We start from the raw sequence: 69,601 nt of genomic DNA, 5'->3' as shown, positions 1-69,601 counted from the left end.
TTGGATACAGAAAATTATGGGAAAAAAAGGAATTAATTATTTAACCACGGTTAGAGTCTTGCTTTAATCCATTAAATCTAGGCATTATTTTAAACTACAATATGTATTCGTAACCTAAGTAAGAATTTGAGAAATGAAAAGGAACCTATCCAAGTTTTCATAATTGGCGTACGTTTTCGCTAAGGTATAATAGTATGCTGTACTTAATACAACATGGTTTGCCTTTCTTTAATATTGATTCACACAGAACATAGGTACGTATTTTGCAGATGACTAAGTCCCCGTTTGTCCATAGATACCAAAAAAAAATCATTTTTTTTTTGGAATTTTGGAGTTGGAGTTGGAGTTGTGTTTGGCCATGATTTTTGAAATTGTAATTTTTGGTAAAATATAATTGTAAAAAATGTGATTTTTTTAAAAAAATATATTTTTTTTGAGTTTTTGATATTTCGAAATACAACTTCAAGTTATATTTGAAATTTTCATAACTAAACGCTGATTTCGAAAAAAAATAAAAAAAAAATCAGAATAAAGTAAATAATTTTTATGGCCAAATGGGGCTAATTAAGGCTGCCAAAATAAAAGAAGCTTAGCTAGTTTGAGGATAAGGTTTGTTGAATACTTCCATCCCAAAGCACCAGCCAGCAGTAGATAAAACGCAAAACGTCAACAATGTCTGCATATAACCGTCACTATTCCTCAAGGAAAAGAGAAATATCCACTACTCCCTCCCTCTTAAAACATTAGTCGCATTTTTTATTTACGGGCTCTCAAGAAAGCATTTATAAGAGTAGTATTTTAATTATTTTATCTTCTTAATATGTTTATAATCTCTCCTCAATAAATATCTATTCCATCAATAGTGAGAACTTACTAAATATTGCTAATTAATATAAAGATAAAACGGGAAAAACTACTTAATTTTGTCTTAATTAAATAAAATAATAAATATTTTGAGACAAGTATTTTAGTAAGAACAATAAATATTTTGAGACGGAGAAAATAGTAATTTTATATTTGTTCTTTTCAATAACTTCACCATTTGTCTCTTCATAGTCACTCGTGCGTACAGCTTAATGACTTATTGGTACTCCGTCCGTCTCATGTCATCCTTACTAAAAATATTTATCATTTTACAAAATCAATGATAATATTAAGTAGATTTTTCATCTTACCTTTTATATTAGTTACAACATTTAAGAGAGTTTATGATTGATGGAGTTAGCATAGGTATATAGTACTCTTTTCGGTTTAAAATAAGTATTCACATACATTATCAAAAAGGAATTAATTGCTTTCTTTCATATTTATCCCTATTTAGATAAGTGAATTTTATGTAATCAATATACTATATTAATTAGGTAGTATTTAGTTAAAGGCAATTTTGTCAAATATCAATTTTTTCTTAAGAGTTAATATTTTCTTAAAGATTTTGTTAAAAGGCTTGGTGGACATTTATTTTGAACATATTTATTGAGGAGAGATAAGATTGTAAAAGAGTGAAAATGCAAGAGTGAAAATGCTAACTTTATTAATGCTTCAAAGGAGGCGTAATTGAAATACACGTCAACTATTTTGAGATAGGGAGTAGTTCATTCAATAATTTTTTTTTTTTTTTTACGTTTCTCACCCTATGTCCGATACCTGCATTGAGACCCGATTAAATTTGAATTTGTGTCGCGTCTCACATAAGAGGTAAAGTACTCCTTAACAAAGTTGACCCCATACCCAGCAGAACTCGAATCTGAAACCTCTGATTAAGAATGATAGAGTACTTACCCTTCCAACGTAGCCCTGATTGCGGCAAGAGGATTGGTAAGTGAAGGAGTTTTATTTGTAATTCTTCCCTTTTATATTATCTTTTCATTTTTTATTCACATAGTAGTGTACTTTCTAACATTCTCCAATGTTCCATATGTCTCAACGTTAGGGATATTGAGGAAAATAATGCATATAATGCATGGAAGAAGTCTTTTCATTTTTCCATCCGTATTTGGTTAAATATTTTCCTTAAAAAGTATTTTTAAGAAACCAAATATCAAATAATTACTCTCTGTCTCAATTTATGTGGCACTTTTCGCTTCTCAAGATTCAAACCGCATGAATTTTGATTAACATTTTAAGATGTATTTTTTCACCAAATTAATATGAGAAAAATTGCAACATATAATATTTTTCATGTAATTTTCAAATATATAAATTTTAATCTTAAAATATTGAGTTAATCTTATCAAATTTAATTTCAAGGTTTAATCAAATAACATCAAAAAACGAAAAGTGTCACATAAGAACGGAGGGAGTATTTATTTATTAAAAAAAATAGTAGCAGTACTTTTAAAAATTATTTTCCATTGTACCAACCACATAATTGAACCCTTATTAGTCCCAAAAAATTATTTTGTGTCGTTCGTCGAATTTTCCTCGACCCGACCTCTGGACCGGCAGATTCCTTTGTCTAGTATTAATAATGAATTCTCCATTGTGAATCCAATCAGTCATTTAAAAGGTTTAGCTCAGGTTAATATTTCGAGAAAAGGCCATAAATAGTCCCTTATATATGGGAGTAGATCTAAAATAATCCCTTAACTATATACTTACCGGTTTTAGTCCTTTAACTATCTAAAAACTTATCAAATTTGGTCTCCATCTATTTTTTTATACAAACAGCGTACAAACTCATAAACCTTCGTGAGATTAATCATTAAACCATTCCTCAGACCTATATTTTTCTCTCCCTGCTTCTTTTTCCTCAAGTTCCTCTTGTTAAAAAAAAAAAAAAAAGTGCATTCTGGCACTAATGTCGCTCTCGAGTCTCTAAAATTTGAAAAGACAAACTCAGGCACAAAATTTCTGTAGCCATTCTTCTCAAACACTACTAAAAAACTGGTAAAAACCGACGGAAAGACCGACAGATTCTGTCGGTTTTTTCAATAATTTTTTTAAATCTTTTTTTTAAGAAAATCGACGGACTGCGTTAATTATTTTTTGCACAAAAATGCCCAAAAAAATATAATTATTTGTTATATTATTTTCTAAAATAAACCGATGGAGTCCGTCGATTTTTTATTTTTATTTTTATTTTTTTATAAAATCCGACAGAGACGAAGCCCGTCGGTTTTTAGAGCGAAAAAACAGTATAAAGTAAATCAATGTAAGTATATGAACAAAAAATAATAGTGATCTAGTGGTAAAGCCCTTTAATGTCGAGGAACATACCTGGGTTTGACTCCAAGTTCCAACATTTCATTATTTAATTTTCAAAAAAAAAAAAAAAAACCGACGTGAGATCTGGGTCGGTTTTAACTGATGTAGTCCGTCGGTTACGAAACGCGAGAGAGAACTTGAGGAAAAAAATTGAGGTTAAAGAATAAACTTGAGAAAAAGAAGCAGGGATGAAATATAGGTCTGAGGAATGGTTTAACGATTAATCTCTCGAAGTTTTATGAGTTTGTACGCTATTTGTATAAAAAAATAGATGGAGACTAAATTTGATAATTTTTTGGATAGTTAAAGGACTAAAACCGATAAGTATATAGTTAAGGGACCGTTTTAGACCTCGTGCTCCCATACGACTGTTTATGGCCTTTTCTCTTAATATTTCCATGGATCGTTGGACAGGAATCTTGAAGGTGCCATTGTACACTAATAGCACCACTTATTATCGAGTTGCTGCTTCTCTTTGCCTCTCTCCTTCTACTAAATCTCTCTCTGTCTCTCTCTGTAAGTTCTTTGTAAACCTTAAATCCTGTTGAGAGTTTAATTATCCAAACATCCCACCTCCCAATCTAATTCACTTTTTTCTTTTTTCGGAATTGCCATTTTAATATTGTAGCTAGCTACCTGGATCAATCCATTAAGAACTGCGCTTCAATTCCAAATTAGTTGGGGTCATTTATATGTATTCGTTCTTGCTACCCTTCAATTCTTAATTCGTAGGGGTCATTTATATGTATAAGTCCTTTATACTATATCTATTTAAGAGCACTTACATATGTGGGCATGTTGAACATAGTATTTATTGAATTCATCAACGTTGGACTATTTTTATACTGGCATCAACTTACTATGAGTTCTCGCGTAGCAAAGTTCACATAAGCCGAGCTTAGTGAAGGCGGCTCTACATAGACGAAAAAGAAGGAGAGGTTCGAAGGGGGCATGGGTCGTTGAGAGTGATTTTGTAAAGTTGCGACGTTTTTAGTTTATTTTTGGTCTTCCCATGAGACCCTATTAGTCTATAGATGATTGGGTCTCAATCATAGAGAACCATATAGATGATTAGGTGCTCTACTTTTGGTTTATGGACTTTGTCTCTTTATCTATAATAAAAAATACTGTAAAAGGAATGTTTGTTTTTAATTGAAGTGATGGACATGTTAGCCATTTACTGTTTTGGATAGCAAGAAAGTTGTTCTTTCTTTATTGGTTTTAATTGAATGACCTGCTCGTAATGTCTTGTGTTTTGTATGAGATGTAGGTGCCTGCTGCAAATGCTATTTTTTTCAACGGAGATAAGATTAAAGGGACAGGAAATCCAGTGATTGAGAGGCTATCTGACCTGCAGAAAATTGCTGAAATCTTGGTTTCAAAATTTGGGAATTCTATCAATGCTCGGGTTGTTGAGGCACCTGTATTCAATGGACCTTTTGCGGTTTATAAGGACTTTATCCCTTCTGTCAATGAATATGGAGAGCCAAAATCTTATGACGCAGATGGTTTCCCTGCATCTTCCTCCATTGTCTTGCTTTTATGGAATTGCCTGAAAGAGGTATTATTGCTCAAAGTACTTGCCTTGGTCTTTCACTGATCACCATGTACTACTTTTTAGTTAAGTTAGTTCAACTTGATTGAAATAGAAAACTTAAGGTAATGATCCTTGTTAGAGTCTCGGAATGGATTGTAAAGTCTTTTTGGCCCTCTGAATAGATTGTAAGTCTTTTCGGCCCTAGGAAGCTATTCTGCAGTTTCTTGTAGCGACTATGTCCATCTTGGCTCTGTAATTTAGGTATATCACACTATTCTCAAGAAAAACCTAAATAAGCCCAAAGTAAAGGGTTTGACCATTTACGTGTAGTCTATCTAGTGAATGAAGAAATCCTTTGGGCTGTTTTGACTAGGCATTGCACTGAACATGTTTGTGGGAAGACGTAGATGAGTTGTGAAGATCTAAGGGAGTTTATTCAGTCTGTTAGTACATGCAAAAACATTGGAGGAAATACTTCTGTATTTATATGTATATTGATTCTGTTAATTCTTGCAAGAAAAAGTGATGAATCACCAGTTGATTTTTGTTACAATTCTTATAGAGCTTGCATTAACGCTATAACTCGCTTCTCTAGTGGCTTGTGAATATTCTTGTTCCTTTTGTGGTGTTTCTACAATTTGATCTCGTTTGCCTTTTCACATTTGTCCATATGCAGAATATTAGGAATCAAAGTGATATATTGCCGGTTTAAAGAGGGGAAAAGGTTGCTACCCGCAAGGGTGACTCATTTGGTTGAGCATGGGGCTTCCATAATGGAGGTCTCAGGTTCGAAACCCCTGCCTACAAAATCAGGGGATTTGCCTTCTGGGTCGAGCTCGTTGCACGGGGCTTGCCTAGTGCGGGTTATCTCTTTTGTGTGGTTTGCGAGCTATTGCACAGAAGCGGGGTTTACTCTGTGCGCACCCGAAGGGTAGCGGCTGCGGGTTCTCTTGTCATAAAAAAAAAAAAAAAAAAAGGGGGGGGGGGGGGGGGGGGGAAAGGTTGCTTATCAATTTACTACCTTTGCAGGCAAAAAATGTCATTTCGGGGAAACAGAAAGAGCCCTATCAAGCTGAAGTTTCTACATCATCTTCAAGTACATTACTACTTGGATTTAGTAAGGGTGGTGCCGTACTCAACCAGCTGGTTACTGAGCTTGGTTTTGCACCAGTCCAGCTCACTGAAGACGTGTCTCTAGCAAATAAGAATGCGACATGGAGGATTTGCCTCCCTGCAACAAGATCAGATCATTCCAAACTCTAAAGACGGCTTCTTAAATAGCATAGCTGAGTTCCATTATGTAGATGTTGGTCTAAACACAGAGGGAGCATATGTAACCAACCAAGATGTCATTACTAAAATTTCTGAACGCCTCGTCCAAGGAGCCCCTGGAATTCGTTTTTTCCTTCATGGAACTCCTAGGCAATGGTGTGATCGCGACAGGATTTGGATCCGGAAGGAGAAAGACGAGTTTTTTCAGCTGCTCAAAGAAGCAGCTCGGAAGAATATGGGGAAATTGTATATACGTGAAAGATTGTATTTTGGTAATAAGCTCCCTGATCTCCAGATACACTTTGAAATCATCAAGCATTTGGACGTGAGTTGAGTGTTTCTTCTTGATGAAATGCATGTATTAATCTGTTGTCAACCTCCCAGAACTAGTCTAAAGCATCAATATAATTATGGCCTTTTTGCTCTTTGATTGTTATATATTTTGAAAATGATGTTGAAGTTCTAGAATTTTTTTGGATGTATCTTTTCATACATCCCACACATTTTCTTTTCCTTATTTTTCATTTTAAAAAGGAGAAATGGTCTGTGCTTTAAGTATTCTGTGAATGTTCTTTAGTTGGCTTAGTTTGGATTCAAGTTCTGAATAGTTTTGGAAGAACTATATTCTCAGATTGATTTCCGGAAAACAATTTATGTATTTGGGTTGTTTTGGGGGGAAATGTTAGAGAACTCTGAACGACTGATAAAAGAAAAATTAACTTGGAAATGTGCGGATCTAAATGGATTTGGAAGGGCCTAAACCAATATTTCACAACTCAGCGATCCTTTGTTCCTTTTCAGATGCAAAGCTAAGATAAGTGATATTCTTTTCCATCTGTTTATGTTTTGACGAACAGAGTTAGTATAATACGGGTACTGACACAGGAGATTAGATGAAGTGCTTACTGCCGTTAAAAACAAATTACAGGCTTAATACATTAGTAGCCCCTTAAACTTGTGAGGATATTGCATTTGAACACTTAAACTATGCCCTCTTCAATTTAACAACTCAACTTGAAAAAGTGTTCCAATTATGTCTTTCAGTTCAAATTATGAAAAAGCATTGCTTGTGTTTTCTTCATCTATTGTGTGGTTAAATTAATTACATAAAATATACACTGTCACAATTAGAATTTAGGCTTTAATACATTAGCCATTCCAATTCATATACTACCGGGATACCATAATGCCGTTAGAAAATAGCCAATAAATACATCCAGAGCACCAGACAATTAACTATCCAACACTAAAATTTAACTCCCAAAACGAAATCAATGAATGATAGAAAAACCCTTGGGCTATGGAGCACAATAGAGAGAAAATGCCATGTTTTGCTCCAACAAAGGAATTCCAAAGCCACCCTTCTCTGTATTCACGCCATAATGCTTCGAAACGCCACTGAAAATAACGTCAATCTTCTCACCAAGCTCATCTCCAGCTTCTCCACCAGTGACCCAATTGCTGGAATCACCCATGCACGCCAAATGTTCGACAAAAGTCTCCAAAAAGACGACACTTTCCTTTGCAACACCATGATAAAATCCCATATGGGTGTTGGTCAGTTTGCTGAATCAACACTTTTGTATAGATATTTACTAAGACACACTAAGTTTGAACCCGATAATTATACGTTTTCGAGCCTTTCCAAGTGTTGTGGTGCAAGATTAGTGTTGTCGGAAGGGTTAGAAATTCATAATCATGTGTTGAAATGTGGGTTTGTTTCGAATTTGTTTGTGGCGACTTCGTTGGTTGATATGTATGGGAAGTTTGGTGAAATGGGTTTTGCTAGGCAGTTGTTTGATGAAATGCTTGAGAGAAGTTCGGTCTCGTGGACGGCTTTAATTGGAGGTTATTTGAAGCGTGGATGTATGGGTATTGCTGAAGGACTTTTTGATGCAATGCCTGAGAAAGATGAAGCTGCATTCAATGTGATGATCGATGCTTACGTAAAGAAAGGAGATATGGTATCAGCAAATAGATTGTTTGAGGCAATGCCGGAGAGAAATGTGATTTCTTGGACTAGTATGATTGATGGGTACTGTAGTAATGGTAATGTAAGTGAAGCCAGGGTGTTATTTGATGCAATGCCAAAGAGGAACTTGTTCTCTTGGAATGCAATGATTGGTGGATACTCTCAAAACAAACTGCCCCAAGAGGCTTTGAAGTTGTTCAATGAGTTGCAGACAGGGACGACATTGGATCCGGATGGTGTTACTGTTGTTAGTGTGCTTCCAGCTATTGCTGATTTGGGTGCTTTAGATTTGGGTAACTGGATTCACCAGTATGTGAAAAGGAAGAAATTAGATAGATCTTCAAATGTCTGCACTGCTTTGGTTGATATGTATGCCAAGTGTGGGGAAATCGCAAAAGCCAGGGAATTTTTTTATGAGGTAAAAGTAAAAGAGTCATCAAGTTGGAATGCTTTAATTAATGGATTGGCGGTCAATGGATCTGCTAAAGAAGCATTGGAGGTGTTTGAGGATATGAAGAATAAAGGATATGACCCGAATGAGATTACTATGCTTGGTGTTTTGTCAGCTTGCAACCATGGTGGATTGGTGGAGGAAGGTAAGAAATGGTTTGTAGCTATGGAGAGCTACGGGCTTACTCCGCAAATTGAGCACTATGGTTGTCTGGTTGATCTTTTGGGGCGGTCAGGGTGTTTGGAGGAAGCTGAAAACTTGATTGAAACCATGCCTTATGAAGTGAATGGAATAATATTGAGTTCCTTTCTATTTGCGTGTGGTTATGCCAAAGATGTTGCAAGGGCTGAGAAGGTCAAGAAAAAGGCAATTGAGATGGAGCCGTGGAATGATGGAATCTACATTATGTTGAGGAACATGTATGCCACTGATAAAAGGTGGAGTGATGTTGAAGACATGAAGGGGCGGATGAGGAGAGAAGGGGCAAAAAAGGAGGCAGGTTGCAGTACCATTGAAGTAGACGGTATGGTTTGTGAATTTGTAGCTGGGGATAAGATACATGCACAGTGTGAGGAAATACATCTTCTATTGGAACATTTGCTGTTGTACATGAGACGTTTGGATACACCTTATAGTAATGATATTGGATTGGCTGAATTTTAACATGTTTGTCGCAGCTTGTATGCACTGTGTAGCTTTTCCTCATAAATCAGATCTCAGCCTTGAGGTTAAATATACATGCACGACGATCAAAATGGGTGTGAAGAGCCCAATCTATAATAAGGAGACATGATAAACACCCTAATCTTCCCAAGAAAGGAGTTTATGCGGTTGTAACGTGTAGAACTTATCTTTGTTAAGAGTGCATTTTGTAAACTAAAGTTGTGAACCATCAGAAGGGCCTCAGACTGAAGATCAAGAGAAAATTGGTACTTGAATGTCTGTGTTGGTTAGTAATCAGAAATGACCGCCGCACAAGTATGGTTCTTTTGGAGCGACTGATGGGTGATAAAGGCAGAGTGTCATGTGGGAGCCCATCCTATATGTTCCCGCTTAAGCTAAAGCTTGATAAAAGTCAACAATCTACATGATGCGCTCCCACACGATGAAAGTTTGAAATGTTAGTGTTGGTTAGGAATCAAAATTGTCCCTGGCACAAGATATGGTTCTTTTGGGATTACTGTTGCAAGGCAAAATCAGAGCATCATGTGGGAGCCATGGTGTAGATTCCTGTTTAAGCCAAAGCTTGATGAAAGTAAGGAATCAGATCCTAGCAAACCAATGGAACATAGTTACTGGATTCTTTGCTTGCACTGGTCGCCAGACAGACAAGCAAGCCATTCTTATCCTCTTCGCTCGTCTTTTGTTCTCTTTCTTTATATACTACAACGAATTTGTTTGTTCATATTGGCCAAGATGGGTCTGATCATGAGCTTTGCGGGAAAAGGTCAATCGTCTTCACTTCTCTTTTAAAACTTATACTTCGCTAATTTTCTCAATTCTTCATCTCCTTACTTTCTTTGAGCATAGCTTAGCTTGTATGTCTTATATTCAGAAGGCGTTTGACATTTGTAAACCATAACCATTCAACTCTACAGGATTTCCAATAACACCGGTAATAAGTAAGGTGATGGATAAATTCCAAGAGGAATTCCTGAAGAAAAATTTGGAGAACCCCGATGATTTCCATGTGGCAGTTCTCGACATGTTCGCGTAAGATTCTTTGTCCAAAACTCTGATAAACTTACGATTATCTACATGGCCGTATTTTTTTTATAAATATATTACTGCCAGCATCTGGTTTGTTCGTAGGATATTCCTAGCTAAATGAAACTATAAAACCATTATCCTTGGTAACGCTGAAACTTCTTTTAACCACAGATCTGTGAATAAAGTATTGCCTGGCAAGCACTGGCGTGTGCCTCCGTATACCGAAATTGAGGTTGCTATCTCTCTCTCCGTATATATTATACACGCGCACACACACCAAAATAACACACGTGAACACATGCGCACGAACATCACCCACAAACTGGTTGCTAATGCATGCATGGCAAATATAGATTTTTTTTAACGAAATGGAAAAATCCAACCTCACGGAAGAAGCGAAGAAGGAGAAGGTCCTAACTTTCTTGAAGAAGTGGATACAACCAGACAAGTTAGATAAGTTTTCACTCATGATTGGGCTGGCAACACCCCCTGCAGCAATGGCAGCCAAGAAAGCCGGTGAACGTGTACCTCAGCTCAAATTTATGAAATCCGTTCCAGACGTTCTGTTTGTGCCTGGTGCTACATTGTTAACTCTTACAGCAGTTAAGCTTTCCAGAATATTTTTCCTCCAACACGAAGCATCTTAAGAGTGAAAACCATCTAGTTGAAAGAAACCATATAGGAACATTGGATTCTTAAGCTTCGCGATGAACATTTCAATCTGTGCACTAGATTGTTTAACTGGTGTAACCCACCATTCCTACTAGTCAAATGTAAAAAAACATCACATTTGACGTGACATTCCATGTATACTAGCAATAAGGAACTAATGCATCCTCTTTTATTAGATCCTGCTGGTATCCAACCATTGCTGCTAGTAAAAATATAAGGGAGTGTGTCATTATACAAAAAGCCTAAAATTTATGGAAGAAAAAGATTATCCTCACACGTAGGCTACATTAACATACAGTTGTAACCACAAGGCAAATTCGAGAAACTCATCCAAGTTAAAACGGATGAGGATTACGTCCTCTCCCTGAAATGTGAACATACCTCAAAATTAGAAGGGGTATCTACACAGACAAATCCAGGATTTTAAGTTTTATGATTCAACCTTAAAGATTTTAACCATTGAATCCGTTGTGATTTTATAATTATGAATTTCTACTACTCAAATTTAGTAAATTTTTTACACATATTTATGTTTTGTTTCAAAAGTATTGTGTTCAGATTAATCCAGTAACGCAACGCTAAATCGGACTCTTGATACCTACCATAGCATCTACAAGACAAGATCAGATAAAGAGATCAGACAATGGGTGACAACTCACTGCTATACTGCAAGAAAATGAGACAGGAAACTAAAAAGGCCCATCATTGCTGAACAAGGAAATATGCTCCCATATTCCCACATGAAACACATCCAACATTACACGTTTAAGATAAACAACTAAATGAACTACAGAACAGCTGAAGCGTTACTTGTGATTTAAAAATATCAAACTGAAGATCGAGGTTAATCAGAAAAAGAAAAAAAAAAATCTCAAAGGAAAGATTTAGAGGGTTAAAATGCGTTTTGTTGTAATGAGGGGGAGGTTTAGTTACACCTCTTCAATTTGCAAAATATGATTTTTAAACCCGTCGTAGCTTTTAGAATGAACTCATGAATCCGTACAACTTGTCTAAATATCCGATTTTATTCATTTGTTGTTTGAATTGAAATGATTAAGATGATTATGCTAATATATTTCTTGTGTTATTACTTATTAGCAACTCACTAATTGGTACTTTTAATTTAAATCTAATAGCTAAAGATTATGGAGGACTCTCATTAAGCAAGCACAGCTTCAAATTTCTATTCCTTTTGATCTTTTACACAACTAGAGTTTTTTTTTCCCTTTATCTCTTTTTTCTTTTAGTGTCCTTGACAAAAGCAAAAATAGAACGAACTTCGTCAAAACTCCCCACAAAATGCCGAAACAAACATGATATGTGAGTTGACTACTACCATGCGAGGATATAATCCATCATGGACTCATGATGCTCTTTTCTAGCTTTAAGTGAAATTGCTTGAAATACCATTTTTATTCAACTAATAAGCCGTATTTATGGAAATTAAGCCAAAAAGAAAGAGAAAAAAAATGACGCCTAAGTGTTCCAATCTTCATACTCAAGGAGGCAAAGTAGAAATAGTTCTAGTTGAAGCCACATTCTTCCGAAACTTTGTATTTGTACGTCCTAGTACCTTTTCGCCACCGTATATAATTAACCGAACTCGATATTTACACCAAAACTCATTAATTTATGACGATTACTCCCCCCATCTCAAATTATTTATCGTTATTACTAAAATAGTTGTCTCAAATTATTTGTCGTTTTAGAAGTTCAAAGCACAATTAATTATTTTTTCTCCATTTTACCCTTAGTAAAATTTTGTCATGGAGATGACACATAAATAGAGTAGACATTTAATAGAGATAGATTATAACTTAGACATAAATCAGGGCAAAGCTAGTCAAATACGTCTTCTAATTAATATTTTTTAAGGAACGTGTAAATTAAAAAAAAATGACAAATAGTTTGAGACAGAGAGAATCAGTGATAAAATAAGGTGAGAATAGATAATAGTATGATTATAAGTGATACAAGTTTATATGTGACCGTAGAAATGCATCTATAAACGCTTGATGTAAACACCCAAAGGTAGTAATTTTAATTTCAAACCTTGTATTTGTATTATGAAATTTACTGAGTATGTATAAAAATTAGATTAAGAACCCATTACTAACGCTATTCTAGAATTTAGAACACTTAAAGTTGAAAGACTCAATTTTAAAGAAATGTTGTTTTCCTAACCCTTTCCTGTTTGATTAGCCTAAGGAAACCAGCCAAACTTTTGTATAATGGGGATTACAAATTAGTACACTAGGCCATTGTTTGCGAGGACATATAGCGCTCACCTTCTTTTGTAATCGTTGTTCGAAAGGAGCCCCATCCAAGTTTATCATAATTGGGTACGTTTTCGCAAAGGTATTAATAGTACGTATACTTAGGACCTGTTTGGCCATAAGAATTATTTATTTTTTTTCAATTTTTTTTCACTTTTTTTAAAATTAGTGTTTAGCCATGAAAATTCCAAATACAAGTTGAAGTTATATTTGAAATTTGAAAAACAAGAAAAACTTATTTTTGACAACCAAAACCTTGTTGAAAAAGTACATTTCAACAAAAAAATAGTATTTGCAAAAGCTATGGCGGCCAAACACAACTCCAACTCTAAAATTAAAAAAAAAAAAAAAAAAAAAGTGAAATTTGTTTTGGTTTCTATGGCCAAACGCCAACTTAAAAACAACATGGTTTGCCTTTTTGCAGATGACTAATTGAGGCTTCCAAAAAAGAAGTAGCTAGTTTGACGATAAGAGCCCGTTTGGATGAGCTTATTTCATAAGTTTGGAATTCTAACTAATGACTTTTGGCTTAAAAATAAGTGTTTAAAAACACTTTTTTATTTTACTCAAATTTTAACTTAAAAACACCTAAAATAAGTAACCCAAACAGGCTCAAGGTCTGTTGAATTCTTCCATATAACCGTCACTATTCCTCAAGGAAAAGAGAAACATCTACATATTTTTGTTCTTTTCAACAACTTCACAATTTGTCTCTTCGTATTGCCACTCGTGCCACAGCTTAATGACTTACTAGCTGTTTAGCAGTAGTTCAGTTCACTAAAGAACGATTCTTTAAGAGTGAAGGTTTTTTTTTTTTTTTTGTAATTCTTCCCTTATATTCTATTTTTTTTATTTCACCTTTTTATATTTAATAATAATTTAACTCTAAAATTTCATTTTACCTTAATGAAATGATTATCTATGAAATATTTTTCTCTTATTTTAGATCACAAGATTCAAAAAAAAAAAAAATTCTTAAATTCGGTGCTAGTCAAACACCCTCACATAGATTGAAACGAATGGAGCAATACTTTCTAACATCTCCATATATCTCACTATATTTAGGGATATAAAAGAATATTTTTTTCGGTTTCCACAATGGATGGTATTATAATGCATGGAAGAAGTCTTTGTTTTTCTCCTTTTAACTGAAAAATGTTTTCAAAGAATTATTTTACCAAACCAAATAATCAAAGAATTACGTACTTATAAAACTGTAGTATTTTTAATTGTTTTCCATTGTACGGAACACATAATTGTAACCCTTAGTAGTCCCAAATTATTTTGTGCCATCTGTCGAATCTTCCAAGACCCGAACTCCCAGACCAACCCTGCAGATTCCTTTGCTAATATTAATGAACCCTCCAAATCAGTTAGCACGAGCTAAAAAGCGTAGTTGAGGTTAATATTCCCATGGATCGTTGGACAGGAATCTTGAAGGTGCCATTGTACACTAATAGCACCACTTATTATCGAGTTGCTGCTTCTCTTTGCCTCTCTCCTTCTTCCAAATCTGTCTCTGTAAGTTCTTCTTTTTTTAAACTCTGTAGAGACCCAAAATTCCTTTCTTGATTTGGAATTGACATTTTAATGTTGGGATCGTTTTTATGTTTGCAACCCCTCAATTTCTGAATTAGTTGGGGTCATTTATATGCATCCATTCTACTCTATGAGATTGGCTGTATAAGTCATTTGTATCCATTTTATTCTATTCAAGAACACTTATGTATTTGGGCATGTTGAACTTACTCCGTCTGTTCACCTTTATTTGTCCAGTTTGGACTTTGCACATTCTTTAAGAAACAATAATTGATATTAGTGCTTTACCACAATACCCATATTAATTGATGTTTACTTTTAGGTTTTGGAAAATGATTTGGGGAGTAAGTAATTAGTGCTAAGGTAAAACATGAAAAAAAAATTTATCTTGATATGCTAAAAGTGACAAGTAAAAAGGAAAATGTATTTTTAGTACAGGGGACAAGTAAAAATGATCGGAGGGAGTAACGTTTAATGAATTCATCAACGTTGGACTATTTTTATACTGGCATGAACTTACTATGAGCTCTCGCATTGCAAAGTTCGTTATGTAGCTATGTAGATACTGTAAAAGGAAAGTTTGTTTTTTTATTCAAGTGATGGACATGTTAGTGATTTACTGTTCGGGTGGCAAGAAAGTTGGTTTTCTTTGTTGTTTTAATTGAATGATCCGCCCCTCATGCCTTGCATTTTGTATGAGAGATAGGTGCCTGCTGCAAATGCTATTTTTTTCAATGGGGATAAGATTGAAGGGACAGGAAATCCAGTGATTGAGAGGCTATCTGACGGGCAGAAAATTGCTGAAATCTTGGTTTCAAAATTCGGGAATTCTATCAATGCTTGGGTTGTTGAGGCACCGGTCTTCAGTGGACCTTTTGCGGTTTATAAGGACTTTATCCCTTCTGTCAATGAATATGGAGAGCCAAAATCTTATGATGCAGATGGTTTCCCTGCTTCTTCCTCCATTGTCATGCTTTTGTGGAATTGCCTGAAAGAGGTATTAGCTATTGCCCGAAGTACGTGCCTTTTTGCTTTCACTGTTCACCATCTACCGCTTTTTGCTTAAGTGAGTTCAACTTGATTGAAAGAGAAAACCTAAGATGCTGATCCTCATTAGAGTCTCGCAATAGATTGTAAGTTTTTTTCGGCCCTGGGATACACTAACTCTGCAGTTTCATATAGTGACATGTATGTCCATCTTGGCTCTGTAATTTAGGTAAATATCACACTATTCTCAAGAAAAACCTAAATAAGCCTCGGAACAAAGTTAAGGTTTTGATAATTTACCTGCAGTGCATCTAGTGAATGAAGAAGTCCTTTGGGTTGTTTTGACTAGACCTTGCACTAAACATGTTTGTGGATTGCTTTTTGTTGTGATTCTTATAGAGCTTGCATTAAGGCTGTAACTCGCTTACTGTTCCATTTGTGGTGTTTCTTCAATTTGATCTCGTTTGGCTTTTCACATTTGTCCATATGCAGAATATTAGGGATTGAAGTGATATTGCCTGTTTAAGGAGTGGAATTAGTATTTCTTTCTTGCACATTTTTATATCACATGCTACGCTTTTGCATGTTTGCAGTTGCTTATCAATTTTCTCTGCTGCCTTTGCAGGCAAAAAATGTCATTTCAGGGAAACAAAAAGAGCCCTATCAAGCTGAAGTTTCTACATCATCTTCAAGTACACCAAGAACATTACTACTTGGATTTAGTAAGGGTGGTGCTGTACTCAACCAGCTGGTTACTGAGCTTGGTTTTGCACCAGTCCAGCTCACTGAAGACGTGTCGATAGCAAATAAGAATGCAACAAATGGAGGATTTGCCTCTCTGCAACAAGATCAGATCATTCCAAATTCTAAAGATGGCTTCTTAAATAGCATAGCTGAGTTCCATTACGTAGATGTTGGTCTAAACACAGAGGGAGCATACGTAACCAATCAAGATGTCATTAATAAAATTTCTGAACGCCTCATCCAAGGAGCCCCTGGAATTCGGTTTTTCCTTCATGGAACTCCTAGACAATGGTGTGATCGCGACAGGATTTGGATCCGGAAGGAGAAAGATGAGTTTTTTCGGCTGCTCAAAGAAGCAGCTCGGAAGAATATGGGGAAATTGTATTTACGTGAAAGATTGTATTTTGGTAGTAAGCTCCCTGACCTCCAGATACACTTTGAAATCATCGAGCATTTGGACGTGAGTTGAGTGTCTTCTTGATGAAATGCATGTATTATTATTTATTAACCTGTTGTCAACCTCCCGGAACTAGTCTAAAGCATCAATACAATTATGGCCTTTTTACTATGGGATTGTTATATTTTTCGAAAATGATGTTGCAATTCAAGATGTTTTGTGGTGTCTCTTTGTATACATTCCATAAATCTTCTTTTCCTTATTTTTCATTTTAAAAGGAGGAGTAAAGGTTTGTGCTTCAAATATTTTGTGAGTGTTCTTTAGTTGGCTGAGTTTGGATTCGATTTCTGAATAGCTTTGGAAGATCTGTTTCCTCATATTGATTTCGGGAAAACAATTTTACGTGTTTGGGTTTGTTCCAGGGGAAAATGTTAGAAAATTCTGAACGCCTAGTAAGTAAAAGAAAAATTAATTTGGAAAAGTGCGGATCTAAATGGATCTGGAAGGGTCGAAACCAATATTTCACAAATCAGCAATTCTTTATTATTCTTCTTCAGATGCAAAGCTAAATTATGCGTTTTTTCAAAATCTGTTTTATGTTTTGATGAATAAAGTTGTACATTAGTACTGACAGGAGATTAGAGGAAGTGCTTACAGCCTTTAAAAATAAATTCTAAGCTTAATACGTTAGTAGCTGCTTAAACTTGTTTGGATAGCTCTTCATAAAGTGTTCCAATTAAACACTTTTAATTTAAATTTCAAAAAATTTTGCTTGTGTTCTCGTTCGTAGTTAAGTTAATTATATAAAATATGTCAATGACACGACACATTCACCTAAATGAGCTAGCATTTTCTACTTGGAAGTTAATAGAATTAGAATTTAGGCTTATTCATAGCCATCCAGTGATAGCATTAGACAACTAACTATCCAACCAACACTATAATGTAACTCCCAGAACTAAATCAATGAATGATAGAAAAACCCTTGGGCTATGGAGCACAATAGAAAGAAAATGTCTGGTTTTGCTCCAACAAAGGAATTCCAAAGCCACCCTTCTCTGTATTCACGCCATAATGCTTCGAAATGCCATTGAAAACAATGTAAATCTCCTCACCAAGCTCATTTCCAGCTTCTCCATCAGCGACCCAATTGCTGGTATCACCCATGCACGCCAAATGTTCGACAAAAGTCTCCAAAAAGACAGACACTTTCCTTTGTAACACCATGATAAATTCCCATATGGGTGTTGGTCAGTTTGCTGAATCAACGCTTTTGTATAGATATTTACTAAGACACACTAAGTTTCAACCCGATAGTAATTACACGTTTTCGATCCTTGCCAAGTGTTGTGGTGCAAGATTCGTGCTGTGGGAAGGGTTAGAAATTCATAATCATGTGTTGAAATGTGGGTTTGTTGCGACTTCGTTGGTTGATATGTATGGGAAGTTTGGTGAAATAGGTTTTGCCAGGAAGTTGTTTGATGAAATGCTTGAGAGAAGCTGCCGGCTTTAATTGGAGGTTATTTGAAGCGTGGATGTATGGGTATTGCTGAAGGACTTTTTGATGCAATGCCTGAAAAAGATGAAGTGGCGTTCAATGTGATGATCGGGGAATAGATTGTTTGAGGCAATGCCGGAGAGAAATGTGATTTCTTGGACTAGTATGATTGATGGGTACTGTAGTAATGGTAATGTAAGTGAAGCCAGGGTGTTATTTGATGCAATGCCAAAGAGGAACTTGTTCTCTTGGAATGCAATGATTGGTGGATACTCTCAAAACAAACAGCCCCAAGAGGCTTTGAAGTTGTTCAATGAGTTGCAGACAGGGACGACATTGGAGCCGGATGGTGTTACTGTTGTTAGTGTGCTTCCAGCTATTGTTGATTTGGGTGCTTTAGATTTGGGTAACTGGGCTCACCAGTATGTCTAGGAAGAAATTAGATAGATCTTCAAATGTTTGCACTGCTTTGGTTGATATGTATGCCAAGTGTGGGGAAATCGCAAAAGCCAGGGAATTTTTTTATGAGGTAAAAGTAAAAAGAGTCATCAAGTTGGAATGCTTTAATTAATGGATTAGCGGTCAATGGATCTGCTAAAGAAGCATTGGAGGTGTTTGAGGATATGAAGAATAAAGGATATGACCCGAATGAGATTACTATGCTTGGTGTTTTGTCAGCTTGCAACCATGGTGGATTGGTGGAGAAGGTAAGAAATGGCTTGTAGCAATGGAGAGTTATGGGCTTACTCCGCAAATTGAGCACTATGGCTGTCTGGTTGATCTTTTGGGGCGGTCAGGGTGTTTGGAGGAAGCTGAAAACTTGATCGAAACCATGCCTTATGAAGTGAATGGAATAATATTGAGTTCCTTTCTATTTGCGTGTATGCCAAAGATGTTGCAAGGGCTGAGAAGGTCAAGAAAAAGGCAATTGAGATGGAGCCGTGGAATGATGGAATCTACATTATGTTGAGGAACATGTATGCGACTGATAAAAGGTGGAGTGATGTTGAAGACATGAAGGGGCGGATGAGGAGAGAAGGGGCAAAAAAGGAGGCAGGTTGCAGTACCATTGAAGTAGACGGTATGGTTTGTGAATTTGTAGCTGGGGATAAGATACATGCACAGTGTGAGGAAATACATCTTCTATTGGAACATTTGCTGTTGTACATGAGAGTTCTGGATACACCTTATAGTAATGATATTGGATTGGCTGAATTTTAACATTTGTGTCGCAGCTTGTATACATTGTGTAGCTTTTCCTCATATCAGATCTCAGCCTTGAGGTTAAATATACATGCACGACAATCAAAATGGGTGCGAAGAGCACAATCTATTATAAGGAGACATGATAAACACCCTGACCTTCCCGAGAAAGGAGTTTATGCGATTGTAACGTGTAGAACTTGTCTTTGTTAAGAGTGCATTTTATAAACTAAACGTTGTGAACCATAAGAAGGGCCTCAGACTGAAGATCAAGAGAAAATTGGTACTTGAATGTCTGTGTTGGTTAGTAATCAGAAATGACCGCTGCACAAGTATGGTTCTTTTGGAGGAGTGACTGATGGGTGATAAAGGCAGTATGTCATGTGGGAGCCCATCCTATAGGTTCCAGCTTAAGCTAAAGCTTGATAAAAGTCAAGAATCTACACAATGAGCTCCCACATGATGAAAGTTTAAATGTTAGTGTTGGTCAGGAGTCAAAAATGTCCCTGGCACAAGATATGGTTCTTTTGGGATAACTGTTGCAAGGGAAAATCAGAGCATCATGTGGGAGCCATCGTGTAGATTCCAGTTTAAGCTAAAGCTTGATGAAAGTAAAGAATCAGATCCTAGCAAACCAATGGAACTTAGTTACTGGATTCTTTGCTTGCACTGGTCACCTAGATAGACTAACAAGCCATTCTTATCCTCTTCGCTCGTCTTTTGTTCTCTTTCTTTAAATACTACAATGAATTTGTTTGTTCATAATCGCCAAGATGGGTCTGATCATGAGCTTAGCGGGAAAAGGTCAATCATCTTCACTTCTCTTTTAAAACTTATACTTTGCTAATCTTCTCAATTCTTCATCTCCTTCCTTTCTTTGAGCATATCTTAGCTTGTATGTCATATATTCAGAAGGCATTGACATTTGTAAACCATAACCATTCAACTCTACAGGATCGCCAATAACACCGGTTATAGGTAAGGTGACGGATAAATTCCATGAGGAATTCATGAAAAAAAATATCAAGGAATTCCGAGATTTCCATCTGGCGGTTCTCAGCATTTTCATGTAAGATTCTTTGTCCAAAACTCCGATAAACTTACAATAATCTACATGGCCTTATTTATAAATATATTATCGTTTGGGTGCCCGTCAAACTGCCAGCATCTGGTTTGTTCTTAGGATAAATGAAACTATAAAACCATTATCTTGGGTAACGCCGAAACTTCTTTCAACCACAGATCTGTGAATGAAGCATTGCCTGGCAAGCACTGGGATGTGCCTCCGTATCAAGAAATTAAGGTTGCTATCTCTCTCTCTCCGTATATATTATACACACGCACACACACACACAAATTACACACGTGCACGAACATCACCCACAAACTGGTTGCTAATGCATGTGTGGCAAATATAGAATTGTTTTATGGAAAGGGAAGCCCAACCCAATGAAGAACTTAAGAATGAGATTGTCTTAAAGTTCCTGAAGGAGCATATACAACCAAACAAGTTAGATAAGTTTTCACTTATGATTGGGCTGGCAACACCCCCTGCAGCAATGGCAGCCAAGAAAGCCGGTGAACGTGTACCTCAGCTCAAATTTATGAAATCCGTTCCAGACATTCTGTTTGTGCCTGGTGCTACATTGTTAGCTCTTACAGGAGTTAGGTTTTCCAGAATATTTTTCCTCCAGCAAAAGCATCTGAAGAGTGAAGACCATCTAGTTGAAAGAAACCATATAGGAACATCGGATTCTTAAGCTTCGCGATGAAAACTTTTCAATTTGTGCACAAGATTGTTGAACTGGTATAACCCACCATTCCTGCCAGTCAAATGTATTAAAAAAAAGAAAAAGTCACATTTGACTTGACATTCCATGTATACTCGCAATAAGGAACTAATGCATGCTCTTTTATGAGATCTACTAGTATCGAACCATTGGTGCTAGTAAAATATAAGGGAGCGTCTCATTATACAAAAAGTCTAAATTTATGAATGGAAGATAATATCCTCACAGGTACGCTACATTAACATACAGTAGTAACCGCAAGATAAATTCAAGAAACTTCTCCAAGTTAATACGTCCTCACCTCGACATGTGAACAGACTAACATTTTAGAGGGGGCACCGGCTCCGCAGATCCAAGATTTTAGGTTTTATGATTCAGCCTTAGATTTTTAGCATTGAATCTGTTAGTAATTTAAAATTATGGAATCAGATCTACCGTTTTAATTTGTTTATCTTGGTTTTGACTTGATATGAAATTTTAGAAAATAAAAGAGAGTTTTAAATTTTGTAGACTTAAACTCAAAATATATGAAATGTATTAAAATGCCCTTTAATTTTGTGGTCTTAGAGCCCGTTTGGATTGACTTATAAGTTGGTCAAACCAGCTTATAAGTTATTTTTTAATTTATTTGGGTGTTTGGTAAAACAGAAAACGGCTTAAATTAAGTTAAAAAGTGTTTAAAATAAGCCAAAATCAAGAAGTTGCTCAACTCCAACTTTTTTTTTTTTGCTGAAAAGTCATGTTTGACCAACAACTTTATCCTTTTATCTCTTATATTTTCTGTTAATTTCAATCTTACCCTTACTTCTAAAAACCATTTAAGCACTTTTATCCAAACACGTAACTACTTATTTATAAAATAACTTTCAACACTTAAAAAATACTTTAAGCACTTATGCTTAAAAGTCACTTTTTTTCAGCTAATCCAAACGGGTTCTTAGTGTCAGATGGAAAGTTGAAATTAAAGAGTTGTCAAAAAAGGAAAGATGCGTTCTTTTTTAAACGAATGAAGAATAAAAGTAACACAAACAAATTGAAACAGAGGGAGTACTATTTGTTATAAATTTAATACTCAAATTTTTAAACATAACTATATGCTCTGCTTCAAAAGTACTCTCTCCGGCCCATAATAAGTGTCACCTTAGTCAAAAAAATTATCGCATAATAAGTGTCATCTTAAGAAACCAAGACATAAATTGACTAGTTTTTTCCAACTCCACCCTTAGACAAAAATTGATAAGTTAAAGTAACACCCAAATAGTGATTGAAAAAACTACATAGTAACTTGTATTATTGGATTCCAAATATCAAAAGGATTGGTACTTGTGCATGCTCTAATTAAGAGGAAAAAAGTAATTTATTTTTATTATATAGAGGTAATTTAGTAAACTTCACCATATTGATTTTTTAATATGGATATTTGTGGTTAAGGCGACACTTATTATGTAACGGAGTAAATATTGAATTCAGATCGGTATGCAACGGCCTCTCAATACCTACCATAGCATCTTCAAGACAAAAGATCAGACAGTGGGTGACAACCCAATGCTTTTGCTGACCAAGGAAACTATCCTCCCATATTCCCACACCACATGAAACACATTCGTACATCCAACATTACACGTTAAGATAAACAATTAATTGAACTACAGAACAGAACAGCTTAAGCGTTACTTGTGATTCAAAAAGATCAAACTGAAGATCGAGATTAATCAGAAAAAGAATAACTCCAAGGAAGAATCTAGAGGGTTGAAATGTGTTTTGTTGTGATGGGGGTATAGTTACACCTCTTCAATTTGCAAAATTTGATTCTTAAACCTCGTCGTAGCTTTTAGAATGAACTCGTGGATGCAACAACTTGTCTAAATATCTGATTTTATACTTAAGGAGACAAAGTAGAAATAGTTGTAGTTGAAGCCACATTCTTCCAAAACTTTGTATTTGTACGCCGCAGTACCTTTTTGCCACTGTGTACAGAACTTTTGACCTAAATAATCCAATATTTAGAATATTTAACAAAAATAATACAGTTTTCTAAATTTTTACCAAAATAGAATAAACGTATTTCTCAGTAACGTTTTATGTATTATTTTATTAAAAAATTCAAACGGCTAAAAACTAACGGTAAAGGAATTAAATGGAGGTAAGAAATGTTACTACGGGTAACCTTAAAACATTTTAAAACGTTACTGGGAGTAACGAATTTCTGCTCCCGTGAGAATATTTTTTAAAAGGTTACACACACAGTAATGGTTATGGTAGTAAAACCAGCAAGCATTCCTTCTCTCTCTTTTATCTTCATTTCACCTCCTCTTTCTTTCACTTCTTTTTCCCTATTCTACACCGCCACCTCAATTTTTAGCATTTTACTAGCAAATTGAAAACCCATTTTGCAGAATCATCTAATTAATATATCAATCTCAAATTCATTACCTATTTGAAGCAAGATTGATTTCAGAATGTTACCATAACCTTAAATTTCAACTGCATTCAAGCAAAAATTATATTTTAAAAGATAGAAAATAAATCATGTTAGTCGGCATTTTCAATCGGGGTTCATATTTCCGATTAAACTATAACATCACAGTATTTGGATAAGAAAATTAGGAGTCCGGAGCCTAAAGGGTATAAAAATACACGGTTTTTACCAAAAGGGAATGTCCAAAAATTATTATACCAAAAGGAGTATATCATGGGCTGATCCACGATATACCCCAAAAAAAAATTCCACTTTGTCAGACGATTCAACCAAAAACCAAAAAAAAAATAAAAAAAAATTACATGTATAACGTGGACTGATCCACGTTATACAAGTTATTTGTTAACTCGGACTGATCCGAATTCTGCCCTAAAATATTATCTTCCGCCGCTTCATTCCATTCTCTTTCATTCTCTTCCATTCTCCTCCATTGCAAATATTTACGGAACCTCCATCTCCTTCTCCTTTTCCTTCTCCTCTATTTTTTTTAAACCCTGCAATACAGTCTAATTTTTGGAGCAACTTCTTCATCTTTATCTATTATTGCTATTTAAATTAAGGTATTTTTTCTAACTCATATAATATTATATATTTATAGTAGATGTAAATCTGTTTGTCTTATATATCTTAATTGTTATTTTTTATTTGTGTTATTTTAATACGTTTGTGTTATTTGTGTTATTTTAATTTGAACTTAAAATATGATTGTTAGAAGCATTATTATATAAAAGATCCGATTTGTTTAGTAGCACTTTTGAAGAAATTTATTGTTATGTTCCTGTTATTTTTGTGGATTGTTATATAAAAGATCTGAATAAAATTTGTTGTTATGTTGCTGTTATTTTTGTGGATTGTTTTATAAAAGATCTGAATAACTAAATAATATATTTTATTATGGATTGTTATGTTGCTGTTAGTTTTGTTAGTTTTGTGGATGTTTGTAAAACGTGGACTGATCCACGTTATACAAAATATATTGTATAACGTGGATCAATCCACGTTTTACAAGTATAGATCACTATCTTAAAACATTGTGGAACTGTGGATATTGCCAATAATGGACCGATGATGACATTTTCGGTACAGGAGAAAAGAATTGTGAAATGTGTCATAAAGGATCGAATTTTTTTCCTCCCATTTTGTGAATGTTGCTTTGTTTGATGTATTTATGCATTACCATAGTAATTTATGACTGCAGAACCTGTAATTTCTTCCCTATGCTCGGAAGTTTGGTATAATTGTGAAACGTGGACAGTTCCACGTTATTCAATATATTTTGTTATGGATTGTTATACAATATATTTTGTTATGGATTGTTGTACAATATATTTCATTGTACCTTTAATGTGATATTTATATAGCCAGAAAAGTGAAACTTAATTGATGCCTCAGTAGGACAAAAAAAAAATACTTAAAATGTCATGATAATGCTTTATTATATGGGACCTAAGTCTAAGTGGATAGACAATTATTTTGTCTATACCTTATAGGTATTAATGTGGTCCACTATCAGTGGTTTCTAAATAAGGCGTATGGAAGTTGGCTTTATCTAGCCAGTGCATATTTGTTCTGCTAAAATTGGAATAATATATATTTTTTAATAGTGAGTTACTCCAAATAGCTTGATCTGGACTTCATTTTTTTTTATATAAGGTATGGAGTTTCCACGGGTATGCGTACATCCGGGGCCAGAAGTGTACGATGTGTTAACACTCCAGGAGAAGCATCGATCAGAGGCTGTGTGGGATGGTTCCTTGAGAGGACCGACCGGATGCCTGTTTCCTCGCCGCGCGGATACTGAATTTTGGAAGCATGTGAGGCGTCATCCTTTTCATCCTCGCATCCTTGACTACTTTGTCCTGTGTGTATTTAGGGGAGTAATAGAGGTAGGATGTGTATCATATGATTGGGCAGTCATCACTGCACTTATAGAGAGATGGCGTCCTGAGACGCACACCTTTCATCTGCGTACAGGTGAGGCGACCATCACATTACAAGATATCGAGGTCATGTTTGGCTTGGTTGTTGATGGTTATCCCTTGAATAATCTTAATGCTAGATATATAGATATTGGTGGGTGGCAACAATTGATCCATGAGCTTACTGGTTGGGCACCCGGTCTGGATTGTTTTAATGGTGTTAGTAGGTTAGAAGTACATAAATTAATTGAATATATTAGAGGCTTAGATGACATTACAGATCAGACCCCAGAAATTGATGTGCAACAGCGGGTTAGGTTGTACTTGCTATGGCTTTGTGGCGGCACGATATTTTCGGATAAGTCCGGTGACTTACTTAATTTAGATTATTTGCTTGACATGCGTGACCTTAGAGCAATGAGTGAACAAGCTTGGGGAGCGGCTGCATTGTCATATTTATATACTTGTTTATGCCGCGCTTCGTTGAGGAAAGCGAAGGATGTGTGTCGATTCATTTCCTTATTGCAGGTACGTGACCTTTAAAATTATATAATTTTATTTGGTTGTCCTATTTGATAGTTATAAGGTTTTTATGTATTTATTTTAATTTTTTAATATAGGTTTGGGCTTGGGAGCGCATTATACCGATGCAGCCACCATGCATGGCTCTTCCGCCACACACGGCTCTTGCACGAAGGTGGACTCATCGTAAATCCCGCGAAAATGAGGCACGTGATGTTTTACCCATATGTAGGGATGTATTGGACAACCTAATAGATGGCCAGGTATTTTATCATAATTATGGTTGTTAATGGCGTTTTGATATAATAGTTACGCTTATGTGTAATTTATTTATTTTATTATCATGTAATTTTATGTTCTTTCTATCGTAGTTTGTGTGGCAGCCTTATTCAGAGGCCATCATCAATAGACTCCCTGAGTGGTGTCTGCGTGGCCGAGATATTTGGATGGCGAAGGTTCCCCTTATTTGTGGTATCTATCGAGAGTGGCACATGGTAGACCGCGTTCTCAGACAGTTTGGTAGGAAGCAACATATTCCGGGTCCATGTGCTGAGATTGATCCTTTTCATTACAAACATGACAAGCCGTATGCTATAAAAGTGGAGGATCAACAATATTTTACAGAAACAGACTTTTTGTGGGGAAATCGTCGAGAAAGGTTAATTCTGGCCGAGTATGAAACTCAAGACCCAGAGTCACTATCAGAGTATTTTTGTTGGTATCGACGTCACTCGCGCACTTTCATAGGAAATCCTGCGCATAAAGTGGATAGAGGATACCAACACATGGCAGGCAGGCATGAGGCACTGGTACGTACATTACATTCCATTAGATGTTTGATGTCTTTATCTGTGTCTTAGACCATTATCAAATCTTGCAATTTTTTTTTTAGGCTTTAGGACATCAAGAATCGTACAGGTTGGCTCAGCAGACTATCCAAGATCCAACCAAGTCTGATGAAGTGAAGGAAATAGCAGAGATGTTTAGCCACATTAATACAGAGTCCATGGCTGCTGCCTCTCTGGGGACGATGTTGAGTTTCGCTCCATATTATACACCACCGGCAGAGTATGTTGAGCCGCCTACTGTGCAAGTGCCTCGTCATCAACGTCCTAATGTATCAAGACCTGCGGCGCGTGGTAGAGGACGCCAATCAGGTAACAGACGGGGTCTAGCTCCCGTGGATCACTAGTTGGTTGATGAGGAAGAGGTTCGTTTTGATCAAGATATGCCCAGCTCAACGATGCCTGCAGATGATGATGCATATCACCCAATAATAGATTTTATGTCCAGCTCATCGACGTCTGCTCCCGAGGTTCAATCACCAGCGGTAATCAGAAGTGAGGGGCCTTTTCAGGCATTCGCATCGTCTGGGCCTATTAGCCTCGCAGTTATGGCCCAACAGTTTGGTGGTCAGACAAGCAGCTCTTATGGGATGACTGAGGGGCCTTTACCTGCATTCACTGGACAGAGCTCTTCAATTGGGAGGAGACTGAGTTTTACCGACGTGAGTATTCTAACAACCCAAATAGCTTGTATCTTGTTTAAAGTAATGGCTACCTTATGTGTTTATATTATTTATTTTGCATAGTCTCCCATGGCATTTGATGTTGGATCCTCACACATTCCTGTGCCGGATGTCACACCCCATTTTTTAACCCCGGAGAGTTAAATTAGAAGTACGACGTATTGGTGATTCCTATGTCTTTTGTTGTTAAGGAGTCGCCACCTAATTATTTATGGTGAATTAGGACACCTAAAGTTTAATTAAAGTTATGTTTAAAGTTAACTCTATTTAAGGTCTGCGAAACTTGAGATTCTAGGTAAGGGTTCAATTAGTCTAAAAGGAAGGTATTAGGCACCCTTTAAGACCCATTAGCAATGGTTAACCGACCGGACTTATGATTAGTTAGACTAAGTGTAAATATAGTATTATAGGAAAAGAAAATAGCTTTGTAAGTATGGCTAAAGTTATAGATAAGCATGTAAACATGCTATTTGTAAAAATAGAACTTATAAATAATAATTTGTATAAAAGAATACTCATCATGTTATTTTAAAATACAACTCATAAATGTTGTTGAAATTTTAAATGAAAGTGTAATAGTATTGTTTAAAATAATACTTGTAGAAAACACAATAATTTGTATAAAGAGTTTAGTTAAAATAAACTAAAAGAAACAGAATATGTAATGTTTATATGTATTCGGAGAAAAGTGAGCTATGCCGACTCACAAATTCAAAGAGTTATCGTAAGATTAATGTAAAATAAATATTAAAGGCTTCATATGAAGACTAGCAGTTTAATATATATATATATATATTGTGCTAAGGTTATTTCAAACAATTATGTATTTCAAGTGTTAGAAAAGAATTAAAGTGGGAAAATTATCCGTTGAAACTAATTTGCCTTTTATTTTTAGAATAAGCTAAGTTAGTGTAAAATTTGGGGCGTTTTAAAACTTCTAAAATAGTAAGTATAATTTATGGTTACTTTAGTCAAAAATATATAGTCATGATACTTTGAAAATCAATTATTCTAAAAATGATAAATATTGTGGATAATAGATAATTTCGATATAAACTAATGAAGCTTAATTGTTAGTCTTCTCTTTGAATTAACTACCCACAACTAAACTAAAATCTCTAATGTTACTAAAGTTTATCTAAATTAGCAAACACAATGTTAATCATACAATATACGTTAAATGCACATAAAAGAATAGGAATGAGGCAAATGGGCTCAGCCCATTAAAGAATGCTACTGTCCGCTACTGTTGCTGTTCACACCGATTGGGCTTTGGCCCAAATTTTATTTCCTTGCTTGGCCGTAAGTTGGCTGACTTGAAAGAGAAATTGTGTTGGCTCTGGCCCAATACCGAATGCAGGAGATGACGAGTCCCTTGGACTCGTGTGTGATAGTCATGCATAAAAAGACAAATGAAGGAAAGGATGATTAGTGTATGTATGATCAATAAATAAAGCTGCATGATGCAAAATCCCAGACGAGCAAATCAACAACTTCCTTGTTTAAAACACTTAATGAATGATTAGGACTAGACCAACCCTTTACTCAACATCAAAACAACCAACGTGACTTAAACTACCCTTTGCCAAACAAGTAAAGGGACAAAGACCCAAGCAAGCGAAAGGCAAACCAGTTCAGTAACATTTTTCCATTGAAACAAATATGCATTCTTCTACAGCCAGGTAAAGCACCATCATCAAGAGGCTGTCGTATATGGTTTTAAAACAAGGTGACTTCCTATATTTCATGTTCTCTATCATAAGTGTAAAGTATATCGCAAACAGGCATGTGATGATATTTAGCTTGATTAGGTCCCTGGCTCAACCGATCATACAGATCTTGGTACCCAGATCTTAAAGAAACCCAATATGTTCAAATTCAAGAAATTAGATAGCCTTAGAGTCACAGCCTCAGGAATTCGAATCTGGTCTTAAATAATATAAAGCTTTAACAGTGCTTATCTGGATGAGAACAGCCAGTAAGTTTAAAACATAAAATTGGCTTCTTCTTTTAACCAATCTTTAGCTCTTCATTAACAAACAAATACCAAGAAACTTGAACAAAAGATCTTACAATCTCCGTTTATAAGTAGGAAACAAAATCTGATTAGCAAATACAAATTCGAATCGCTCTATCGAACTGAACCCATACGACAAGCATTAAGATTGTTTAGGGGAATCAGTTAAACACAAAGAAGGTAATGTTCAAGATATCTTGATACTCTAATCTTAAAAGATGTTATCGGGACTAACAGATGAAAAATTCAAAATAATCATATAGCGACACGACCTATTAATAAATCTGATTCGAATTAGAATTTTCTCACAAATCCAAAAAAAACGATAGGAAGGTAATATCCTCCTCAGCTGAACTCAAGCCAAACAGAGCCCAGGCCAATTATATCATAACCTAAACTCTTTCATATGTGTAGACATTTTATCATTAAATTTTAAACTGTAAGGCTATGTAAGGAAGATTTGCAGTATCGATCTCTATTCGGAGACACATAATGCCAGTTTTAATTCATTTAACGAACTGCTTGTGCACCCTTTTTTTATTTTTATTTTTTAAAAAGATACCAGCACAGTCGAGCAAATGATGGTATTGAATTCACAATAAAGTAGCACATTATAACAATAAGCTCAGACTCCTCCTAGGCTCACAGAATTGGAACATATACCTTGAATGCAAAAGAGGTTAGGCTCAGGATAAGATTGTGGAAGAAATAAGCAAGTCAATCATGTATGATGATCACAACAAAATTAAGCAAAAATGAAACTAAATTGTATTCACATGTGATAGGACCAGGGAGTTGGTTGGTTTCGAGCAGCTTCAATCATATATCGCAGGACACTCAAACTAGACTACAATTTTCTGATTTAAAACAGAGACAATTACTTAGCACATAAGATTCAAGCTAGGCAATAGGGAAAAACATAGGAGAATTTGCAGAGAAAACACAAACAAGACTGCCTAAGGGTGAAAGCAAAAGAAATGCATATTGATCCCAAAGTGGCAATGCTAGCATGATCAGAGTGAAATGGGCAGCTTTACACAGTTCAAGATAAGTCATGATCAACTGAAGTACACAGGAAAGTGCAAGACTACAAGGGTCATGACTAAAAGATTTCGTCAACAGATGGCTTTAAACAACATTATGAGATTCATCAGAACACTGATACAATACCTAAGATATATACACCATGGTGTGTATACCAGGCATATATCGAGTGTATACCCACTGTAAGTCCTATATGTATTCGGCTTTAAATAGATTCTAAATCCTGGAAATTCAGCCTAAGCATTCAAATTTACAGTATACCTCTTTCAAATTCATTTGGCAATCAATAATCTATCCTAACAGCTCCCAAACATCAAACAAAAAAAAAAACATGACGACAGAGAAACTACATAGCTACTGAAAATATAGCAGAATAAGCTGAAATCTAAACAAAACAGAAGCTACAGACTGTAAATAATGTGTGTATCGAGTTTACCTTTTTTGTACGCAATGAACTGAGGTCGTCGAGGCCTCGAATCTACGCTCGAACGCGACAAACTCGAAATCGATTAAGGAAAACTAAAGTTTCAACAGAGAATGAAAGTAAAATAGAGTAGTTGTTCGTTGTCTTTGTTGACTAAAATTGGTGTTTGATAGGGAATTTTTGGTTCCAGATCTCTGTTCGATCTCTAGGGAATTTTTTCCCGTTCTTTTGATCTTGTTCATTTCCGATTTTTATAGGAAAATATGAGGAGAAAGAGGAGCGTATGAGAGAGACGAAGGAGCGGGGAACAGGGAAGTGGAGAGGAACGTGAGGAGACAGAGGCGTGTGGGGGACAAGGGTGAGTGGGAGGAGGCGGCTGAAGAGGGAAAGAAAGAGAGAGGAAAGGGAAGGGGGAGCGGCGAAGTGGAGAGAGGAGGCGGCTGAAGAGGGAAAGGGATTAGGGTTGGAGTGAAGGGAATAAGAAAAGGGGAAATGGGTTGGGCCGGTTCAGGTAAGGTATGGGCTGGACCGGGTATTGTGTTTGGACTAATATAATGTGGGTTGGGTATTAAGATGTGGGTTGTTTATTTGGATAGGGAAGTAATATTGTATTTGTATTTTAAGCCATTAATTTGCTGAAAATATTGGTCCTTCCTCCGCTATTTTAATTATTTCCGGGCTTCTAATTTAGTAACTAGTACAATATTTATTATGTGAAGATAAATAGTAATTAGTATATAGAAAGTAAGGATTTACAAAATGTTGTCTTGTAATTAATTTAACGATTCCAAACCCGAAAGTGAAATGACGATGAACATTTAAAATTTGTGGTAAATTAATACTTGTAATGTTAAAATAAAAGTAGCGAATATAAATAGCAGTGAAAATAAAGTATCTAGCTCGTCAATAAATTTAGACGTCCGGGTGAATAAAAATAAAGGAGAGACAAAATTGGGTGTCAACACCGGATGTACAGACTTTAGAGCCACAGGTTAGCTTTTAATTCAAAGTTTTTGGAGACTTGTGGTTGTTATGTGGTGTTTTGTCTTGGTTGCTTTGGTTGTTTGTGTTGGTATATGGTATTGGAGGAACTCCTTGTTACAGGGGAGATGCTGCCCGATTTTACGTAGACAATCAAAGTAATTGCTACGAAAATTTATCATACAAAAATAACTTCTATTTTTTTTTATGGCATTTACAGGATGCAGGTGTGATACAAGAGGAGGTTCACCAACGTAGATCAAAACGAGAGCGTCGGCAAACTCGGTGTGGCACGGGGGGAAAAAGGGACACTGTAAAAATTAAATTTTTATTGTATAGTGGGTAACTTCATGTTGAAATATTAGTATGTAAACTTTATTGAATTCGGAAAAAGATGGACAAGTTACTGTTTTTATTTGCCAATGTCTGTCTGTTTTTATTCAATTCTGGTTCACCTCGTTTCTGCATATTTAATGTGTGTAAAGTTACAACAAAATTGAATTGGAAAACGTTGGCTGGCCAACGTTTTGCAACAATAAAATTTTGTTGTAAAACGTTGGCCAGCCAACGTTTTTCAATTCTGTATCAGTCGACTGAAGGTACAAAAGATGTGTATGATCGACATTTGATCCTGATGCATTTGTTGCAGAATTGCTTACATTTGCAGTTGATTCATTCAAGTTGTTGTGCATCTGCGGATTTCCAGTTGCTGCTCGAGTTTGTGATTCATTCACTACACCATTCACCATTGTTACGAATTAACTGATCTTCGATGAACCATTGTAAAACGTTGGCTGGCCAACGTTTTGCAATTCATATTGTTGCAAAACGTTGGCTGCAACAATTCATATTTTGTTGCAACGTTGGCTGCCAACGTTTTTCCTCCAATAATTGATTCACGAAATTTTTTTACGCCAGAGAATCGTTACAGTCGTCAAATCACGCATGCTGCTGTAAAAGTAAAAACGATCAATAATTTGTAAAATTTTTTGTGTAAAATCGCAGAATGCATGCAGTCGTCGAATCTGCCATGCAATCGTCAAATCAAGCGTGTTTTGCGTAAAATCAAATAGTAAAATCCGTGAATCATTAGTTTTATATAAAATCGCAGATTTGTATGTCTCACTGAATTCTACACTTCTCTATTGTAGACTTCATTTTTTACGAACTCTCAACTTCTCTCTTGCACTCTCCATTAATTTTTACTTTTGTATTCTGTTGAAAATAATATGGCGGAAAATTATGTAAGAGTTAATTTATATTGGGGTGGGGAAGTTGTGTACGAAGAAGGTTCAGTTAGATATAACCGTCGTCCGGAAGCCGTACAAAGGTTTCCAATTTCCCTCAAATACGATCGTCTACAACATGTTTTCATAAGTAAAATGGCCATATCTGATCCTAACCTTTCGGTGGTTATCACTAGACGATATCCAACATCAATTACGGCTAGGGGATTTCCCATTTATGAGGAAACTCTTATTTCGGACGATGACTCCTTATCATTATTTCTTCGAAGTCCTGATATATTTAGCAATCATATCAGTATAGCCTCACTTGACATGTATGCAACTGTTGAACGCTCTACTAATGTTGAAGCACCCACTGACGATGAGTTTGATATTCGGGGTACTACGTATCTTCCCGCTATGAATATTGGGCTTCAAAGAGGTACACTTCAATAAGAAACAATGGTAGGAGTTGGTAGCCAGTCAAATAACTTTGGTTGGACTATGCAGAGCCGTGATATTCCTGGACCGAGTAGTGCTCCATATACAACTGAATTAGGTGGCGGGAGTATAGTTCGATATCACCCTACTCAAGTAGAGTCATTTACAGAAAGGTAAATATAACGATGTTTATGAAAACTTTCTCATTTACGTTCTATTCAATGTCTTTGTGCGTTTAACCATCACAAGAATACAACGTGTTATTTAGTTCTCATGTACCATTTTTATAATATAACTTTCAGGATAACTATGTAAATTATTATACTGCAAATTCTAACTAACCTCTTTCATTGTTCATCCATGGAAAATAAAAAGAATACAACATGTTATTTAGTTCTCATGTACTATTTTTAAAATATAACTTTATTTTTATTTTTCATTTTGTAATCGGCATGTTATTTTGATTATTTTTTATTTTTTAATTTGTCCTTGGGGTTAATTTAGGTGTGACGATTTTGAAGAAAACCCCGTATTGACTCAGCTCACACAAATTGTGAGCAATAACGACGTAGCTAATGATCACTCCGATAAGTCAGATAGTGATATCTCATTAGATCACACAGAAACAGACGATGATCACTCATCTGATGGTGATGGTCATTCTTATGAAGACATTACTACTCCGAGTGATGGTAACGTTAGCTACCATTCTAATGCGATTCCATATTTGGACAACACAGAAGAAGGCCCAGATGATTTTGCCTTCATGAGAGATGACGGTCCAATTCGATCTGCACTTTGGGATTGTAAAAAACCTGAATTTATCAGATCAGGTTAGTATGGTGACAATGAATATTCTTTTTATTTGTTGGACCATTTTTAAGGGGTTGATAATTTTTCTTGTACTATGCAATTAGGTATGTTATTTCAGAACAAGCAGGAAATGAAAGGCGCAGTGAGACAATATTGTCTCAAAGAAAAGAAAGAGTTCATTTGTGATCAGTCCAAAGGTAAATTTTGGAGGGTTATTTGCAAGCGTCATATGTTGGGGTGTGAGTGGATGATCCGTTTTAGAGAAATTTCAAGTAGTATGTGGAAGGCAGGCAAAGCGGATCTCCACCACAGTTGTCTGACGGATGATTACAGAACGGATCATTCCAATTTGAACAGTCACCTAATTGCTACTATGTTGATACCATATATTATGGTCGATCCATACATCAGTATTAAGTCAGTTCAGAAAAAAATAAAAGGATTACATTTGTTTACTCCTAGTTATAGAAAAGCACAAAATGGGCGTACGAAAGCTATTGAAATGGTATTTGGTGATTTTGAAACCTCTTTCAAGACATTGCCCCGATACATGGCTGCCTTAAAATATTTCAATCTGGGGACCATTGTTGAGTGGGAGCACCAATCAACTACAATGCAAGGTGAACACATCTTCAAGTTTTTGTTCTGGGCTTATAAACCAAGCATCGATGGATTCAAAAGTTGCAGACCTGTCATCTCAATAGACGGTACTCATCTGTACGGTAAGTATGAGATGAAACTGCTAATTGTTGTTGGAATTAATGCAAACAATAATATTTTTCCACTTGCATATGCTATTGTTGCACGTGAGAGCTTTGAGTCCTGGACGTGGTTCCTTGTGTTATTGTGGAGACATATTGTTCGTGAGAGACAAGGAATTGGACTTATTTCTGACCGTCATCAGGGCATCTTGCAATGTGTCCAAACACATGATTGGTTACAACCACCATCCACACACCATAGGTTTTGCGTTCGGCATTTGAAAAGCAACTTCAATAAAAAGTTCCTCAGCAGTGACCTTGAGAAGCTAATGTGGTTGGCGGCTACAGAGCACCAGAAGAAGAAGTATAAAATGAGGATGGAACAAATCAAAACAGTGTCATCTCCAGCGTATTTGTGGTTAAAAGCTCTTCCGGAGGAAAAATGGACATTGCATAAGGACAACGGTCATAGGTGGGGGGCTATGACAACGAATGTCTCCGAGTCTTACAACGGTTTATTGAAGAAAGCTCGTGGATTGCCCGTTACTGCCATGGTCCGTTATACGTTTAAAAATCTTGTTGATCGGTTTGTTGAGAGAAGCACCCTTGCTGATTTGTTGATTGCGGATAAAAAGTTTTGGCCGCGCGCTGTTGAAAAGAAGTTTGATGAATACTGGGAGAGGTCCCTAAAGCATACTGACATGCAGCAATACAATGCAACTGAAGGGGTCTTTGAGATTCTGACATTTGCACACGAAGGTAAGGGCGGAAATATACATAAAGTCTCTGCCGAAGGGAAAAAGTGTTCGTGTGGAAAGTGGAGAAACTACCATATGCCATGTTCACATGCAATTAAATTTTGTGATATTCGCGAAATTCAACCAAAAACCTATGTTAGCAAGTACTACAGTTGCAGGTTTTATAAGCAAACGTACAGTGGAAAGTTTTCACCGTTGGGTGATGAGGCATATTGGCCACTTTCTCCCTTCAGTTTAATTGCAAACACTGAATACGAGCGAACTTCAGGAGCGCAGAGTACAACTAGAAGGAGGAATGAAATGGATATAGCTCCTGCTCGCATGGCTAGAAAGTGTAGTACGTGCAAGCAAACAGGTCATAACAAGAATCGCTGCCCCGATAGAAATCAGTAGTTGTTGTTGCTTGTTGGTTTTTATGTTTTTTCTTAACTTGTACAATTGTTGTTTCCTTATATACTCTTCCAAGAATATATAACATGTCTTGTGCAGTTTAATAGTTAGTATTTAATTTAACATTTACTACTCAGTTAATGTGTGACGTTTATTTAACTTATATTTAATTTTTTATTTCTGTTCGCATATATAACACATTTAATTATTTGCATGTGTTAAAATATTTATTTGAGTTAATCATGCTTTAAAAATTATAAAAATCAATAAAAAAATTTTATTAAAAACATAACCGAATATGATTTAAATCTAGGCAACGTCTTACCGAGTGAGTATTTGGAAAACGGAATTTTTTTTTACTTGTATAACGTGGACTGATCCACGTTATACATGTAAATTTTTATTATTTTTTTTTGGTTGAATCGTCTAACAAAGTGAAAAAAAATTTTGGGGTATATCGTGGATGCCACGATATACCCCTTTTGGTATAATAATTTTTGGACATTCCCTTTTGGTAAAAATCGTGTATTTTTATACCCTTTAAGCTCCGGACTCAGAAAATTAGCATCAGCCAGCGCAAACGAACATCTTTAACAAATAGAATAGGAAAAACTCACAACTTCATTGGGGTTCCACATTTTGAAAATATCGCAAAATTATTTTGGTAATACACCAAAAAGAACATGTTTAATCTTTGCACTAACTGATAATACATGAAAAGAGGATCACTTTTTTTAAAAAGGATTCCTAATCGCACCATTTTTTTTTTCATCTATGGCACTATCTCGTGAATTACGTATTAACCATATGTCGTAACGGGTGATTACATAGAATATTTTTCAAACGCATCCACTTCGGTTTTCTGCCGTCTGAATTTTTTAATAAAATAATACAGAAAACATTACTGAGAAATACGTTTATTCTATTTTAGTAAAAATTCAGAAAACTGTATTATTTTCGTGAAATATTCTAAGTGGATTATTTAGGTAAAAAATTCCTGTATATAGTTAGCCATACTCATGTTTACACCAACCATATTAACTTATGATTATTAAGTGATAAGAGAATATATAATATAACTAATTATGATTAATTAATATTCTCTTTGTCTCAATTTATGTGATACATTTTTCTTTTTAGTCTATCTAATATAATGGTACATTTCTATATTAAGAAATACTTAACTCAAAACTTTCCTTTTTACCTTTAATGAAACGATTTACAGTCATTCTAATATCTATGGCTTGTTTTAGATCATAAATTTCTAAAGTTTTTTTTTTCTTTTTTAAATTATGCGCATAGTCAACTTATATCAAATAAATAGGGACGGAGAGAGTAGAAGTTTATGTGCAAACATATAAATGCATCTATCAAAAGTTTAGCGTAAACTTCGAGCCCCCTTGGGTACGGAGTCACCCTTGTTAGAGGTGTTTTGCCCCCCAATGTGGGACTACCCGGCACGAGTTCGGATTAGTCGGGCTCCAATACGGATACCGGACACCGGATGAGAAATCAAAAAAAAAAAAAGGTTTAGCATAAACATCCAAAGGTACACTTTTATCTTTTTGCCATTGACGATCACACTTGGTTTTTGTTTTTAATAAAATTACTCCCTATGTCCACTTTTACTTGTCATGTTGACTTGCACACCTATTAAGAAGTCAAAAATAAAATGACAATTTTAATCACCCTTTAAAAATAATAAAGACAATGTTTTTGAAAAAATGCATTCTAAAGTGATTGTAGTATAATTAATAAGGATAAATTAGGAGCTAAGTGCTAAATTCTGTCTTAATTTTTTAAAGTGGACATCTACTTTTAGGATATAGGATACGTAAAAAAATGGACGGAGAGATTATTTTTTTATTTCTAAATATATTTTTATTTCTAAACCTTTTTTTATCTTTTTGCCACGAACAGTCGCATTTACTTATTGTCAACTACCTCGACAACACCCTATCTTATTTTCTCTTAGTAGTTGGCCCCTTTCAACATGTGTTGAGATCTTCATTCTTTTCTCTCTCTCCTTCATCATATCTTCAGTGATGCAATCCATGTATTTTCTCCAACATCCACAGTTCTTGGAACTACTAGTAAACCAGTGAATCCAAGATTTATAAACACCCGTTTCAAAATATTATCATATCATGCAGTTCTTGGGTCATTATGCAATGAACTTCATGTTGATTTTCATTTTCCTGTTGACCCTTCAGTCAATCACTGCGTATTCTCTTCCTTTTGTTGTCTTTCATGGTAAAATTTCTCTTCTTTTATATTGCTCTATGTTTAGTGTTGCTTTCTAGGACTGCTTATTTTGTTAAATAATCTTGAAAATAGGTGTTTTTTTTTTTTATGACATGGGAACCCGCAGTCGCTACCCTTCGGGTGCGCACAGGGTAAATCCAGGTAATCTTGAAAATAGGTGTTAAGAGTTGATTATTAATGTAAAGCTGGAGCATTGCACTCATTTGTAGTACTGACTATTTGCCACTTAGATTTTTCATCCTTTGTGTTTTTGTGGCAATTTTGTGCCGGATATATCTTGCAAGTCGATAACCAACTTTTTTTTTTCCTTTTGTATTATTCTGTAATATGTTTGAAGGGCACTTCTGTTTTTGAGCAGGGGCAGAGCTAAAAGTGAACGATACGTTTCGGCCTAATTTTGTATAGAGAAATTTACTAAATATGTAGAAAAGAATAGATTAAGAACCCATTATTGGCATTTGATGTCGCTATCCTAGAATTTTGAACACATAAAATTCAAATCCTAGCTTCGCCTCTATTTTAAAGAAATATTCTTTCCCTTTCCCTGTTTGATTAGCCTAAGGAAACCAGCCAAACTTTTGTATGATAGGGATTACAAATTAGTTCACTAGGCCACAGGGGCGGCTCAACTAGTTATGTGGCCTAAAGCTAGATATCAATAAGAGGCCTAAAATGTATCTAACAAATTTATTATTTTTTAACATAAGCTATTTTACCAACTTGCACATCACATTGATCATCACTGACTACCTAAGCTTCCATCAATAGAGGTATCTGCTAACTCTGCTCATCCAGATTTAACAATATTTAAAAAATATTCAAGGTTAAAACAATGCTTTTTTAAATTCTAATTGTCTAATCATCTCAAATTTCTGCCACTAAGGAGACATTTGGACATTATGTGGTTGAAGTTCTAAAAATGAATATTTGAAGTGAAAAAATATGACTTGGTACAATGTGTATAAAAGAATAAGAGTCCCTAAGTATAAATCAGCCTAAAGCTGATTTTAATAATGATCATATAATAAAATATCTATAAAATAGAGGAATTTTTTTTTTTAGGGGCCTTTAAATATTTGGGGCCTAAAGTGGTGGCTTTGACCGCTTGACCCTTCGACCGGCCTTCCTAGGCCATTGTTTGCGATGACATCTAGTGCTCACCTTCTTCTGTAATCACATCGGAACAACAATGCTTTGTAGCCCGAAAACGGGGTCCAAATTGTTCAATATCTTGAAAGAAGGTTGATTTTTCTCTACATGATAAATCAGGTATATCAGATAAATGTAACAATGGAGGCATCACGCATTTCACCGAGCTTCTAAGCAACTGGTCAGGCTCTTCAGGACATTGCATGTAATCTACTTCTGCAATATGACTTCATTTACCTGTTCAAGTTTTTAGAAAAAAATCTTACTATTTCTGTTTGCTTAGTGAAATTGGTAATGGAGAGTGGGATTCCTGGTTTATGCCTTTCTCCAAGCAGGTCACCTCTGTTCACCATGATTACTCTCTCCACTGATTCATCATCATGGATAGAGCAAAAATAATGACTTTTCGTGCTTCTTGTTTTTTCGTTTGTAGGTAGACATTGCTTGTGAGAAGGTAAGGCAAGCAAGTGTATGTGTTATTTTACTTGATCAACCTGCAATTGTTTCTCTAATCTCATTATTCCTTCCAACTTACAGTTACAGAAAATGAGTGAGCTTAGTGAAGGTTACAACATAATTGGGCTCTCCCAGGTACAAGAAATTTCTACACCGTAGAATATTCATGTCAAAGGCGCAATGAATCTCTCCTGAATCAATGTATTTAATAGAGATGTTTGGTAGCTAGTCTTTTTTACTGTCTACTGTAATGTCACCTTTTGATTCGTTATTTAGTTGTTACAATCTAATCTTTTTGCAATAAGTGCAATTTCCATAAACTAACGTTGTTTCCACAATCAGTTATTTGATTACATCCTCTTTACACGCACAATTTCATCAAGACCTGTTCACTTGAATCTGCTATGTCATTATGGCGAAACTTACATTGGTTCTCTTGCCAAATTAAGACTCAAATGTTAGCGAATGAACCTAAGAGAGCAGCACCTTTGCATGAATTGATAAGATTGCAGGAAATGATTTTTCACCAACGTAGAGCTCTTAACGTTTCCAAGCATAATTCAAGCTCCTTTTTTGAGAAGTCTGGCAATCCCTATCCTGTTAGTTTTGTCAACTGCCATTTTCTTCGGACTCGTGACTCCTTTGTTTTCTTTTTCAGGGGAGCATGGTTGGCAGAGGGGTTATTGAGTTCTGTGATGGTGGACCTCCAGTAAGAAGTTAAAACGTTTATCTTTTCAATGAAAACTTCTGAATCACGTATGAAAATATATTCATTATGTACATTCATGTTGTTGTAACATATGTAACAGGTGAGGAATCTTATATCTCTGGCTGGTCCTCATGCTGGGATAGCTTCTGTTCCCTTGTGTGGTGTATGTGCCTTTTGACCCCATGAACTTAACTAGCCATTTTCAACTGCTCTTGTTTATTGTTTTTGAGGGAAAGATAATAGCGTCTAGTATTTCCTATTTTGGCAGTCAGGTTTCTGGTGCATTCTTGCAGACTCTTTGCTCAAGTTAGCTATTTACAGCAATTTTATCCAGGTCTGCTCTTTCTTATCATATACTACTACTATTATGTAGTCTCTTTATTTTATCATCTTTTTTGTTCTCTTATTTTTCTCTTTCTGTTTATACTTTATACTAATTATATGGTGTCCTTTAATGCAATTGCAGGAACATCTTGCTCCCGCAGGGTACATTAAAATCCCAACTGTAAGTTACCAAATTATGTGAACATAAAAAATCTTCTCCTTCTTGTCTAAAACAAAATAGTACTCCCTTTGTTTCAGTTTATGTGATGCACTTTCCCTTTTAGTCTATCGGAAAAAGAATGACTACAAGTTTCAAAAGTCTCCATGCCCAGTCACAATGTATCACATAAAATGGGACAGAGTGAGTAGCTTACTTTGTCTCAAATATATCATCCTATCCTTCTAAGCTGATCTTCTCTCTTTTCTTTTGTGGCCTTTTGCACTTTCCACTTTTCCAGGACATAGCTGACTATAGAAAAGGATGTAAATTCCTTCCAGTACTCAACAATGAGGTACACAGAAATTCTACTTTCAAGAAAAGGTTTGCAAGCTTGGAAAATTTAGTACTTATTATGGTGAGTAGGGTATAGTATATGTTCTTTTTTCAGCTTAGAGAGTTGACCTGGAATTTGGAGTACCTCATAAGTTTTCCTCCTCATTTTCATCAGTTTGAAAAAGATGAAGTTTTGGTACCAAAGCAGACCTCCTGGTTTGGGTACTATCCTGATGGTTCCTTCAGCACTGTTTTGCTTGCTCAGAAGGTAATATATGGCGTTTGACACGTCACCTAATCTTCCTTTTAACAATATATTACGTATGTTTCAGACATGTTTCACTTTCTAATCATAAAATCAATCTACGTTTCATTGTGAAAATTCATTACCAGCAATTTGGAAACTAGAATCTATGTAATCCTTGATGATTCTGAAGGATATTCTCTGATCTTATTGTATGATATTATGTATGTAGACAGAGCTCTATACAGAAGATTGGATTGGTCTGAAGATGTTGGATGAAGCTGGAAAAGTGAAGTTCCTGAATGTATCTGGAAGTCATCTTGAAATATCTACTAGTGAAATGAGGAAAAAGATACTACCATACTTGATAGATAATGTATCCACTACAGTGACTACATCAAGATCATCTGATCTATTATGGCCTTCGTCTGTCTGGGATTTCAACGATGAATTCAATGGTGCTGTAGAAGAAATTCTCCAGCTGCACACTCGTGCTGAAACAGTTTAGCTTAAGATGAAGGAAATTTTAGTTTAAGGATAACTGTTAGTCAGTGGCTACCTAAAGAAACTCCAATCTGATCCACCCCCACCTGGATGGCATCTATCTCATTCCGATCACAAGGAGAGTTTCACTATGATGGGGTTTACTTCTTTTTTTTTCCCTTAAGGAAAAAATGAAATGCATAGGGGACCATCCTTAATGGGGGAAGGTGAACAATGAAGAAAAATCAAAATCCGATTATTGTCTTCTCGCTTCGCACAACTTGATTTTTTCCCTTGTGATATCACTTTTATCTCTAATAATTGATCTAACAACATGATATTGCCGTGCTCTTTTTCTTTTTTATCTTTTAGTCTTGGATGGATTTCGCTCATTAGATTCTATTCTTGTTTAAGTATGGTTCGGATCAACTACTAACACTAAGCAACTTAACGGAAGAAGAAACCTTTTAGTATTTTCTGCTATGGACGATGCTTTAAATGCATGGAAAATATGGCAGACTTGCAACTAAAAGAAAGTTGCCAATCAACTTCAAAGAATATAATTCTATTTTCCAAAGCTAACATGAATTGTTCTGAAATAAAAAAAAAAAATAATAATAGATCACTTTAATTCAATAGGTTATAAACTTTTAATTATTAGTAACAAATAGATGGACGAAGGGACACAGGTAAGCACTTAACAGCTTCATTTTCCTTCTTTATTCTCTAGAAGCTAATCACAAAACTACGCTTCATTACCCAACAAATTAGCGTCGGCTATACGAATCCTAACTAACCATGTTTCTGCAATTAAAATCCATCTCAGGCCAGCATTATACAAAATTAAAATTAAAAGTAAAGTCAAACTGAGAAACCCATGCTAATAATGCCATCATTTCTAGTATACCTAGTCCTATACTTCCGGAAGCCTTTTTGATCCTCTTGTTAGCATAATATTCCATCGTCATGGCTTATGTTTAAGTTGTCTCTGAACATATAATCATTTGCTGCTTATGTTTGTGAAATTATAAAGTAGATTTTTTGGAACTACAAAAAATTCTAGATATTTAGTTATGATTCTAGAATAACCTAGTATAGTATCTTGGATAAATATCTTGAAGAGATTTCTAGATAGTCTAGAGTATTGCAAGAAGATAAGGTTTGCTAAATTTCTCTTATAGATGTATCTAGAAAAATTTCTAGAACTATCCTTAGACAAGTATAAATAGGAGTGGACTTGATCATTTGTAACCAAGTAATTCAAGTAATTCAAGAAAGTCTTTCTTCCATAACCATGTTCTCCTATCTAAAATTTTCTTTCTCCTTTCCAAAGCTTCCTCTTCTTTAGTTGAATCTTCCAATCTTAGTAACGATCTTGGGCTAGCAGAAGATTTCTCCGATTTACTTTTCTTCTGCTATATTTCTCTACATGGTATCAGAGTCATAGCCATATATGTTGGCTTCTGGATATATTTTCAAGATCGGGTTAGTGGTCGATTCAATTGTTTTTTTCTAAATAGATGTGTGTGGTCGTGCTAATGGACTGGGGATGGAATTATTGAACCAGTCCAACTACAAGGTATGGAAGACCTGTTTGGAGTCCTACCTTGTTGGCGAGGATTTGTGGGAAGTTGTCAATGGGAGTAACACAAATCCTCCTGCCGATGCACCGAAAAATAATGACGCACGTAAGAAGTGGAAGCAGATTAATGCCAAGGCGGAGTTCATCCTGAAGAGGTCCATCTCTCCCAGTTTATTTGATCATATTATAAGGTGTAAATCAGCTCATGAAATATGGAGGACCCTTGATCGTTTGTTCAACAAGAAGGATGAAGCTCGGCTACAGATTTTGGAGAACGATTTGGCCAACACCATTCAAGGTAATCTTTCTATTGTTGAGTACTTCTTGAAGATTAAAAACTTATGTTCTGAAATATCTCTATTAAATCCGGACGAGGCTATTTCTGAAGCACGAATGAGAAGAATTATCATTCGTGGTTTGAAGTCAGAATATATTCCTTTTGTTACATCAATTCAAGGATGGGCTCAACAACCATCCTTGGAGGAATTTGAGAATTTGTTATCGTCACAGGAGTTATTAGCCAAACAGTTGGCTGGTGTATTTGTCAAAGAAGGTGAAGGAAATGCTCTTGTAGCCGATAAGAGGAACTTTAAAGGAAAAGCAAGAGATAGGCTACACTCTCGCTCCTCAGGTGGTTCAAGCTCGCCAGGAAAGAAGGAAGAGTCCTCTAACAATCACGGTAAGAAGCCTCCCAAATGCTATCGGTGCGGCAAAATAGGACACATAAAAAGATATTGCCGAGTCAAAGAGAGTAATATGGCTCAAACTGAGAAAGCTGCTGAAGAAGAAGAAGACTGGGGAAAGTGCTTTGTAGCTGAGACTCGAGCAGTAGATGCCTTGGCTTCCATCAATTTTGAAAAAGATTGGATTGTGGATTCAGGATGTGGGCACCATCTCACCGGGGATGAATCTAAATTTTTCAACTTTCGAAAATACAATGGTCGTGATGTCATTGTAACAGCAGATAACTCAGTTCATCATGTGGAGAAGGAACGCTTTGTTGTCATCAACGAGAAGCAGGAGGACTCTATCACTCTCAACAGTGTCTTTCATGTTCCAAGTATGAGGAAAAATCTATTTTCAGTTGCAAATGCCGTAGATGCTGGAAGTTATCTATTATTTGGCCCACATGACGTGAAGTTCCTTCAAAATATCAAAGAACTCAAGGCAGATATCATTCATACCAGTAAGAGAGTTAATGATTTATATGTCTTATCTGCCTCTAATTCATATATTGAGAAGATGAGTAGCAATGATAATACATATCTGTGGCATGCTAGACTTGGGCATCTTAGCATGGATAAATTAAAAGCTATGGTGAAATTCAATCTAGTAAAAGGATTACCAAACTTAAGCAACTTTGGTGGAGGAGAGATTTGTGAAGGATGTCAATACGGAAAGGCACATCATCTTCCGTTTGATAGATCCTTGTCAAGGTGCAGTGCTCCTCTAGAACTAATTCACAGTAATTTGATCGGGCCAACAAGAACTCTTTCATTCTCCGGCTATTCTTATATGTTAATTCTCATTGATGATTTTACTAGATTCACTTGGGTTTACTTTGTGAGGCATAAGTCAGAAGTTTTCAGCAAGTTTATGGAGTTCAAATAAATGGTTGAAGGCCAGCTCGGTTCCAGAATAAGGTGGTTGCGGACTGATAATGGTGGTGAGTTCACTTCTGAAGAATTTCTCTCTTTTTGTCGTCAGCATGGTATTAAAAGAGAACTCACCTGTGCTGATACACCACAACAAAATGAAGTGGCAGAAAGAAAGATTCGACACTTAACCGAGACATGTAAAAGTTGGCTTCATGCCAAAATTTTACCTAGAGCCTTATGGGCTGAAGGTATGAAATGTGCAACATATGTGATCAACAGGATGCCGCTTTCTCCAAACAACATGAAGTCACCCTATGAATTAATGTTTGGAGAAAAGCCTAGCATCAAACACCTAAGAGTTTTTGGCTCTATCTGTTATGTTCATATCCCAGATTCTCAACGAAGCAAGTTGGATGCCAAGGCAAGGAAATGCATCTTTGTTGGATATGACGAAAGGAAAAAAGGTTGGAGGTGCATGGACCCGAAAACTCATCGCTTCATTGTTTCTCGTGATGTCGTATTTGATGAAGTCTCCTCGTATTATGGAGCAGCTTCAGAAGGAGAGGGTTTTAAAATCTTGAATCCTGGAGTTCCAAGCTTACCCATCATAGGTGTTTCCTCGGATAGTACAGCTGCAGAGGAGCTAGGAGAAAGGGGGAACCCGGGAACTCAACAATATGAAGCTCAACAAGAAGATAATTCACGTGATTCACAAAGACCAAGAAGAACTATTGTTAAGCCAGCCCGCTTCAGAGATGAAAATTTTGTTAGTACATATTCTTGCTTCTTTGCAGGACCAATTGATGATGAAGAACCTTTCTCGTTTGAAGAAGCTAAAGAAGTCAAAGAGTGGGAGCTTGCTATGAATGATGAAATTGAGGCTTTAATGAAAAATCAAACTTGGAGCCTTGTACCAAAGCCCAAAGACGTACAACCCATATCTTGCAAATGGGTTTACAAAATTAAAAGAAGAGCAGATATAAAGCAAGGCTGGTTGCTCGAGGATTTTCTCAAAAGTATGGTGAAGACTATGAAGAAACCTTCAGTCCGGTGGCTAAGATGATCTCAGTTCGAGTTGTATTAGCCATGGCAGCATCGTACGGTTGGAAATTATGGCAACTTGACGTGAAGAATGCCTTCTTGTACGGGGAACTTGACAAAGATATCTATATGGATCAACCACCCGGGTATGTCTCTAACTTATATCCTGATTATATCTGCAAGCTTAAGAAAGCACTTTATGGACTCAAGCAGGCTCCACGAGCATGGTATGGAAAAATTGCACAATATCTATATTTTTGTGGATATGCTGCATCACATTCAGATCCTAGCTTGTTTGTTAAGAAACATGGAGACTTGCATGTTGTTGTTCTGTTATATGTGGATGACATGATAATAACAGGAAACAATGATGATGAAGTTGCGAGGCTTCAAGGGGAGTTTGCCATAAGATTTGATATCAAGAAGCTGGGAGAGCTACATCATTTTCTTACCTTAGAGGTGACAAACACGAGTAAAGGGATCTTTGTTACCCAAGAAGGGTATCCCAAGAAGCTTGTTGACAGGTTTGGGATAAAACAAAGCAAAAAGTGCTCTACTCCTCTTGAGACTAGCACGAGGTTAAGGCGTGAAAAAGGCTCACTTCTTGCAGATCCCAAGCCTTTTCGAGCTCTTGTTGGAAGTCTTTTGTATTTGACTATTACAAGGCCAGATATTGCTTTTTCTGTTGGATATGTCAGCAGATTTATGCAATCACCAAGAAAGCCTCATTTGGAAGCTGCAAAGAGGATTCTGAAATACATCAACTCAACATCAAATATGGGCCTGCTCTTCCAAAAGAGGAATGATTTGGTATTAATTGGATATACTGACGTCGATTTTGGTGGTGATCTGGATGATCGAAAATCTACTTCAGGCTATATTTTTCTTTGTGGTGGAACAAGTGTTTCTTGGTGCAGCAAGAAGCAAGACTCAGTTTCTTTATCAACTACGGAGGCGGAATATAAAGCAGCAACTCTTACTGCTCAAGAATGTGTACGGCTCCAAAGACTTGCTGAAGATTTGCATTTGTCTATATCAAAGCCAACTGCGATTTTCGAAGACAATCAAAGTGCCATCAAGCTTGCAAACAATCCGGTATTCCATGCTAGAACTAAGCACATTGAGGTGGAACATCATTTCATCAGAGAAAAAGTTCTTGATGGAACTATAAATACTTTGGAAGTGCGAAGTCAGGAGAATATTGCTGATATCTTCACCAAGTCACTTCCTAAAGCTTCATTCGAGTTCTTTCGCGACAAGCTTGGTCTAGTTCCAAAAATTCACTTTGAGGGGGAGTGTGAAATTATAAAGTAGATTTTTTGGAACTACAAAAAATCCTAGATATTTAGTAATGATTCTAGAATAGCCTAGTATAGTATCTTGGATAAATATCTTGAAGAGATTTCTAGATAGTCTAGAGTATTGCAAGAAGATAAGGTTTGCTAAATTTCTCTTATAGATGTATCTAGAAGAATGTCTAGAACCATTCTTAGACAAGTATAAATAGAAGTGGACTTGATCATTTGTAACCAAATAATTCAAATAATTCAAGAAAGTCTTTCTTCCATAACCAAGTTCTCCTATCTAAAATTTTCTTTCTCCTTTCCAAAGCTTCCTCTGTTTTAGTTGAATCTTCCAATCTTAATAACGATCTTGGGCTAGCAGAAGGTTTCTCCGATTTATTTTTCTTCTGCTATATTTCTCTACAATGTTATCAGAGGATCACTTGAGGGAAGAATGGTAGTTAGTGTTGTACCGCGATGTAGACCGCTCACATTGGTACAAGAGTCATGGCACTATGGTAGCTTTGACGATATCTATTGATGTCTCTCACTTCAACTATCAGTCTAGTAGTGATAGGCATTGTTGACATCAAGTATCGTTCCTGTAGCTTTTGAACAAGTTAGCCAAAAGACAACTTGTGAAGATGGAGGATGTTTATTCGTGGTAATGGTACAGCACTGTCTTCAAGAACACTTCTTCTTCCTCGGCATTTTAGTATGTTTTCTACAGCGAAATGAAATGACCATATTTGGTGAACCTGTCAGTGATCACTCTCATATGACATTTGGACCATTTCTCAATTTGTGGGTGTAAATCTCGCGAAGGGGCCATGAAGGGGTTAGATAAAAGTCAAAATTTGTGTCACCCCTCCTAATGAAACTAAGGACTCATAACCCTCATCTAGACCTTTCAGCTTTCTAAAATGAAACCAACATCACCCGATCAGACTTTTTCGTTTCAGCAACTGGTGTCTCAAGAAACAATCTGTTTCAAAACCTAGGTGAATGAGAAGTCCTTTTTTCCAACCCTATTTCAATTGTAAATGTTGAAGCGACTTTTTTGAAATGTACTCAGAAAAAAAAAAGGGGATAAAACGTAAAATGCTTGAAAAACACCATCAATTTCATCATCCAAACCACCTTAAAACACTACTATATCATAGAAATTCTTTAAACCATTTGTACAGAAACTGTCGGCAGGCTAATGTCTCTGCAAGTCTATAATGTACAGGTATTAAACAAACTGCCAGCATAAATTAAAATACAGAAACTGAGAAGCAGCAACTGGACTTCGAAACTAATAACGCCCTGCCAATAGATCTATCAACCCTAAGCTCAAAGAGACAAATAATGACGAAAACAACTATAAAAAGGAGGACAAATCACACAGCCTATGTACCCAAGAGATAAACTATAGAAGTAACTCAAAAGCAGGCAGACGTTTGGGTAGAAAAATAAGAAGCCTTTGCTCCTTCCCAAGAGCCAGCACCATTAGTTTCGGAACGCTAAGTTTAGTGCCAATGGCACTGAGAGGAGTATACCTACCACTATTGCTGAGCAAGGCGCCAATGGCAGTGGTCGCAATGCACAAGCCTAGGATTACTACTAGTCTTCACCAGGCCTTAAGTTAAGGATTCTACTTGATGGTGCTCCAAGTTTCGAAGTACGATTCGCGCAAATATTTTGGCTTCGATAGGGGCGGTGGCTGCTGCAGCAGCAGCACGCAAAATCCTTGATGCTCCACTGTTCTGTAATAGGCGGACGTGATGTTGTGCATGCCGACCACCAGGGATTGTGAACTATAATGTAAACACAAGATTAGTTAAGTTGCCAGTTCAAAGTGAAAAAAAAACTGATATCAAAAGCATGTCGGTACCATTCACCAACCTGAAGAAGGGCAAATGCAGCACATGCTTTGAGAATAGAAGAAGAATTACGTAACATTGTCACGAATCTTCCAATCTCAGCTCCACTGAAGAGGCAATTTAAGAAAAATCATTAATAAAAAGTCAGAAGGATATATAAGAAAATTAACAAGGGGATGAAAGACGAAGATTCGACAAGTGAGTTTATGTTTGTAAGACATTCTTATCAGTAGACGTTAGATTAAAAAGGTCGGCAAAAGGAAGGGAGGGGAACAACATGCATACCTGCACCTTAGATGACCCGCTTCATGAATACGAGCTGATTCGGTAACTTGAGTCAATGCTGCGGGGACAGATGATGCAGCAGCAGCAGAAAATGCTTGTGGATCAGAAAATGCAAGGATGAAAGCTTCAATGTTCTTTAAAGCCATTCTTCGAGCTCCATCTAAGTTTACACTCTTGGAGTTGCTATCTGAAGTTCCCACAAGAGCAACTTCATCCATTCTGTTAAAAAGAAAATCATATTTTAACTTTACTCAAAAAGAGACACACAAAGGAAAGAATGCAACAATTCCAGAATGCCTCAAGCACTTTTTTTTCCTTTGACAAGTGAGAAAATCTCAGAACCACATTGTTTAACTTTCTTTTCGCTTTGCAAGTACCCATAGCGAAGCAGTTGTAGTTTAAAGATTTTAGCTGAATTCCTCACGAAATCCAATTACAAGAGTTTTTGGTTTAGCCTCTCCCATGGAGTAGGTACACAATTGTTTAGTCACACAACATTGGAATGAACATCAAAACTTGTCCCAAAAAAAGCATACGAGATTGTCCCATGAGATTACAAGAAAAGCAAGTTTCTGTATCTCCACAAGTCATCAAACCTACCCAAGGTGAGAACCAGTCAAAGTTAACTAAATTCCCTTGAACTCCCCATTCAAGCAAAACAGTTACATCCAAACGAATCTCATCAAGTAGTTCTCTCGAACCAATATCTACATAGAAGTTTTTGAGAGTCGTGAGATAAGGAAACTTGTGCTGCTGAGGGAGTCCGTTTCTCTACAAATGTCTACCAGCAGCCACAACAGATAAAATAATTACATTCAAAAGTAACTCCCCACCCCACCCACACAAAAAAAAAAAAAAAAAAAAAAAAAAAGAAACTTGCTTCCCAAGTAAAAATGTTCAAATAACAATTGCCCTATTCCTCCATCTTAAACAACTCAGCCACTTGAGAAAGAATGGAAGCTACATGCTTGTTAAGCATAAGAAAAGATGAAGACACCTCGCTCCAGTTCGATTGGATTACTAATATACGGAGAAGAATGCCATAAATAAATGGCTTCTGGAAAAATAAATATCATCTTAAGATGGCTCATGTGGAAAAGTTAAGAGAAAATATTTGAATAAACCTATACTAAATAACATACAGTATTTAGTATATGGTGCTGTTTAGTATAACATTCGCGGGTGAAGGCAACGTCAAAGTACCTTCCATCAAACATATAAGCTAACGCCAATGCAGCCATAAAGCGTGCCATTTTTGAGACAGATGACGAACAGAGATGAACAAGGGCAGGAACCCCCCCTTCCTCCACTATACGAAAAGCATTACCAGGGTTGAAAGCAAGATTCCAGAGAGCCCCAGCTGCAGTCTCATGAACATCCTGGACAGAGGGAAAATTTAGGAACGAACAAGCATAATTACACTCATACTTATGTCTCAAATGTAATTATACTCATACTCCAGAAGGCAGAAAAACTTGTATGATTCAGAGTACCATGCATTTGTCATTACATGTCAATCAACAGAAATACAGAACTATGGCTTCACGTATAATTTTATGTCTTTTTTAGAAGAAGAGATATATCATTAGAAGGCATCCAGAAGATGCAGAACAGGTACAAAAGCATTAGTAGTGCAAGCTCCAGTACATATGTAGCTAAGCTAAGTTTAAGGAGCTAACAAAATCCAAAGTTAAGCAGTGTTGTCAAAGGTGCGCTTAAAGCGCGCTTAAGCCCTTAAGCGAGGCTCAAAACATGTTGAGCGCTTTGCCGCGCTTTATGTGCGCTTCAGTGTTGTCATCAAGGCTTTGAGACATAGCTTTTCTTGCCAATGAGCCTCTCTTGAAGAGGTGACACTAGATGAATGATATCTCCCTTTATCGTAATGTTTTTACAATTTCTTTGTCCATATATTTGTAATTCATGCTTATTATTATTAGTCTTGGACTAAACATATATATATTTGTCCTTTTGCACCATTGCGCTTTTTTTCATTAAAGCCCACGCTTTATTTGCGCTTTGCGCTTAAAGCCCTCGCTGACGTTAGAGCTTTTTTGCGCTTTTCGCTTTTGGTAACACTGAAGTTAAGGGCATCATTAAAATTGCACCGCTTGCAGGTACATAAAAAAATGTCAAATGTACGCTACACCTAAAGATGGCAGATTAACAAGACAATATATTCAGAGGCTATGTGAAAGGCACTGTTGGAACTACTACCCACATGCAGATTTTGTAACTTGCTGCTTTAGCACTTTTAAGGTGGAATTAGTGACAGCTCCACTAGCCAACATCCCATTGATGGGTTTAAGCCTAAACAACCCTAGAATTCAGAAAGATTCCTGATGAAAAATTTACTTTCTAAACTACGCAACTCTGAAGAACATACATTTTATGCTAAAGCCTAGCCATCATGGGACAGGTCGGTTGATTCTCCTTTTTAAGTTTAAAGAGCTAGCTAACTCCATCTAAAATTTTCCGGACGAAAATGGATTAATGGTACAACATAAAATACAGAAAAAGTGATTTAGTTTCCCTTTGAGTAACATAAAGTCACAAATGTTAATATCCAAAAGAAGATTTAGTAGATGTGTTCCCATGTTTTTAGCAGACCATATTGAGGTGCCACAATTAGTAGTAACATAATTGCTAGGTAATGGAGAACCACAGGTTGGATCTCCCTGGAAAAGATTTCTAGCTGCCAAATTTGTATTTAATATTTACAATCTGTTTCTGAAACAAAATTAATATTAGCTATGTTAAGCATGAATTTAAAAGATATACAAGGACCCATTCAGTTACAATTTGAGGAAGGTGACATAGTTCAATAGTAGAAACTAAAATTAACAAATCAAACAAATTAAGCCTTCACAAGTTGTAGACAGCAAGGAACAAAGCAACAACCAGGCAGGAACGGAAAAGCATTTCTATACATCATATAGAAGTTACATTGCACAAAGATTTACCTCAGCATCAGATCGTGCAAGTGCTATAAGTGGTGCCACACCTCCTTCTCGTCCAATGGCGATACTATTGCAGGATTCAATAAATTATGAATTGAATTATTTTCAAATCAAATAAAGAGAAAGAAACTTTTGCAGTTGCAACATGGCTAAAACAATAACATGAAGCAATGTGCAGAAGCATGAAATGAATTTCATATTCAATTAGTATGTTGCAAAGCTCAGGGCCTAGTGGTTTAAGTTATGCTCATCTCCGTCCAATTTCTGTTGGCATCATGCTGTATATGTGCCTCTTTGTGTTACCTACCCAGAGTTAATGGTGTGTAATGTAATCTAGCAGTGTTTGACAAGGATTATTGTGATGACCTTAGTAAGTTACGATGGACAAAAGTAATTGTAGGACATGAAGAGGTGGTGCAAGGATAGAGTTTAAGATAGAAGGATGGGCATAATTACAAAATAATTCGAACTCAGAGATGAAGGTGGAAAGAGGTGGTGCACTTCCAGAGAAGGAGATCCTCTAATTTTATGAGGGGAGAAAATTGGACTGGATGTTAACAGTTGAAAATGTCAGGGATGGTTTTACAAAATAAATAAACAAATAATAAGTTTATTTCAAGTAGTGCAGGATAATTAAATTAACTAAGGGGAAAACCCTCTATAATTCATGAGAGGCAGGAACACTGAAAAGCAACAGTACTAATAATAAAGGATCAAGACAGGAGAAAGTGTAGCACCTAGAAAAATTGTTGTTGGGTCTTCAGGTGGATAATTTGATGGTTGAAGGACACAGCTTTAGTTCACTTACAACGGCAAAAAGGTTTCTTGTCATTACTTATATGGTAGCCATTCAGCCTAATATGATTCATAGATGCAATAGGAGATTCGTCTATAGAAAGATCTTCGCGGAGATTAATAGAAGTACCAAACATACAAACGCAATGCAACAGAACCATTACTAAGAGCAGTATTAGTGTCTAAGTGTGTGACCATCTCATCTAAAAGCAAGCTTAAGCTGTTAGAGAGCATATTTTTATTTACGCAATTATATCTTCAACACAACCCCTCACGTGCAGGCCTAAATCATTTTCACAGGCCAAGCACGTGAAAGTTCTTTTTTGATAATAGGTGGCAGTAAGACTCGAACGCATGACTTCTGCCTGCTTTGATACCATGTTGAAGTGTGTGTGTGACTATCTCATCTAAGAAATTAAGCTGTTAGAGAAAGCACACTTTTATTTACTTAATTATGGCTTCAAGAAGTAGGTTCACGTAGTGTCCAATAGATATGCTAATCTAGTACCACACCACAAAAGCAAAGAGTTTTACAGACCTGTTTGCTTCTGATACAGACAATCCCCATAAAGCACCAGCAGCCCTCTCCTGTAGGCCAGGAGAAGCATTTGAGCATGAATGTGCAAGAGCAACCTGGCAATCAAACAAGATGAAAGGATACATCAACCTTCAACCTTAAAAAGAACAGATTCGGAATTCTAATATTCAGTAGAAATGTATGAACCTAGAAAGAAAAACCATCATTTGACCGCTCTCCGAAGCAAACCAAAAAAAAAAAAAAAAACAGATGGCAACCACATAATTAGACCTCACATATGTAACTAAGAAGTATTTCCTAGTTTCAGTAAACTGAAAATAGCAAGGCCAATGTTAGATTAACACCATACCAAAGCCTCAACACCACTAGCTGCCGCAATTAATTCACGATTTCTGTCATCAAATGACAGATTCCATAATGCTCCAGCAGCTTCTTGCCTAAATCACAAAAAGGAAAGCAAAAAAATGAGATATAATATATACTTATCAAAAGAAAAGCAAAGAGAGATGAAATATAGACCTAAGGTGGCAGGTGTTTAAGGTCATGCATTCTGTTTCACTTTGTTTATGCATCAAATCTGACTTTGAAGATACTAAAAACAAAAAAAGGTTCCATGTATACCAGCTCTAGTTTCCAATTCAAGCGGTCAATAAATGGTGCCCTTCAACTTTTAGGTCATCTCAGGATGATCTGGTCAATCATTTGTATCTCAGCCAAGGGTTCATTACAAATTGTCTCACTCCTATTATTAAGCCCAAATCCCCGCTCTTTATTCTGTCCTTTTTCTCCCGACCAGTGGTGTGCTCCATTTTAGCATAATAGTTGTTGCAGCCCAGTGTAAGGGCATGCCCAATGTTTTCAAGAGATCTTGCATGTCCTCAACTGACTTTGTAATTCGAAAACAAAATTAGACTGCTTAGTCTGTTCTGTTGCACGTGCCCCCCTAGATGTGTTATCTTTCATAGGAAAGACAGTCGGGAGATTCTCCATCTCAATGTTAATTGTATCAATTGTTTGTACTTGGTCGAAGATGACGACATGCTGATGAAAGAGTTCTGGTTAGCTCATATTAGAATCCTCTATAGGTTGTATTCCCTACCTCAAGCACGATCAATGCTGGTAATGGCTTCAGTATGCACCTCACAGTCACATCTTCACGAGCCTACACAAGTGAGATCCACTTCTGATTTCTTCATTTAATTTCACAAGAACTCCACATTTCTCTCTGACGATCCGAAAAAATGCTTTGTGAACATAACTGCACCAAATATCCAGAAATCTTATCCAATCATGGTTTAATTTTAGTTCTTCTCAGTGGTAAGTAACACCACCGACCAATCAAGAAGAGGCTCCTTTCCACTTCTGACCTCAATGAAAATTCGAATAAGAAAGATATGCATTCATTTCCTTTACTGTTACTCCTATTCAACTGGGGATATCTGCTCCTCCGATGATCTCTGTTATAAGGTGTCTGAATCATTTTTTTAGGATAGGTAACAACTGTATTCATGGGCGACCATTTTTTATTTTTATTTTTGAAACTGTATTCATAGGGAACTTTATAAGATGGCGAGGAAGGAGGCGAAGTTGGCGGTTTCGACGGCAAAAACGACAGCTTTTGAACGCCTTTATGCTGAACTAGAAGAGAAAGGAGGGGATCAGAAATTGTTCAGGCTAGCCAAGGCGAGGGAGAGAAAGGCACGTGATGTGGTCCAAGTGAAGTGCATCAAGGACGAGCATGGCAAAGTATTGGTAGAGGAGACTCTCATTAGACGGAGATGGCAGTCATACTTCTCCAAACTCTTAAATGAAGAAGGGGACAGAGACATTGTGTTGGGAGATTTAGAACATACAGGAAGGCGTCACGATTTTGGGTATTGCAGGAGTATTAAGGTTGAGGAGGTTAAGGGTGTTGTTCGTAGGATGCGCAGGGGAAGAGCGACCGGACCTGACGAGATTCCTGGGAATTTTGGAAGAGTGCGGGCCCGGCAGGTTTGGAGTGGCTGACTAGGTTGTTTAATGTCATCTTTAAGACGGCAATGATGCCTGAAGAATGGAGGTTGAGTGTAATGGTCCCTCTATACAAGAACAAAGGAGATATCCAGAGTTGCAACAACTATAGAGGTATCAAGCTGCTAAGCCATACTATGAAAGTGTGGGAAAGGGTGGTGGAGATGAGGGTGAGGAAAGGCGTGTCTATTTCAGAGAATCAGTTCGGATTCATGCCGGGACGCTCAACTACAAAAGCCATCCATCTTGTGAGGAGACTGGTGGAGCAGTATAGGGAGAGGAAGAGGGACTTACACATGGTATTCATCGACCTAGAAAAGGCTTACGACAAAGTTCCAAGAGAGATCCTATGGAGATGCTTGGAGGCTAAAGGTGTACCTGTGGCGTACATTAGGGTGATCAAGGACATGTATGAGGGAGCCGAAACCAGGGTAAGGACAGTAGGAGGAGACTCAGAGCACTTTCCAGTTGTGATGGGGTTGCATCAAGGATCAGCTCTTAGTCCGTTTTTATTTGCCTTGGTGATGGATGGATTGACGCGGCAAATTCAAGGTGAGGTGCCATGGTGTATGCTCTTCGCGGATGACATAGTCCTGATCGACGAGACTCGTAGCTGAGTTAACGCTAAGCTGGAGGATTGGAGACAAACTCTGGAGTCTAAAGGGTTTAAGCTGAGTAGGACCAAGACAGAGTACTTACAGTGTAAGTTTAGTGAAGCACCTCAGGAGGCTGGCTTGGAAGTGAGGCTTGGTACCCAAGCCATCCAGAAGAAAAGTAGTTTCAAGTATCTTGGGTCTATTATGCAAGGCAGCGGGGAGATTGACGATGATGTCACACATCGTATTGGGGCAGGGTGGATGAAATGGAGGCTTGCTTCCGGAGTGCTATGTGACAAGAAGGTGCCACCACAACTTAAGGGCAAGTTCTACAAAGTGGTGGTTAGACCGACTATGTTGTATGGGGCGGAGTGTTGGCCAGTTAAGATTTCTCACGTTCAAAAGATGAAAGTTGCTGAGATGAGAATGTTGAGATGGATGTGTGGCCACACCAGGAGTGACAGGATTAGGAATGAGGATATTCGGGACAAGGTGGGAGTGGCCTCGGTGGAAGACAAGATGCGAGAAGCGAGATTGAGATGGTTTGGGCATGTAAAGAGGAGAGACACAGATGCCCCAGTGCGGAGGCGTGAGAGGTTGGCCATGGATGGTTTCAGACGAGGTAGGGGCAGGCCAAAGAAGTATTGGGGAGAGGTAATTAGACACGACATGGCGCAGTTACAGCTTACCGAGGACATGACCTTAGATAGGAGGGTTTGGAGGACCCACATTAGGGTAGAAGGCTAGTAGATAGTCTCATTATCCTGTCTTATTAGTAGTCGCATTATCGTAGTATAATTTCTTGTGCTCTGATTTATGCTATTATCTGTTATTTCCTGTGCTTTGATTATTCTATGTCATCTGTGTCGCTTGTGTTACTTCATTTCCATTTCGCTTTAAATCTCTTAGCCTTATCTGACCTCTTTTTATGTTTTTTATTGAGCCGAGGGTCTTTCGGAAACAGTCGTCCTACCTTGGTAGGAGTAAGGTCTGCGTACATTCTACCCTCCCCAGACCCCACGTTGTGGGATTTCACTGGGTTGTTGTTGTTGTTGTTGTTGTATTCATGGGCAACCATATTTACAATTGCACAAAACAAAACAAAAAACTTGTTCTATCTTACAAAGATGTAAGAACTCTACCAACATTTCAGTCTGTCTACATGGTTTTCTTTACACCAAAAATGAAAAAGATAAGTACTCCCTCCGGATCAAAAAGAGTGTCCGCTTAGCCATTTGCACACCCCTTAAGAAAATACCAACTCCTAGGCAAAAATAAGTAATTTGACTAGACTAACCCTAACCAAATAGGTATTGGGATTTGATCACTTAACACTTAATACGGGCAATTTTGGAAGAATAAAGTTAATTGTTTCTTGATTTGGTAAGTGGACACTCTTTTTGAACCAAAAAAAAAAAAGGGTAAGTGAACACTCTTTTTGATCTAGAGGGAGTATAATTTATCTTAGTTTTCAATACAGCGCTGCTTTTGTCATCAAACATTTTGCACTCTCTTTCCCTACAGCCCACCATATGCATGCTTGGACAAAATTCCACCACTGCTTTTGATCCTCCCTCTTGTATTATTCCAGCTCCATAGGAGATCACATATGTCCTTAGGCATAACCCATTTAAGGCCAGCTGAGGTTAAAAATAGTTGTCGTACCGGAGCAGTAACTTCACAGTGTAAAAGTAGGTGATAGTTGCTCTCTGCTTTCTCATAGCATAAGAAGCATCTAGAGCTCAGTTTAACCCCCTGTTTTGTAGGTTCTACTGGGTCAAACATGCCCTTTTTGCAACCAGCCATGAGAAGCACACTGCCTTAAAAGGAGCTTCATCTTTCGATATGTGTTCCCAAGGACAGCCTGTACCCCGTTGTTCAGTAAGAGAGAGAAGCTGGTATGCATCTTTCACTGAAAATGCTTTCCTGGTATTTCCATTCCATACCAAGGAGTCTTCAGAACTTGAGGAATTTAGCAACTCTCCCAATTTCACAACCATTCAAAAGTCTCCTAAAAGGTAAATTCAATCCATGTTGGTTCAATGCTTCCTCAATCGTTGCATATGGGGATGAAGCCAAACATAACATGTCTGGAAAACATTCTTTTAGAGTTTCATTTCTCAACGAACTGTCATTTCAATATTTTCCTGCCATTTCCAATTTTTAAACCAATGTTAAGAACAAACACCTCCCAGAATCTTATGATAGATTTCCAGATGCTCACCCCAAATGAGGATCTTACAGTTTTGGTGCACCGGTAATATCCAACTGACCATATTTGCAGTTGATCACATCCCTTCATAGTGCATGCTCTTTAGTGTTATTATCTCCATAACCATTTCATTATAAGGCTCTTACTGTGTAATCTTAAAATTTCTGATTTCAAGTCCTCCAACTCTCTTGCTGGTGATTAGGAATTTCCAATTTACAAGATGGAAACATATGGATTTCTATTGCCTTGCCACATGAAATTTCTTCTCAAAAGATCAAGTCGATTTTCAACTTTAGCAGGTAGAGGGAATAGGGACATTACACACGTAGGCAGCTAGCGCATTGTTTACCAGTATGATCCTACCCCCAAAGAAAGATATTAAGACTTCCATCTTCTCCATTACCCTGTTTCAGATTTCCATAACCTTTTTTGTTGAACCCAAGTATATTGAGACTTCCATCTTGTCAGTTACTCTGTTTCAGATCCAGTTTAGCGACTTTCTCCCAAATCCTATGTCATTTAGAATATTGATTAGGAATCCCTGGTTAACATGGTCAAAAGCCTTTCCGATATCCAATTTGCATAAAATCCCTGTTCTTTTAACCCAAGGGTATTGGCTGGGTCAATGAAGTAGGGGAGAACCATGAGGTCTCATATACAAATTCCAGTGGAAACAAAATACTGGCTGATTTCTTCTCATCTCTCTAGGCCTAGGTGAACAGAGTTCCATGGTACATGTTGGTGGGAGGTAGCAGGTATTCCGTGAAATTAATCGAGGTGCGCGTAAGCTGGCCCGGACACCATGGTTATCGAGAAAAATCCCTGGTATTTTTCTTTGAATCTAGTATCCACACATTTATTTGTTATTAGAGCTGCATCCATGATTTGTCATCATCGATGATGAAGGTCATTTGCTGTTTATCCACCAATTTATCCACCCTTTTTAGCCTTTCAATTAGTGCCTTGGAGATAATCTTACAAGCACCTCCAAGTCAAACTGATTGGTCTATAGTCCCGCAAATCTTTAGCTCCATTCTTTTTGGAAATTAAAGCTACATTTTATTCTATTTTTGATCAAGTAAAAGTATTTTCATGGAAATTAAAGCCACATAAGCAGTAGAAATTTGCCATAGTCTGCATCATCTCTGTTCAAACTGTCCAAAGAATCCCATTGAGCACCCATCAGCCCATGCTGCTATGTCAACAACACTCACCTTTATGCTATCTAACACTTCTTGTTCTACAAAAGGTCTTTGAAGCCAATTCTGCTCTTTTTCTAATATTCTAGGAGGATTCATGAGCTTGAAATCCAGCCTCCATGTTTCACTTTCAGCATATAGCTTTTAACAAAAGGAAATGATTTCTCATTTTATTCCTTCTGGATCTATCTCTTCAATCTCGAGTTTGTCAATATGGTTTAATCTTCTATGTGCATTTGTCATTCTTTGAAAAAAGAAATTGTGTTCTTATCACTTCCCTTCAACCATAACACCCTAGATCTTTGTCTCCAGGTTGTTTCCTCATACTTTGCAGTCTCCTCAAATTCCATTTCCAGACTTGCCTTTACCGGTAGTTAATCATCACATAGAGTTCTTTGTTCCTGTAACCTATCAAAGTTAGCAACTCAATTCAGTAATTCTGTCTTTTTTCTTTTCTAAACTCCCATAATTAGATGAGCTCCACTCCTAACAACAGGGGAGAAGACATGGAAATAACACATTTACTGTATGGTGATGACTCCTTGGTATGTGAGGCAGAGGTTGACCAAATCAGACATTTAAGGGCTATTTTGACCATCTTTGAAGCCATTTCTGAGCTTCATGTCAACTGGAAAAAAAGTTGTTTACATCCAGTGAATCAGGTGAATGATTTACAAGTTTTGGCAGGTTATCTGGGGTGTCAAACTGAGTCATTGCCCACAAATTTTTTGGGAATGCCATTGGGTGCTAATCATAAGGCACAGGAGATATGGAATGATGTGCTTGAAAGATGTGAAAAGAAATTATCAAGATGGAAAAGTCAATATCTTTCACTTGGGGGCAGACTGACATTGATAAATTCAGTCTTAGATGCTTTGCCTACTTACATGATGTCTGTATTCCCTATCCCTAGGGGTATAGAGAAGAAGCTGAACAGAATTAGAAGGGAATTTTTGTGGCAAGGTAACAAAGAAAAAAAGGGTTACAACTTGGTGGAATGGGAGACTGTGACCCTTAATAAGCTACATGGGGGATTAGGCACTAAGAATCTCAGTTGACACAACCAGAGTTTGTTACAGAAGCGGTTGTGGAGGTTTTGCAAGGAAGATAGGTCTCTTTGGAAGAATTATATAGCTCATAAATATGGGTTGATGAACCAATGGGCAACAAATGAAGTGAATGCTACCCACGGATGCAGTGTTTGGAAGACTATTAGAAGAATGTGGAATCATTGTAGGGAGAATTTGAGCATAAAGGTGGGGGATGGGATAAAAACTTCTTTCTGGGAAGATCAATGGATTGGTCATTGTAATCTCAGAACTTTGTTCCAAAATTTACACATCATCAGTCCCCAACAGAATTAAAAAATATCTCAAATGTGGACAGAACAGGAATGGAATCTGGTGTTTAGAAGGTAATTGAATGACTGGGAAATAGGGAGAGTGTCAGATCTGCTTTTGTTGTTTAATTCCTTCACTGGTACCACAAATACTCCAGACATCCCGGTCTGGAAACTATGCAGCAAAGGGAGCTTCACTGTCAAGTCACTATACTGGGAGAAAAACAAGGTTGTGAACCCATCACTGATTAGGCCCTGGAAATTTATCTGGAAAGTCAAAATTCCACATAAGGTTTCTGCTTTTGTTTGGTTAGTTTTGAAGAGGGCTTGTCTTACACAAGAGGCCTTACAAAGAAGAGGTCTACAGATATGCTCAAGATGTCTATTTTGTGGGGAAAATGCAGAAACAAATGAGCATTTTTTCCTTCATTGTGAGACAACTGCACATCTGTGGCAAATGTTCTTTTGTATACTTGGGGTGAATCGGGTATTAACAAGATCAACTTTAGAACTCTTATGCAATTGGAAAGCAATTGGAAGAAGAAATGCACAAGAAGACTGGTGGCAAGCCATTCCAGCTTGTATTTTGTGGACAATATGGAAGGAGAGAAACTCAAGACAATTTGATGACAAAGAAAATTCTATTCAGATAGTAAAAACGAAATGTCTTTAGTCTCTTGTATTTTTGGTGTAAACAAGATATAGTGGGGGAGATAGGAGATTTGGTAGGTTTTCTAGGCAATATGTAAATTGTAATTTGACTTTTACCCCCACAGCCACTGCTTGTGGTTTACTTGTAAATTAACTGGAGCAGCAGTTGATATGCTGATACTTTTGGATGAAATACAAATGTTATCTTATTCAGGGAAAAAAAAATGAGTTCCACTCCTTCAACTTGGTTTCTAACAGCTTCAGTTTGTTAGCAAGGATGAAATCCAGATGGCCTTGTACCTCAAAGGAGTCCCACCACGCCTTTACCTTCTCTTTAAACCTTTCACTTTTCAGCCACCAGTTATCACACTTGAAGTAGGATTTCCTGTACTCCCAGTCCCCGTTGTAATTGCATTGGGCAGTAATCAGATGATATTCTAAGAGGTAAAGATGCTTTATATTCCTAAATTCATCGTCCCATTCTGTGAAAAAGGAATCTATCAAGTCTTGAGGAGATTACTTGACTATTCCCCCTATTCCAAGTGTAAGAGTCCCCAAATAAAGGGGGATCAACAAGCTGCATGTCATTGATTAACTCTATCACGTCCCTTGTGTGCTTGTGGTTGTTGCCCTTTACATTAGAAAATCTAGTGGCGTTGAGGTCTATGGAAACAACCCATGGGCCATGGCCGACTTAATCTTCCGCACTTAACAAGTTAATATCTATCAGGATTCAATCTTAGCTTAGTGAGCTTTCCTCATCCACAATCGGATTTCCTCCCTCAATTGTTTTATCCATCACCAATTTTAGTATTTCCCTTGGCCACTCATAGATCACAGCAATTTGGTAACTTGCATTTTGGCACCCGAGCGATCTCCTTTGAATGGTATGTTCCTTTGTCCATACTCCATAAACTTCGAGGTCCCCTATTTAGGGTAAGTTCATTCTTCACTTCCCACACAATGTTTATGAATTGTCTACCACATTCTTTATTTAGAAATGTTTCTCTCCACGCGGTAGCACGCTATGGTTTACATAGTTGATCGGATCAGATAGCTCTCCCTTCAGGCAAGAAACCAAACCCGGCACATCCAATTCCATTCCAATCAACAACTTGGAGGTATGGTTGAGTGGCTTAAGGCATTGGTTAGCTAAATTGACATACAAGAAGACTGTATCATGGGTTCGAATGCCATTTCCTCTGGTAGGGAAATGATACGGGCAGGCGAAATTACGTGAGAGAAAGAATCTTACTAAAAAGATAAGATTTATTTTCCAATTTTATCATGTAGATGGCATATCTTTTTATTTAATTTCACTTCAGCTAATTTCTCTAAGTAATCAAAATACTATTGTCGTTAGAGCTTGATAGAAATTGCCAGGAGACAGAGAATCAATGTGTTGCTTGTTTCTATATCTCAAGTAGTCTAGAGTCTCTACCCTCGAAAGACTTTTGCTGAATCGATAGCTACATGCAAGCATAGATTTAATAAAAAATAGCTACGTGCAAGCGGCGAGAAAATATTAAAATATTTCACTTCACCTAAAACAATACACAAGTTAAATTATGGAAGATAAAGTACCTGACTCCATCATGAGGAGAACGAGTAAGTTGCACAAGTGCTTCAAGAGCTCCTGCCTCTTGTCCAACTGCTGCATTGTTACTGTTGCTGTCTCCATGAGCAGCGAGATTTGCGAGTGCACGGGCGGCCTGGAGAAACAAAAAGGATATCGTCACAAAACTGACAGCATCAGATATACGAACATACCCTTCACCAAGTGTTCCATAAACTGAAAGCCAAAACAGTACAACACTAGACACCACAATTTAAGCAACCCTTTTCTGGCGACAGATCATACAAGTCTTAACTAGCAGATGTTGCATGTAATGACTCGCACATTAAGAATAAAAGGGGCAAGAGGACAGAACAATATTACAGAGAACTTTGCAAAAAGAATTAACTAGAAGTACGAGAGAATTCATATCCATTGTGCTCATGTGTACCCTTCAGTAGTTCAGTACATGCATATACAAGACCTATCGCAAACATGTCGACAAAGAAAATGATGTTTAGGTCTCATAATACACACTGATTTGGTAGTGACCCATCAACTTGAAAGGATGCCCTTTGGTAAAGCACAGGGTGTTTGATGTGCATAAAAGCTTGTTCAGACTTACTCTTGCATTCAACAATTTCAATTGGATTCTCAGACCCGAAATATAAAGTGATATGTTGGGGAAAAAAAACCTAGAAACTGTCTGCTTGTTATCCTGAACAGTCTGACAAAATTGCTGACTACAAAATCTGAAAGAATTGAACCTGCTCTTGAACTCCTTCAGCCTTGCAGTTCTGAGCAAGCTTTACTAAAGCATGTACACCACCTACTGTTGCTACTTCTATGCTACATTTGTCATCTGCCGCCAAATTTGCTAATGCACCAGCAGCACGTTCCTAAGAGGTGGCAAAAACAAGCAAGTTACTTACAGCAACATGAGCTGATAACTTTCATTTTATGTGCAAGTATGAATGCGAATGCATATGCATTGCTAAAGCACGTACCAGAACTCCCTCACCGCCAGTGATGGACCACTTGAAGATAAGATCAACCAGAGCTTTTACACCACCAGCTTCAGCAATGGCAGCCTGTAGTTAAACTCTGTTTAGCAGGAAGCAAATTGCTGAACAAACAAGAAAAGCGACTATGAATCTGACAACCTTATGCTCTTCCCCAACTGAGAGATTCCACAGTCCTCCAGCGGCCTCTTCTGCAACCAACCTATTCTCAGACGTTGCCAAATTTGCTAGGATGCTTATCCCACCTTCTTCTGCTACAGCTTTTGCAACATTGGCATTCACAGATAAATTTGCAATAGCCTACACGTCGAATTGAGATGCATACATATCAATTTTGCCATGAGAGCAAAATAACTTTAGCACATTTTTGAACCATTCATCAAATTGTGACAGGGATGAAGGCAAGCTAATGGATGCTCTTCAGAGACAGAATTGAAATGAATAGACTAGCACGAATATGATCTAGCAACGACAATTCATGAACACCTACCATAAGAAGTTATACAAAATCAAACTAAACAGCTGGACAAAGCATCAGAAAGAAGTTTCACCTTTGCAGCTTCTGTCTGAAGCCCTTCCCGCCAACATCTTGCAAGGTTTAGCAGGAGACCTATGCCTCCATCTCGCATAACTGCTTCAGCCCTACCACCGTGAATACTAGCATTTTCATCGTCAATGACAACAAAAGTTGCCAGGCCAGTGGCTGCCCTTTCTTGAACTTCCTCTTGAGTGCTCCGCATTAAACTAAGTAACAGATAGGCACCCTGGCTAAGCCAAAAATTGTCCAAACCTTGTGGATTGCTTTCAGCAATTCGCAGAAGTGAATGGGAAAGGATCCACTCCAGCCAATTCATAACATGATCCATTTTTCTATCCTTGGTCTTTAAATTTCTCCACTCCACAAATACATTCCTCTCTTTATTTGTAGTATCGACAAATAGTGATGCTACTTCTTTAAACATGTCAGTGAAAAAAGAAAGAAGTAGTTTACCTTTATGGTTGTTATTGGAAACAAAGCTGGCGTCTTTCTCGAGGCCTGGGCAATACAAGGCACACAAGATCTTTAAGCATGGTGAGGATGAAAACAATCTTAAAACGGCATTAGGAATTATATCTGTTCTGGAAACATCTAAGCCTGTCAGGTTAGGTAGTTTACTCCAATTCTGTAAAGCCAAACTCCATTTCATATTAGTTGTGCCAGCAACCGACAGGAAGCGAAGAGAGAAAACATTTCCCAAAGCCACCTCATCAACGTTGAGACAATCGATGAGACCAATGTCCACCAAATCCCGACAATGCTTAGCCAATGCATTGATGGCATCTCCATCAACTTCCCGAATTCCAGAAAGTCTAAGTCTCCGGAGTTGGGGACAGCAAATGGCTATTGCTTTTATTGCATCACTGCTTATCCTTTCACAAAAATCAGGGCCAAGTTGCAAACTTTCAAGTGACTCGTGTCGAGCAGCAATTACAGACAATGTAGCATCTGTGATCTTGCGGCAGTAATCGCCACTGATCTCACACAAACTCTTAGCCTGGAGCTGTATGATTGCATCCGCAGATTCAGCACCACGAAATCGAAGTTTTTGAAGATTCCTACACCTAGGGGCAAGAGAAACAGCAGTCGAAGAATCACACTTGTGAGGACGAATATCCAAAACCTGCCATAAGCATGGTGATTCACCTAACTTTCTCCAAGTCCGGCAGGTTGAAGACAAGCTTGCTCGATCACGATAATTCAGACACGAAAATAGCTGGATTACTGTATCATCCGGCAACCTAGTCCAATCAACTATCCCTCTCTCATCTAAAGCCAAACACTCATCAACCTCAGGGCAATCCACCTTCTCCTGTCCCCTCCTTGTCAATTTCCTCCTAACCCTCCTGCTCATATCTAAATTTGTGACTCACACAGATTATTTCACAACCGGGGTTCGATAAAAGCAGACAAGGGTGATTTCTAAACACTTGCAGAGAAACAAAGAATCAATAAGATACTGACAAGTGATTGAGGAACAAATGCTTTTCACATAAAGCCTTTCACCTCAAAACACACAACAAAACCCTAGGAAAACCAAAAGGTGATAGCTTTACCACCAATCACTAGATACCCACACAGAGCAACACAAGCAAAACCCAAAAAAACCCAAGAATTCTAAGACCCTTTAATCTCAAAATGAAATCCCAAAACTAGCAAAGGCCTTGCTAAGAATGTCCCTGTTTTAATCCCAAAATGCCCTAGCATAAACCAAGCAACACATATATTTACACCACAGCATAATTCAAGATTCAGTTATAACCAAAAGGATCAAACCCAGATTACACTAAATCTCCAATCTTTAATGCAAGTTAATGGGCAAAGTCAAAAACTTTATCACAAACCTGACTGATTGGGCTTTGTGGGTATTACCGCAAAACCCTTTTACTTGCACACTAGATATTAATTAAATGTACTACCCAATAAGAGAATTTGCATTCAACATTCAATAAAACTTCAGTATAAGCTCAAATACTATCCCAAATACAAGAATTTATACACTATGATGATATGATATGTCTTATGAGGTTTGGATTGGAGAGATATAAAGAGGAAAAAGAAAATAACTTGAGAAGGGGTTGGAGAGAATCAGATTTTATGTATTTATAAGTAGGAAAAACATTTAGGAACACAAAAAAGGAAAGTAGGCCAAATTTTGGGTTTGGTTTGTTGTTGGTAATTTGGTATGCCCAAAATGCAAGAACTGTATATACTGCAAGCAATTATAGAAACTAGAAACGGGAGGAGATTATCCTGGAGATTTTTGTGATGGGGTTAAGAGGAGATAATTTTGCCTCCAAGGGTAGATTGTAAAGAAGATTTTTTTTTTTTTCTCACGCATTTAGGAGGATTTGTAGTGTTTTCACACTTCCCCTTCAGTGTGACTCGAACCCAGAACTTATCGATCGTAGGTGGAGGTGCTTAACCACTGAACCATCCTCACTTGTCGATTGTAAAGAAGATTAGTGTTGGCAGTGATGGTTTTTTTTTTTCTTTCTTTCTTTCTTTTTGCCTTTTTGTTCTTTTCTTTTTCCCTTGAAATTGAAATGAAAATGGTATTACAATAAAATTTTGGTCAACAAAAAATCATACTCATTATTATTATTTATAAACGGCTGGAAAATCAAGCGTCGTCGTAAAAAACTATTAACGCTGCATGAAGGTGAATAGGTGATCGTGTCTTGTAGTTAACGATTTTCTCTTTTCATATCATTTATAACGCCTATAAAATCAAGCGTCATCGTAAAAACTATCAGCGCTGCACGAAGGTGAATAGGTGATCAAAAAAAAAAATAACAACAACTTACCCAGTTAAATTTCACAATGTGGGGTCTGGAAAGGACCTTACCCTTACATTAGAAGATAGGGAGGTTGTTTCCGGAAGACCCTTGGCTCAAGAGAAAACATAACGAAAAAAGGTCAGATAAGGACAAGTTGTTCAAAGCAGTATCAAAATGAAAGCAGCGAAAGCGGAAAAAAAGCCATGATAAGCAGTCTGAAAGAAAAGAGCAGTAGCTACCACATATGAATAATATAATCGAAGTACAAGAAGCAACAGATAGTAGTAGCAATCAAAGGACAATAAACTATAGAGCAAAACGGCGACTACTAGTACGAGAGATAAGCGGGACTATCTGCTAGCCTTCTATCTAATTTGAGTTTTCCATAGCCTTCTATCTAAGGTCATGTCCTCGATAAGCTGGAATTGCGTCATGTCCTCGATAATCACCTCTCCCCCAATACTTTTTCGGCCTACCTCTTCCTCTTCTGAAACCGTCCATAGCCAACCTCTCACACCTCTGCACCGGGACACCTGTTTCTCTATTATTCACATACCCAAATTATCTCAGTCTCGCTTCCTGTATCTTATCCTCCACCGATGCCACACTCACCTTATCCCGAATATCTTCATTCATAATCCTATCCCTCCTAGTCTGCCCACACATCCATCGCAGCATTCTTATTTCCGCAACTTTCATCTTTTGAATGTGAGAGTTCTTGACTGGCCAACACTCCGCCCCATACAACAAAGTCGGTCTCACCACCACTTTGTAAAACTTGCCTTTAAGTTTTGCTGACACCTTCTTATCACACAGCACTCCTGAAACAAGCCTCCATTTCATCTACCCTGCACCAATATGATGTGTGACATCATCGTCAATATCCCCATTTCCTTGTATAATAGACCCAAGATACTAGAAACTTCTTTTTCTTTTGGATGGGTTGGGTACTAAACCTCACTTCCATGTCAGCCTTATGTGGCACGTCATTGAACTTGCACTCCAAGTATTCTGTTTTGGTCCTACTCAACTTGAACTCTTTAAACTCCAGAGTTTGTCTCCAACCCTCTAGTTTAGCGTTAACTCCGCTATGAGTCTCGTCAATTAAAACTATGTCATTCGCAAATAACATACACC

The 69,601-nt window shown here is 37.0% G+C and overlaps 8 protein-coding genes and 1 pseudogene across 9 annotated transcripts; 8 read left to right on the top strand and 1 right to left on the bottom strand.

Annotated features, from left to right (window-relative positions):
• The first annotated feature begins 3,556 nt into the window (after nucleotides 1-3,556).
• Nucleotides 3,557-6,449, top strand: LOC132645788 (uncharacterized). The gene is made up of 4 exons (XM_060362987.1): nucleotides 3,557-3,710; nucleotides 4,475-4,803; nucleotides 5,833-5,948; nucleotides 5,980-6,449. Exons 1-4 carry the CDS (start codon nucleotides 3,579-3,581, stop codon nucleotides 6,345-6,347), a joined length of 945 nt encoding a protein of 314 aa, XP_060218970.1. The 5' UTR covers nucleotides 3,557-3,578; the 3' UTR covers nucleotides 6,348-6,449.
• A 510-nt stretch (nucleotides 6,450-6,959) lies between these two features.
• LOC132645786 (pentatricopeptide repeat-containing protein At2g44880) lies at nucleotides 6,960-9,105 on the top strand. The gene has a single exon (XM_060362985.1). It carries the CDS (start codon nucleotides 7,288-7,290, stop codon nucleotides 9,097-9,099), a length of 1,812 nt encoding a protein of 603 aa, XP_060218968.1. The 5' UTR covers nucleotides 6,960-7,287; the 3' UTR covers nucleotides 9,100-9,105.
• A 537-nt stretch (nucleotides 9,106-9,642) lies between these two features.
• LOC132645787 (uncharacterized) lies at nucleotides 9,643-11,282 on the top strand. Its single transcript, XM_060362986.1, has 4 exons — nucleotides 9,643-9,883; nucleotides 10,035-10,149; nucleotides 10,318-10,378; nucleotides 10,500-11,282. The coding sequence occupies exons 1-4, from the start codon at nucleotides 9,643-9,645 to the stop codon at nucleotides 10,791-10,793; spliced, it is 711 nt and encodes a 236-aa protein (XP_060218969.1). The 3' UTR covers nucleotides 10,794-11,282.
• Nucleotides 11,283-14,345: 3,063 nt separating this feature from the next.
• LOC132645785 (uncharacterized) lies at nucleotides 14,346-16,986 on the top strand. Its single transcript, XM_060362984.1, has 3 exons — nucleotides 14,346-14,615; nucleotides 15,340-15,630; nucleotides 16,246-16,986. The coding sequence occupies exons 1-3, from the start codon at nucleotides 14,508-14,510 to the stop codon at nucleotides 16,831-16,833; spliced, it is 987 nt and encodes a 328-aa protein (XP_060218967.1). The 5' UTR covers nucleotides 14,346-14,507; the 3' UTR covers nucleotides 16,834-16,986.
• Nucleotides 16,987-17,486: 500 nt separating this feature from the next.
• On the top strand, nucleotides 17,487-21,421 carry LOC132645784 (pentatricopeptide repeat-containing protein At2g44880-like; annotated as a pseudogene).
• Nucleotides 20,208-21,222, top strand: LOC132644473 (uncharacterized). The gene is made up of 3 exons (XM_060361069.1): nucleotides 20,208-20,266; nucleotides 20,705-20,765; nucleotides 20,881-21,222. Exons 1-3 carry the CDS (start codon nucleotides 20,208-20,210, stop codon nucleotides 21,220-21,222), a joined length of 462 nt encoding a protein of 153 aa, XP_060217052.1.
• A 3,800-nt stretch (nucleotides 21,422-25,221) lies between the features above and the next one.
• LOC132600051 (serine/threonine-protein phosphatase 7 long form homolog) lies at nucleotides 25,222-27,772 on the top strand. The gene is made up of 4 exons (XM_060313183.1): nucleotides 25,222-26,178; nucleotides 26,271-26,435; nucleotides 26,544-26,981; nucleotides 27,065-27,772. The coding sequence occupies exons 1-4, from the start codon at nucleotides 25,387-25,389 to the stop codon at nucleotides 27,362-27,364; spliced, it is 1,695 nt and encodes a 564-aa protein (XP_060169166.1). The 5' UTR covers nucleotides 25,222-25,386; the 3' UTR covers nucleotides 27,365-27,772.
• Nucleotides 27,773-38,432: 10,660 nt separating this feature from the next.
• LOC132645783 (uncharacterized) lies at nucleotides 38,433-42,968 on the top strand. 2 transcript variants are annotated; one of them, XM_060362983.1, is made up of 12 exons: nucleotides 38,433-38,748; nucleotides 40,030-40,114; nucleotides 40,193-40,244; nucleotides 40,343-40,363; nucleotides 40,447-40,500; nucleotides 41,024-41,074; nucleotides 41,175-41,237; nucleotides 41,343-41,408; nucleotides 41,541-41,579; nucleotides 41,857-41,973; nucleotides 42,067-42,159; nucleotides 42,372-42,534. In XM_060362983.1, exons 1-12 carry the CDS (start codon nucleotides 38,643-38,645, stop codon nucleotides 42,399-42,401), a joined length of 777 nt encoding a protein of 258 aa, XP_060218966.1. In that variant the 5' UTR covers nucleotides 38,433-38,642; the 3' UTR covers nucleotides 42,402-42,534. The 2 variants fall into 2 exon arrangements, with proteins under 2 accessions (XP_060218966.1, XP_060218965.1); XM_060362982.1 differs by having other exon boundaries at nucleotides 38,436-38,748; nucleotides 42,368-42,968.
• Nucleotides 42,969-49,244: 6,276 nt separating this feature from the next.
• On the bottom strand, nucleotides 49,245-68,042 carry LOC132645782 (protein ARABIDILLO 1-like). Its single transcript, XM_060362981.1, has 12 exons — nucleotides 65,698-68,042; nucleotides 65,288-65,446; nucleotides 65,132-65,215; nucleotides 64,892-65,023; nucleotides 64,154-64,281; nucleotides 54,912-54,999; nucleotides 54,563-54,657; nucleotides 53,233-53,296; nucleotides 51,476-51,651; nucleotides 50,273-50,491; nucleotides 50,010-50,094; nucleotides 49,245-49,921 (listed from the first exon to the last, which is right to left on the bottom strand). Exons 1-12 carry the CDS (start codon nucleotides 67,036-67,038, stop codon nucleotides 49,745-49,747), a joined length of 2,748 nt encoding a protein of 915 aa, XP_060218964.1. The 5' UTR covers nucleotides 67,039-68,042; the 3' UTR covers nucleotides 49,245-49,744.
• Between the last annotated feature and the right edge of the window lie 1,559 nt (nucleotides 68,043-69,601).

The sequence above is a fragment of the Lycium barbarum genome, chromosome 6, assembly GCF_019175385.1.
Source record: "Lycium barbarum isolate Lr01 chromosome 6, ASM1917538v2, whole genome shotgun sequence".
Taxonomy (NCBI): Eukaryota; Viridiplantae; Streptophyta; class Magnoliopsida; order Solanales; family Solanaceae; genus Lycium; species Lycium barbarum.
The sequence above is the reverse complement of the archived record's forward strand: the minus strand, read 5'-3'. Positions and strand labels throughout refer to the sequence as shown.

Bases quoted from the DNA above. Each gene is read 5' to 3' on its own strand.
- LOC132645786 (XM_060362985.1), top strand. From the start codon at position 7,288: ATGAATGATAGAAAAACCCTTGGGCTATGGAGCACAATAGAGAGAAAA.
- LOC132600051 (XM_060313183.1), top strand. From the start codon at position 25,387: ATGGAGTTTCCACGGGTATGCGTACATCCGGGGCCAGAAGTGTACGAT. The intron at 26,179-26,270 runs GTACGTGACCTT...TTTTTAATATAG, and splicing joins GATTCATTTCCTTATTGCAG to GTTTGGGCTTGGGAGCGCAT. The intron at 26,982-27,064 runs GTACGTACATTA...TTTTTTTTTTAG, and splicing joins CAGGCAGGCATGAGGCACTG to GCTTTAGGACATCAAGAATC.
- LOC132644473 (XM_060361069.1), top strand. From the start codon at position 20,208: ATGAATTTGTTTGTTCATAATCGCCAAGATGGGTCTGATCATGAGCTT. The intron at 20,267-20,704 runs GTCAATCATCTT...TTTCAACCACAG, and splicing joins CATGAGCTTAGCGGGAAAAG to ATCTGTGAATGAAGCATTGC. The intron at 20,766-20,880 runs GTTGCTATCTCT...TGGCAAATATAG, and splicing joins CTCCGTATCAAGAAATTAAG to AATTGTTTTATGGAAAGGGA.
- LOC132645787 (XM_060362986.1), top strand. From the start codon at position 9,643: ATGTGGGAGCCATGGTGTAGATTCCTGTTTAAGCCAAAGCTTGATGAA. The intron at 9,884-10,034 runs GTCAATCGTCTT...TCAACTCTACAG, and splicing joins CATGAGCTTTGCGGGAAAAG to GATTTCCAATAACACCGGTA. The intron at 10,379-10,499 runs GTTGCTATCTCT...TGGCAAATATAG, and splicing joins CTCCGTATACCGAAATTGAG to ATTTTTTTTAACGAAATGGA.
- LOC132645785 (XM_060362984.1), top strand. From the start codon at position 14,508: ATGGATCGTTGGACAGGAATCTTGAAGGTGCCATTGTACACTAATAGC. The intron at 14,616-15,339 runs GTAAGTTCTTCT...TATGAGAGATAG, and splicing joins CTTCTTCCAAATCTGTCTCT to GTGCCTGCTGCAAATGCTAT. The intron at 15,631-16,245 runs GTATTAGCTATT...CTGCCTTTGCAG, and splicing joins TGTGGAATTGCCTGAAAGAG to GCAAAAAATGTCATTTCAGG.
- LOC132645782 (XM_060362981.1), bottom strand. From the start codon at position 67,038: ATGAGCAGGAGGGTTAGGAGGAAATTGACAAGGAGGGGACAGGAGAAG. The intron at 65,024-65,131 runs GTACGTGCTTTA...GCCACCTCTTAG, and splicing joins CTGGCGGTGAGGGAGTTCTG to GAACGTGCTGCTGGTGCATT. The intron at 50,095-50,272 runs GTATGCATGTTG...TTGCCTCTTCAG, and splicing joins GCGGGTCATCTAAGGTGCAG to TGGAGCTGAGATTGGAAGAT.
- LOC132645788 (XM_060362987.1), top strand. From the start codon at position 3,579: ATGGCCTTTTCTCTTAATATTTCCATGGATCGTTGGACAGGAATCTTG. The intron at 4,804-5,832 runs ATCACCATGTAC...TTCTACATCATC, and splicing joins CTTGCCTTGGTCTTTCACTG to TTCAAGTACATTACTACTTG. The intron at 5,949-5,979 runs ATGCGACATGGA...CCTCCCTGCAAC, and splicing joins CGTGTCTCTAGCAAATAAGA to AAGATCAGATCATTCCAAAC.
- LOC132645783 (XM_060362982.1), top strand. From the start codon at position 38,643: ATGCAGTTCTTGGGTCATTATGCAATGAACTTCATGTTGATTTTCATT. The intron at 40,245-40,342 runs GTCACCTCTGTT...TTTCGTTTGTAG, and splicing joins TTATGCCTTTCTCCAAGCAG to GTAGACATTGCTTGTGAGAA. The intron at 41,580-41,856 runs GTAAGTTACCAA...CCACTTTTCCAG, and splicing joins GGTACATTAAAATCCCAACT to GACATAGCTGACTATAGAAA.